This window comes from Syzygium oleosum, unplaced genomic scaffold (genome assembly GCF_021117445.2).
Source record: "Syzygium oleosum isolate NSW1041296 unplaced genomic scaffold, Sole_v2.1 Sole_v2.01, whole genome shotgun sequence".
Lineage (NCBI taxonomy): Eukaryota > Viridiplantae > Streptophyta > Magnoliopsida > Myrtales > Myrtaceae > Syzygium > Syzygium oleosum.
This window is the reverse complement of record NW_026607485.1, coordinates 11,050,739-11,101,909: the sequence shown is the minus strand read 5'-3', so window position 1 is coordinate 11,101,909 and position 51,171 is coordinate 11,050,739. Positions and strand designations below refer to the sequence as shown.

General features: G+C 39.8%; 2 protein-coding genes, 1 long non-coding RNA gene and 2 pseudogenes across 5 annotated transcripts; 3 read left to right on the top strand and 2 right to left on the bottom strand.

Moving 5' to 3' along the window:
• Window positions 1-11,745: 11,745 nt before the first annotated feature.
• LOC115666016 (uncharacterized) lies at window positions 11,746-16,141 on the top strand (annotated as a pseudogene).
• Window positions 16,142-16,794: 653 nt separating this feature from the next.
• LOC115688947 (uncharacterized) lies at window positions 16,795-31,317 on the bottom strand. 3 transcript variants are annotated; one of them, XM_056312025.1, is made up of 11 exons: window positions 30,999-31,317; window positions 22,414-22,658; window positions 22,238-22,316; window positions 21,022-21,292; window positions 20,690-20,914; window positions 20,128-20,387; window positions 19,602-19,825; window positions 18,774-18,899; window positions 18,366-18,551; window positions 17,495-17,632; window positions 16,795-17,317 (listed from the first exon to the last, which is right to left on the bottom strand). In XM_056312025.1, the coding sequence occupies exons 2-11, from the start codon at window positions 22,654-22,656 to the stop codon at window positions 17,015-17,017; spliced, it is 2,055 nt and encodes a 684-aa protein (XP_056168000.1). In that variant the 5' UTR covers window positions 22,657-22,658; window positions 30,999-31,317; the 3' UTR covers window positions 16,795-17,014. The 3 variants fall into 3 exon arrangements, with proteins under 3 accessions (XP_056168000.1, XP_056167996.1, XP_056168004.1); XM_056312021.1 differs by lacking the exon at window positions 30,999-31,317 and adding an exon at window positions 22,837-23,019; XM_056312029.1 differs by lacking the exon at window positions 30,999-31,317 and having other exon boundaries at window positions 22,482-22,584.
• Window positions 27,301-29,869, top strand: LOC115688978 (uncharacterized; annotated as a pseudogene).
• Window positions 31,318-44,205: 12,888 nt separating the features above from the next.
• Window positions 44,206-46,042, bottom strand: LOC115688980 (uncharacterized). The gene is made up of 3 exons (XR_008816722.1): window positions 45,633-46,042; window positions 44,982-45,073; window positions 44,206-44,899 (listed from the first exon to the last, which is right to left on the bottom strand). It is a non-coding gene; the product is annotated as an uncharacterized LOC115688980 (long non-coding RNA).
• Window positions 46,043-48,912: 2,870 nt separating this feature from the next.
• Window positions 48,913-49,476, top strand: LOC115688951 (early nodulin-75-like). The gene has a single exon (XM_030614915.2). The coding sequence runs from the start codon at window positions 48,913-48,915 to the stop codon at window positions 49,474-49,476; it is 564 nt and encodes a 187-aa protein (XP_030470775.1).
• Window positions 49,477-51,171: the final 1,695 nt, after the last annotated feature.

Sequence of the window (51,171 nt, the reverse complement as noted above, 5' to 3'; positions counted from 1 at the left end):
CTAATCTAATTCAATTTTAGGATAGTCTTTAACCTCAAGCTTATGGGCTTCATGTCCCAAGGCTTATAACAAGGCATTGTTTGCCCGGCTTGGTATCAGATCAAGTTCACCGGGGTTCATGTCCTGAGGCTTAAGAACATGACAATGTAATAATCTTTGCTCGACATGTATTGGATTTTCTTTACCACACTTTATTTCGAGTTCTTCAATACTTGGGTGTTTCATTTTAGCACTTTCAATAAATCGGTTGTTATTTTTCTTTCTAGAACGGTTAAGATGACCCTTAGGATCATAACCAACTCAAAAGAACATTTGCATGAACACTTAGCAACATTATAGACCTTTAGGATCATAACTGATAAGAACTTGCTCAATCAGTTAGATGAACATTTTGCATAGAGTTATAGATACCGAATGGCGCTAATTAGACGATTAGCATAATCAAGTCCTTGGACTCATCTGGTTGCATAGAAAACGAGACAAAATTCTCGTGTCTTGTTTGGTTTCTAGCTGACCCCAAAAAGGTTAGTGGCGACTCCTAAAATCCTTTAGGCTAAGTTGAAATTTAAAACGAAATTCAACGTCGTGCAGGGTATGGACTTGGGAGAGCTTGCGCCTATTTGAGAGCCGTTGGCCTGCCTTAGGCAATGCCCCTACACCTCATCCCTTGTTCCCCCGACCGCATCAGAAAACTTTGGGAGGGTCACGACAATTCAAAAGAAAACAAATACACCCAACTCTCAAATTTGCTTCCTTAATAACAAATGCAAAGCCTTAATGTAATGAAATTCCACAACCGATTCAACCTAATAATGAGGTGAGAACTTTCATTATCGAGATTTGAGTTTTGCCAGCAAATGGGCGAGAGCGCGCACGCGACGCGCATTGTGCATGGCGGTATATACCATTTGGGTTAAAAAGGTGTTCTTACTTTTCAAGCGGTTTTGCGGGCTCGAGTGGGTAGAAATGTCGACGGCCTCGACCTCAACCTCAACTATCAGTCCTTGCAGCTTGTTAGACAGTTTTAGGCTGAACGCACGAGGTATCGATCGACTTGAAATGCGTTTTGCCGAGAGAGGATCTTCGGAAGTTCTGTTAGGAAAGCTCCGAAGGTAAACAACCCGAGGCTTTACAAACCAACGGACCGTTTTCTTTTCAACCCCTTGGCATCAACAACAACGACAGCGGGTGGGATTTAGCTGATGATTAATTTTTGTTAGGTGATGGAAGCTGAAACTGAATTTAGCTGTTGAGCACAGGGTGTTCGTTCTTATTGTTGCTACATTGAATCGTGTAAAATGGGCTAAGAGTTTCCCTGCTTTTCCCGCCTGAACTTTCTTGAAGTAACATATAGTTGACACCTGATTTTTGGTTCATTTTTCAAATTTTCTTTAAAATCACAAAATTAGGATTAGGAACCTTGGCCAAGCCTAGGAACCTATATCTAAATCAAAAATAAATTTTTTAGAATTTTTCTGTGTTTTTCCTTAATTTCTTTAGGCTAAAACAAGAGAGAAAATCAAGAAAAATATCAAATGGAGTTCAAAAATTCCATAAAAAAAGCCATTAGTCTTATTTTAAATCCAATTTCATCACTGTAACTTCAATTTTTGAAAATTTTAATTGGGGATGTGTTTTTCCAAAATTGGGTAAAATCATGCCCAAATTGAACCAAAAATTCAATTGAATCATTTTTAGGCTATAGTGTCTTCACAAGAAATGATTCTAGGACCTTGAATTGTATATTGTTCTGTCCAATTTTTTAATTTAACAAAATAATTGAAAATCCCTAAAAAAATCAATTGAAAATTAGAGATTTTGATCCCGAATTGGGAATCTTGGTCAATTTGAAATTGTCGAACCAAAAGAGTGGCATTCCTAGGGTTAATCAGTCATAAGTAATCCAATTTTAGCATCAATTTTGCCCAATCAGATCATATGGATACTGAATTGAACAAAAGCCCTATCAACCTAAGTTCAAAATTTGGGAATTTTGGGTTTAATTGTGATAAAAATTAGTGCAAATCCCATATTTGGATGTAAAATGTGCCAAGGAATTCAATTTTGGGATTAAAATTGAAAAATGGGGTCAAAAGAAGGGTTAGTTGGCAAATTTTTACCAACCCGGGTCTGCCGGGTCGGTTGGATCGACCCTACCCGACCCAGGTCGGTCATCCCCTTCACCCGCCCAAACCTACACATGGAAAAGAAGAGAAAAACCTTATCAAACCGCTATTTCACCGACTCAGTCCGATCAATATAACACGTGAAAAATGGATCAGACAACTGAAGAATCTCCAGTTGTCCATCTCGATCCGTTCTAACCGACTTGGAAGCCAGTTGGAGTGAGAAAGTGGCGATAAATCAAGCTAGGAAAAGAGAAGAAATCGTTATCCGGCGCAGGGGAGGTGTTCGAGAGAATTCCAGAGAGAAGAGAGAAAGAGTTAGAGAGAGAAAGAGGCGAATCAAAGAGAGAGAGAGGAGTGGAGATCCCTTGATCGAGTGATCAGCATCTATCAATTGAACAGCGCTGGTGAATCGATCATTCAGGGAAGATCTCCTCCTCAGACGACTAGCACAAACCTGGTTGCGAAGCTCTGAAAATCGAGCTCGACCAGTGAACCTAGAGGCTTCCCGGCGAAGTGGCGACCACAGGTTGAGAGCTCAAGTGTTGGAGAATAGTCCTACGGTGGCCGATTAGCTCGGAGACTCCTATTTGCCTTACGTCGAAGCAAGTAAATTTTGATCTTCATCATAATTTGATATAATTCCAGAAAACGTGTTTGAGCTCAATCTTGTTGATCATGCGATTTCGTTTGTGATTTTGAGCTCTTGGATGTTTAAAATATGTTTCTAATCACAATATTGATTGTTTGTTGCATTCTGGATCATTGAATATGCATCAACCGAGTCGATCGCCATTGGAATACCCTCACCGGAGCTTCCAGATCTGGCCATAGTGTTTCCGATGGTCCGTGGCCGTTCCAAGTTAGTTCAACTTGCTTTCTTATTACTTTGATTGTTGTATGAACGCTAGAGAAGGTTAGGATGATATGTGGAATCATCTGAATGATAGAAAAGCTGGAATAGATCAGTTTCGAGTTAGGATGTTCAGGCTCGGTTTTCACCGGCCTGAAGAGATCTAATGGGGATTTAGTTGACTTAGTTGATTAGAATATGATAAGAGGTTAGCATAGGAGTCAAAATTATGGTCGGAAACTCACTGGAAGGTCGCTGGAGCTTGATTCGAAATGGCGACCTCGAAAACGTTATATCCAGCTCTTGCCCACCAACTGTTCGGTATAATGCCACAAAGAAACACAGTAGAAATAACGCTGTCTTGGCGTCGTGCTTGCCGGAGTGTTGGCCAGTGCCGGCCAAGCCGGTCCAACTCGATCGGACCGGTCTGAATCGGTTCAATCCGGTTCGTTTTCGGCGGGAAAAAAAAATAAAAAAAATAAAAAAAATCGAAAAAATTCATAAAAAATAGAAAATTCAGAAAAGTTCGAAAATTCATAAAAAAATAGAAAATTAGAGAAAATCCAAAAAAAATTAAAAAATTAAAAATCAGAAAATCATATAAAAATGCCAGAAATTCGGAGAAATTAGAAAATTCAAAGAAAATTCATAAAAAATTATAAAGTTCCTGAAATTTCATAAAAATCAGAAAAATTTTCAGAAAATTCATAAAAATTTCCAGAAAATGTAAAAAATAGATTTCAGAAAAGAGAAAATTCTTAGTAAACTTTTTCCAAAAAAAATAAAAAAATAAAGAAATTTCAAAAATTCACAGAATGGCTTAAAAACCTTGTGCCACCCATTTTGAATGAAATTAGAATTTTTTTAAGTGCCTAAATGGCATTTTTAGGAACTCCTTAGTTTAGGGATTAAAAGGGGTTTTTACCCCTAAAAAAACCCTAGAATCACGCAATCAATTGAATGAACAAGCCTTTAGAGCTTTACTAGGGTTTTGAGTGTTTTGATTGATTTTCATTTTAGAGACCATTTTAGGATTGTTTTGTATGATTGAAATTGATTGGGCATTTAATCATTGATTGATTGATTTTTCTTATTAGAATTGTTAGAGTTAGAAGATAGGCCTTGCGAACTCGCGTGACATGTTAGACACATCGTATCATTTTAGGTACCGAAATAGCGTTAGAAATCTCGATTCGGGATTATTAGCGTAACCAAGTCACCATACTCAGAATCTTTGGTTCGCAGAATCGTGGTATTTCTCTCGTATCTCGATTAGGTTTCTAGTCAACCTACCAATAATGACTAGTGGCGACTCTAAATTAAAACTTAGACTAAATGGAAAGATAAAAAATTACAACCCATTGTCACGTGAGGTATGATTTGGGAGAGATCCCCGTTTGTCTAGTGATGGGATGTCTGTGGGACGTTTGGGCGAAATATCCATATTGGACCTTTTTAGCCGCCCATTCAAGGATAGTTTCTCCATTCGTGACAAATATAAGTACCTCCTGAGCGTGCCAAAAGCGCGGTGTGACACATATGCCAAGAAACAATGTGGGTAGGCAGACACGACCAAGATGATGATCACCTTGAATTCTTAGGAATTTAGGAAGGTTGAGCCATGTCGTAAGACACCATTGAATTGTCTCTCGCCATGTGCATATGGCCTGAAAGCGAAGGACAAAAGCATCGGAACATAAGACCAAGCATGCCTTGCATCCATTGCACTCTCTTTGATATAGGGTACGTTTGTTTCGGGAAATTTAAACAAAAATGCTTTTGGAAAAATCATTTTTCGGAAATTTTTTTTCCTATTTTTCAGGTTAGGGAATTCATTATCCTAATTTTAAGTATGCATATTTTCTTTAGGGTGCGTTTGTTTTGGTGAAATTATTTTCCGGGAAAGTGTTTTCCGCACTTTCATCCGTTTGGTTGTCCGAAAATGATTTGGTCAACTGAAAATACTTTCTAGTCAAGGAAACCATTCAAGTATAAATTTAGGAAAGTGAATTCCCTATTTAAGAAGGTAAAACACTTTCCGGAATTAATTATCTTAAATTTATTAATATTTTATTTTCTTTTTCTTTTTTCTTTTTTTATCCTTTTCTTTTTTTTTTCTTTTACCTTCTTCCTCCCTCCGCTAGTCGTCAGCCTTGGTGGCGGCCGGCGACCGGCCACAAGCGTGGGCTGGAGATGGCTGGCCTCAGGCGAGGCCGAGCTCGCTAGATCCTGGCGAGCTAGAGTCTCGCTAGCCTCAACGCGGCGAGGTCAAGTCACGTCGGGATCTGGCAAGCTCGAGCTCGCCGGTGTTGCGCGAGGCTCGACCTCGCCCGAGGCCGGCAAGCTTGAGGCTCGGCAAATCCAAGCGAGCTAGGGCTCAGCCAAGGCCAGCGAGCTCGAGTTCGGTCGATCCTGGTGAGCTCGCGGCTCGCTAGATCCAGGCGAGCTTGGGCTCGTTGCTCACCCTAGGCCGATGAGCTCGAGCTCGCCTGGGGTCGTTGCCGGGGTGTCGTCGGTCGGTCGTGGCGAAGGAAGGAGGAGAAAGAAAAGGAAAGGGAAGAAAAAAGAAAAGGAAAGAAAAAAAATTAAAAATTCGATTTTTTTAAAAAAGATATTAAAAATAATTAAAAATTCGATTTTTTAATATAAAATAATCAAAATACAAAATAATTAAAAATTTTGATTTTTTTGTCTGAGATAAAGTCATGAGATGGAAATCATTTCCAATAAAATCCAAATGTCAAAAAACGATTCTAATTACATATTACCAAACGAAGGAAAACTAACCGTTTTCTTGGAAAATGCTTTCCAGAAAATCATTTTCCTTTATCGTTAAGTTTTCCGCAAAATAAACGCACCAATTTTAAATGGATTTCCGTTTACTGATCATTTTTCGCAAACTAAACATGTGAAAGTTCAAAAAACTAATTTGCTGAAATTTTTTCACTCAAACACACCCTAGAGCCGAATCACTTTCCCATAAAGTGATTTACCATATGGAAATTGTGAAAGAATATTTAATCTTTGGCTTGCTGTAACTTGTCACAAGGGGAATATTCGTTTGAATCTATGACGGGGGGCATGGGTCGTCAACGAACCTTTTAAACTCGATTCTGCGAATGAAGGTGTGAGTGCCTAGAGTCCCATGAACCTACACAACTCACTTTATCTGAATCCGATTCTCTACACAACCCAATGTAGGCAGATCGGCCACTCGTCGTCCTTCTAATCAGGTGCAACTGTGACGAGGGTGTCTAAAGAGGATCACTATCGGCAGATCGCTACGCGCGCACGTTAAATCCTTAGCAACTTTCGTCGCGATGACACAAGATTTCACTCGCGTTTCATTTGGTTGCGCCTCTCTAATCGAAGTTCTTGATGTCGTCCTGATCCAAAAGAGCTCGTGCGTTGTCCTTTCAATCGAAATTGGGAACTGTTCTGACGCTCGCGCCTAATCGTGGAAAATAAAGCGAACACTGCTCGCTTTGACTTGGTCCCTCCGCGACCGTGAGCGGTGGGGGGCTGGGGACCTCCCCCCCTCCTCCCCTCTGGGCCCCATCCGACGACGAGGGGGGCCCCCTCGCACCGACCCGGCGACCATCATGTGGCCGTGGTTGGTCCTTAACCTTCGTCATTCCTCTCTCAAGTCATTTGTGCTTTTCCTTTCTTTTGGAAATTACTAGATTTTGAATCGGATTCATGAACAACGTGCGACTGGGGACACACTTAGCACACCGAGCACAGTGTGTCTGCGATTCCGAGTCATTTTGCATGTGGTGCTCACGTTGAAAAAGTTGCGACCCCAGCCCGCTGGATGTTGACGACACTTGCTCAGCGTGATCGCATCGAGGGAGAGTCGGGCCCCCTTCTTGCCACTCGGTCGCGACCTGATCCCTAATTCGAGCTTGATACATTAGAATCCTCCAAGTTAGGAGTGAGCAACATGGACCGATTGAATCGGGAATCGCTCGGACTGGACCGGACCGACTGGTTCTAGGCGGTTCCCTGGGGCGTCAGTCTGATCCCCGGTTACATAAAATTGGAACTAGTGATTTTGGGTCCAGTCTCCGATTTCAAAAGGGAACTGGACGGATGATTTTTATTTTTATTTTTTTATTTCTCGCGCAAATTTCTTTCCTTTCCCTTCTCACGTGTCCAGCTTGAAGGGACATATCGAGAACCGAAACAGAACGATCACACAGAAAACAGAGAAAATAGACGATGCACGAATTTACCCAGGTTCACCCTCGATTAGGGTTACGTCCTGCAAAGAGATTTCAATATGTTTTTCGGTTTACAGCCACTCAACTCGTTACAATGATCAGAAAAACGAGCAAAATATATATATGCACCAAACGGGCCCAAAACCTAAACCTATATGAAATCTCTTAATCTCGCACTATACGGCCCAGCCCAAATCCGTTGAGGTTTCGGGGGCGCTGCCCTCGAGCCCCCGCCCGCTCACCGGCGAGCGGGGCGGCCGTCCGCCGACCGGGCAATGGAACCCCGTCGGGGGCGCCGCCCGAACCCCGCCCGCACCGGGCGGGGGCACCGTGTCGGGCGCCGCCCGAACCCTCGCATTCCGCACGCATGGGTCACATGTCGTCGGACAACACTCGGCTTCCCTAAGCTCACGTGGGCGTACCGGGTGTGAGAAACAAGGGTCCCCGAAGTATTCGCCAACTCCAACACAGCTCAAAGCTACTTCGTTGTCGTTGTCCTCTGTGTTGGATAACCTGCTCATGAAATTAACCACTGTGAATAATCCATAAACTCTCAAAGGGAGTACAACACCGACCAATTAGTATCATAATGGGTTTGTGATGTGGTCAAATTCATGAACTTATCGTTGGAAAAGAATAGTTTGGGTTCTCAATGTCTGGATACGAATATGTGCGAGGGATTAGATTTTGATTTCATTCTCATCTCCCATTGGACCACCCGGGAACCGGACCGGACCGACCGGTTCCTGGGTGGGATCGGATCGGACCAGGAACCGATCACCCCTACTCCGAGTCAGATGAGCATCACCAGACAAATCTAATCCTAATTGAAAATATACGCTTGATGTCACTAACTGTCCACCCATGGTCGTTAATACGACGTAACAGAAAATATCATTGACAGAAACCGAAAGGAAATTGGATGAAAAATGTATTGTATTGATATGATTTGTATACTTGTACATTGATATATTTATAATGTGAAAAATGAGAAACAAAAACAAGAAATAATATACAAGGATCACAACTTCCTATTTACCAAACCAATTATGGATCCCTTGGATCAATTAGTCCGTAATCGAGATTGGCGATACAATCAGAATCAAATTATATCTCCAACAATATCAAATCATTTTTCCAACACTCCCCCTCAAGCTGGTGGCCTATATCTGTCAAGGACACCTAGCTTGCTTAGTAGGTATGCATATTGTCTTTGACATAGTGGCTTAGTGAAGATGTCTGCAAGCTGTTCCACAGTTCCGATTCCTTTTGTCACAAAGATCCCTTTTCGAATCTTATCCCGAACGAAATGACAATCAACTTCTATATGTTTTGTTCTCTCATGGAAGACTGGATTTCCCGCTAGTTTGAGTGCGGGATCATTGTCACAAAACAGTTCACTTGATCCATCAACTTGCACTCTAAGGTTCGACAGTAGTCCTTGTAGCCAAACTATTTCGCAAATAGTTTTTGTCATGGCTCGATACTCTGATTCGGCTGATGATAATGATACTATTGACTTATTATTCGTTTTCCATGAAATTAATGATCTTCCCAATTTGATGCGAAAACCAGTGATGGATCTCCTGGTCATTAGGCAAGTAGCATAGTTTGTGTCACAGTAAGCTGTCGTCTTCATGTTGCAGTCACGAGACAAGAATATACCAAGTCCTGGGCATCCCTTTAAATATTTTACAACCTTTAATGCTGCATTCATATGGGATTGTTTCGGGCTATACATTTTGCACTGCATAACATATGTCAGGTCTTGTCATGGTAAGATATATTAATTTTCCAACAAGCCGCTGATATGTCGATGGATCCTTGATAGATGAAGATGAACTCATATCGTATTCATGTGTCGTTAGCTTGGCATTCTGTTCAATTGGTATAACAGCTGGTTTGCATTATGGCATTCTTGCTTCTGAAATAATTTCCAAGATGAATTTTCGTTGACTAAGGTTGATTCCTTTGTCAGATCGAGAGTCATTATTCCCCATGATAAGTTTTTCATCAACATATATCAACAAATAAATTGATGAAGTACTTGCAGTCCATGTGAATAGAGCATAATCATGTTTGGAATGCTGAAAACTTGCATTTGCTAGTGTAGCAGTGAACTTGGCATACCATTGCTTAGAAGCCTGTTTAAACCCATATAAAGATTTACGGAGACGACATACTCGATACTCCCCCTGTCTACGTAAACCCTGCGGAAGTTCCACATAAATTTCTTCATCCAAATCCCCATGAAGAAATGCATTGTGCACATCCATATGATGCATTGGCCAATTACGAATAGAGGCAATGAACAAATAACAATGAATAGTTACCTTTTTGGCAACAGGAGAAAAGGTTTCATGATAATCAAAACTTTCTCGTTGTATGAATCCTTTAGCTACCAAACGAGCCATGTATCATTCAATAGAACCATCCACCTTGAATTTGATTTTGTATACCCATTTACAGCCAATCGGCTTCCGATGTGGGGGTAATGAAACAGTACCCCAAGTGTGATTTTCCATGAGGGCATTGAGTTCAGCCGCCATTGCATGTTGCCATCGAGGATCACATGCTGCTTCATTATATGAAGATGGCTCCTGTTCTTCTAAAATGCGACTAATGCAACACATATGTTCTAGTGAGAGTCGACTAAATGAGACATACGAAGATACAGGATATTGTGTACCTTGAGAACTCAATGCAGAGCATATGTAGTCCTTGGTCCATGTAGGCGGACGAATATTGCGTCCAAAACGTCAAGGTTGCTCAGTTGGTACTTGTTCAGGTATTGATGAGGATTCTTGAGCAAGCTGTGGTGGAGATGAAGCCACAATAGGTGAATGAATATCCTTAGATAATACTAGTGATTCATCTGCTTGACTCAAAGATTCTCTCATAACTGGCATAGATGGTTATGGTGCGATAAGAACATATTGAGGAGTTATGGATAAATCATCATCAAATAAAAATTGATGGTGGTCGGATGATGAAGAGGATGAAGATATCTTCTTCTGAAAAGGGAATACATTCTCATGAAATATAACATCCCTGCTTATTTCCTTGTTCAAAACAGTCCACAAACTTTTTAAAAAGATATATTAAACAGTTAAATTGCTCCTCCCAAATATCAATGGGGACGTTGAAAAGAAAAATAGGTTGAGTTAATTACAAAACAGTTCGTATTAGCAAAATTTGTTATTAAAAAGTATGTGAAATATTTCAAATGACAAAAAGTTTCATGGATAATTTTCAATTTCAAACAAAATTGGAAGAGACTATTAGTGATATTATCCCATTAAAAAGAAAAGGAAAATGCCTACCACCAACATGAAAGAAAAGGAAAAAATTTATTAAAAATCCTAAACATTTATTCATCGGACACTAATATCTAAGCTTTTTTTTTTTTCATTTCACCAATACCCCAAATGATTTAAAAATACATTTCGTCATAGTTTCATTAATAGTTGCCGTTAAAAATCCACATTGCAACATGTGTGGACAACGCCACTAAAGATTTTAAATAGCCATTCTGGACGAAATCGTAACTGAAGGTATTTTTGGATCACTGATATACGTTTGATAAAATATCAATACCCCAAAAAAATTAATGAGATACAAAAAAAAAGTTTGGGGTATTGATATTTCAATGGACAAATTTGATAAAATTAACCTGAATTTATTTTCTTTGAATATATCCTGAACAGCACAAGTGACATGTCTTAGGTTGACTTTCTAATTACCATTCAGAAAACAATGACAAAAAGTCTAGACAATGAGCCATTCTTACATACTTTTAAGAAGGGGATAAGTGAACCAAAAGTCCTAAAACTTATTACGAAAGTGCAATTAAGTCTTAAATCAAAACCTAAAACTTGTTAAATTTGGTGCCCATCAAGCACCACGTCAGAAAAAACTTAAAAATTTGGAAAGAAAAAAAAAAGAAAGAGAGGAAAAACGAAAAAGGATTAAGAATAAAAAAAAAATAAAAAGCTAATTTTTGTTAAAAAGAAAGAGGCAAGAGCACGGGCGGACGACGAGGGACTCCTCCTAAGCAGCTTCAATCCATGCTTTCTCAACTCCAATTCCCCTTCCGACCCAAAAAAAAAAGAACAAAAAGTCCAATTCGCTTCAAATAGTCGAATGTGTCCTACATAAATAATAAAAAGACACATGAACAATTGCCATTAAGTCAAATTGGATGAAATTAACTGAGTAACTTAATTGAACAAATTTGATAAGTTGTAGGACTCGGTTACACATTTTAAAAGTTTTAGGGCTCAACTACACATTTTGCGGCGGCAAACCTAGGATTTTCGATAGATCTACCTCTCGGAGAAAACATGAGTGTAATTGATCTTAAATGATTAAGTTTGCGAATGGCCGTGAAATCCAGGGGTTCTAAGGGGGTGAGCTTAAGTGGGCTTCAATGCGCCCGTGTATACAAGGAATTTTCCTGGACGCCATCCCGAGTCCGAAATAAAGACACGATGATATGAATAATGAATACGACTCGTGCGACCCATCACAAGTCCGAATCATCATCGTGCATCATATTTCGACACCAACCAAATACTGCGCTTGGAGAGACCGCCTTGGCTGGCTCTGCTTCCTTCGACCTTCGTTTTTGCGGGAGTGGCAGGATTTGGCAGTGGAGGTGAGAGCGGATGTCGGGCAGGTTGCTGAAGAACATACTGAAAGAACAAGAAGCGCAGCAGCTGCACCTGCCCCTGCCGTCGTCGGAGGACGAGGACCGTGATTCCCAGTCGCCCGATTCCAAGAAGAACCCCTTCAACCTACTCGGCAACGAGGGCAACGACGAAAGCGACGACCAAGACGTCCCCGATGACTGTCTTTTCTGTTATCAACTACCCAATTATTCAGAAGACTGTCTTTTCTTATTCAGTATTATGTTGTTCTAGGCCTTAGTCCATTCTAGTGTGTACTTTATGATTATCTAAACACCATAAAAGTCGAAAAGGCTTCCATTTGTTCTTCTGCTATTTATCTTCACACATGACCACAATCTTGGTTAAGGACTCTTCCTTCTTAAATTTGCATGTCATGGCAAAGTTCCAATTTTGCATGGGTGCCCATGTGTATGTAAGGAGTTTAATAAGCACAATTAGTTATTGTATGTGATCCAATAAACATCTATGGGGCAGTTTTATTTGGATATCATGGTCATATGCAGTCAGCTCCGGCCTCTGTTACTGTCTGCCTTGAAGAATTCTCAACATCTGTCAATAGTATTGGCAAAAGTATCATTTAGGTACTAATGGCATCTAAGACATTTCAATGTGTACCGATTAAAGACTAAGTAACAATCATCAATTTAGCTACAGTTGTTGGAGACAACTTGCAGAGTCTTTATAAGGTGAAGTCTGATAAGTCACTGATGACAAGTTTGTATGGGACATGCTATTTCGCTTATTTCCTTATTGCAGTCATGTTTTAATTTTGTGGAGATTCATCCTTAACTCCTGCTTGTGTCTGGTCTGATCTATATTGTGTGCTTTCTGAGCGTGATATAGTTCTATTTTGTATTTGTATTTATCATCGTGTTTACAAACATTTTATCTGTCTAATAAGAGTGCTCTACCCGCAGGAGTTTCAATCTGCTGCAGTTGATGCCCAATCAAGAGGAAACGCTGATGAACAGGAGAAAACTCTGTTAGGAAGCACTCTTGAGGTGGTTTCATCATCCAACCATGAACCAAGGAAAAAGAAGAAAAAGAGAGAAAAGAAGGAATCTTCACACCACAATGGACTTTAAAAATCCGCTGACTTTGACCAGATTCTGGAAAACTTATCGATAGATTTAAAAAATGAAAATGAGCACAGAAGAGATCATCGCAGTGATATAAAAGAACGAGCAGTTTCTGTATTACAAGTGAATCAAAAGTACCTAAATGCTGAAATGGAGCTGCGAAGAATTTTTGGGTCTAAGGTCATTAAGTCGTTTGAAAGTAGTCAAGTTGGCAGTTCGAGGCACACACGTGGGGGAAGACGTGGAAGCCATAATACTAGAAAGACAATGCTTGTCACTCCATTGGACCATTGGCCTCGCTGGGATGGATCCTTGTCCATGGAACTTTTGGAAGCAAGCGATGGGCACAACCACCTTAGGTAAGGATCATGTTTCAGTTTTTCTTGGTAATGTATTTCCTAGTTTTTCTGTGCATATGGTTCTTTTGGAGACTATGAGACTATTCAAAATGAGTCTCTGCTTCTTAGAATGATTGGAGGATGCAATTTTTCCCCTGGGGGTTTGAGAATTTAATACCTGTATAGAATAGGGAATATATCTATCACAATGATAAATGCTTGGCGGCCTATGCTTAATTTTCAAATTTGAGTAATCTTCCCAGGGCAAGGCGTTCATCGACTTTGGTCAGTGCTTGGTTTCTGTGATTTTAGAGTCAAGGCTCATCCCTCGAGCATCTTGGTTTGGTTAGGCAGTACCTTAGGATGGTAGCATCCATCGTGGTGGGTGACTTTTGAAATCTCATGTCAATGTACCATTATGCACACTACTTAAGCGGAAGCACCGGCGATGTTGATACTAGTAGATGAGATTGTGAGAACCAAAGTCCTACCTTGTGGTACAGAATTTCATGGTATATGAGTTTGAGATTCACCTATTGAGTGGATGACATTGAGTAATACCTATGGGGCAAGCCTCGTGTTGAATTTGTTCTCAACAAGGGAGGGTTTTCATTTTGTAATTCGTTCAATAGTCTCTTGATGGTATGGTACCAATGCATGTGGGAACCATACGTGATCTCACCTTTGCATCTGCTCCTATTTAAGATGTTCATTGTCTGGACTCTATAACGTAACTCTGAAGCCAGTTACCCAAAGATGCCGTTGATGCTTGACTACTAAACTCCATGATTAAATGCCTGAATCTGAAGAAAATATGTTCTGATATATCTAATGTGGTTACATTTAGTTGGTTCATTTTGCTGTTTGGATTCTGTACATGATGAAGCAAGCTCAATGTATATCCTCTACAAGCAATTATATGTGGGGACACTAAAGTGGATGTGCACATTAAGGATGCTTGATATCCTCCTTTGATGTAGGAGATCTTTTCATGTTGTACTAAATCAACTTATTAACTCTTTCCTTCATTCATGTTTAGATGGACTGGTAGGAGTTCCGTAGACATGGCTGAAATATTTGCCAACATGTGCTGTATGCTTCTTTTAGTTGACAATTTACCCACAGTTTGGCTGTATATTGTATCTTTAAGCTTGTTTATATTTTTTTGCACAATAAGCACTGACATTCTTAAATATTTAAATGTGTAACAGATATGTCCAGTCATCATCTTGTGTTCAAGCTCACAGGGCATTCGAAGCTGCCAAAGCTATTCATGATTTTAATGCCGTAGCAAGTGTTCTGTTATACCATCCTTATGACTTGGAATCACTTTTGACAATTGCTGAATACTTCAAAATTGTTGGTGAGCATCAAATGGAAGCAGATGCCATTGGCAAGTGCTTATATGCCCTGCAATGCGCGTGGCATCCTCTGTTTCCTCCATGGCAGGGTAATATCCAATTGAAATACGACCACGAGACAAACTGGCCTCTATTTAAGACACTTTTCATACACATGAACAATTTGGAAAGGCGAAGCTGTCATCGATTTGCATTAGAAGTTTGCAAGCTACTACTTTCGTTGGACATAGAAGATCCTATGGGGCTATGTTCTCTGTTGACTACGTTGCCCTGAGGGCAGAAGAATACTCGTGGTTAGAAGACTTCTCTGAAAAATATAAAAGCGACAACTCTTTATGGTTGTTTCCAAATTTTTCATTTTCTCTTGCCATCCGCCGCTTCTGTCTTGAGCAAGAGGATCTTCAAAAAGATGTGCATGATAATGATGCAAAGGCGTCATCTTCTGAAGCAGGCGCTTATGCTTCATCCATCAGTGTTGAAGAAACTGGTAACAAAGGTTCCTCTGAAGGACCAGTTTTGGTTAAAAACAGTCGAACATCGGTTCTTTCGATCAGAGCATACGGGAGTACCATCCCTGGATCACCTTATTAATATATACATAGAGAGGAATTATCTAATATGGAGATTTCCTGGTCTGCAAAAGTTGCTAAGGGACACTGTGGAGCTGGCTATTGAAACAGTTGAAACTAATAGAAGTGACACAGAGGACTCGGCTTGTGTGAGGAAAGAAGCATTTTCCTCTACCAAAAATGAGTAAAATATCTATTTTGACCTTGTACTAATTACTTTCCTATCCTTAGTCTTGATAATATTCCAATCAGTGAATGGGACGATGAATGCTTACTTCATTTAAGTATTATAATGCTAAGATGCATGCAGATAAGGTCAAATACTTTATAGAACGTCTGGATTTTGTTATCCTCTCTTTTATGGTTTGTTCACCGATTAGCAGAGTTTGAGCATTTTGTTACATGTGACTTCTGTGTTGTTGCTAGTTATTGACAAGCGTGGCTTTTCTCTACTCTTTTTTCCTACCTTTTGGGGACGCAGGTACGGTCATCTCTTGGTTTATGATTTTTCTGATTCCATGGCATCAATTTCTCCAGAAAACATGCAACAATTTATGGGTGAACCGGGGATGGGAGGTGGAGTACATGTTCAGGACCAAGTAGCCAATCCAGCCGGGGGTGCACACGCAGCCCGCGATGTGGCTGACAGGAGTGCTTTGGCTGTCCTATTTGAGTCAATCCTGCCTTGGGTTAATTATGGTGGAGAAGATGGTGCAAATGCTCAGGACAATGCAGACTGACTAATTATACTTCCGAAGGCAAAAGCATAACGTGTTACAGATTTTTTGAGCACCTGTGGTTCTATTATCTTCATAATATTTGATTTTTCCTGAACTGATTTATGCCTTTTCGGTTTCCTTTACAAAACTATGAAAGGCCTGATGCCATTTTCTGTTACAAACAGAGATCATAGGCTCAACCGATCGCCAAACTGATAACTTAAGCTGACAGAAATACCCACTTACATCTGCTGTTCAATCACAAAAACGCGGGCGCAGGGAAACATAAAACCGGGTGCACACACAGACAAGACAAAATAGCCACCTACCCATAACTTCTCAAATTCGAATTGGCAATTGGAGTATAATCAGCAACGACCCAATATTTCTTGTAATCCCCATGGGATATTTGGTTAAGGAATTTTCTACTTGGGTATATGACACTAAAAACTGAAGAACAATGCCTGTCAATTGGACATGGTATATTTAGAAGACAACCAAGGCGAATTTATCCTCAACCAGTTGAGAGAATGCTATCACAAAATTTAAAATAGTTTAGTCAATTGTTAAAAAATGAATTTCAATCAAGCAGACGACTTTTATAAGGATGGATCAAATTCTGCATGATCTAGAGATATGATCCGGGAAAGTAATCACGAGTACATTAGCTAAGAACTATCAACCAAACTTGTCGAACAAAGTAGGCACAATATTGGGTCCCTTTGATTGAAATAAACACAGATCAGAGGCATTGGGCCCCCTAGGATGTAACTTGAAACAAAAGTGCAGGGTATTGGCCAACGTCCTATCAACTACTCAAAAGCCAAATTAACTGATATCCCACCAAAATTCGTTTCATAATATCTGACAAAATTCTGTACATATGGCTATTGTCTTCTAAGATCAACTCCACCAGCCAGTAAGATTACATAGCATTTTTTTTTTTCACCTTCTACTCCGGCACCTCCTTACATTATCTCCTTTAACCCAATATTATTGGGGTTAAGAAGGTAGGTGCTATTCACATATTCTCAAACTAAGATAGTTGTTATTCCCTAAACAGCAGCTGCCCTCTTATCACACGAGATTCTTTCTGCCATTTTGCTTGAAGATTGGCTACTAATTCTACAGCTACAGCCATCTCTTTTTAAAAATGACCGCTGTATGATCCTGATTGGAATTCCACCGAATTCAAAGTTTTCCTCCAACAACCTCGTTAAAAACCTGAGGTCCGTGTTTGAGAGCTGGGTCTTCCCGCTGACAAAGGCGACAAAAGTGGGTGGCCTGGCTTTCACCTGAGTGAAGTACTTGATCTTGGGCTGGGTAGCCTTATTTTTCCAAGAGTGCCTGCTCATAACCTAGAGATAGAGAGAGAGAGAGAGAGAGAGAGAGAGAGAGAGAGAGAGAGAGAGAGAGTCATTGCAAATTGCATCATGGCAATCAAATACTCCAACACGCACTTCACTACTGGCTAGTGGTATAAACAAGTCAATTGTTGGAAGAAAAGAGAAGACCAAGCGTTATAGAAGCCTAACCTTATGCAACCAATGGTTAAGACGAGCCGTTGACAATCTTAGACACCATTTCTCATACGTGTCAATGACCTGGTGTATGACAGCCATCCTGCCCCTACCCTCTAATGCAGATATGAAAACAACAGGTATAGACTTCACCTGTTAAAAAGCCACGTCAGATCTCCTCAACCAACACAAAAGTTACTGGTACTGCAATCTATGCCCAAAATACCAACTAACCTATTGACCTCTTGATTTTCCAACTTCTCACATAAGTTCACAGACACACAGACTTGTCAATGTAGCAAACTATCAATCTAATTTCCAGAAAAACATTCAACAGAATTTTGTGAACGCGAGACTAGGGGCAACAGGCTGCCCAAGAAAGGCATGTCTCCATCCGAAACCACTTTTTGATAGGTACGGCTATACGTGTTGCCCTCACGATCTAACTAATGAGAGACACGCCTGATATTGCATTGTTCAAAGTCCATCAAATAGACTATATAATCACCAATGCCTCAGGACAGGATGACCAAAAGCAGGCACGGCATCAAAGACTCTTCTAGTTACAATAAAAGCATTCCAATAGTTACATAAAAAATGGCAGATACTTTTTAGGTACGAAACAGTTCTCAGTTTGCAATGTTGGATCAATATAATTTGATTGAACAAGCGCCAAGAGATGGGCAGAAACAAGGGACAAAGTCACGCAGCAAATCTATTTACGAGCATATCTTTTTTTCATCAAATAGAACTCCATCCCAACACCCGCAGACAGAGGAAAAGGGCTACTAGAAAGGAGAACTGGAAATAGCATAATGAGCCATCCCATAAGACGCTTAAGAAGAAAAGGAGTATCACAGGAGGGACATTTATAAGAAAGGGAAACCTGAGGAATCAAAGTTTGGATTTCTTCTGGAACAGCTTTCATCACCTCTTCATATAACATCGAGTTCTTCTTCCCTCTAAGGACATCCATCTTGTTGACAATCACAACCAACCCACGTCCTTCTTCTACAGCTTGTCTCGCTATTACCACTTCGGCATGTTTCATGCTTCGTTGTGCTCTAGCAATCTAACAAGGTAGGGGAAAAAATGCATCCAGAGTAGTTCCAACAATCGAATCTATAATCAAGGCATCAACTAGAATGAGTAACAAATTGCTCGAATCATCCCTTACCTAAAATCTCTGCTATTAGATAAGTATCCCTCTGTTATATTATTTTCATGTAGTCATAAATTGAACTTATAATGTCACGGTTGGATGAACTACGCAGTAAAGTAACTTATAACAAACCTCTTCTGCATCAAGGACTAAAGCTACCACATGAGCACGCATCAGATTCTTTCTGGACTGTATGGTGCTTAAGGAAGATGGTCCCTTTTCTTGCTTTGTCCTTTGCAACCAGCCTGCCGTGTCAACCTAGAAGATAGTTCATGTTAGAAGCAAAAGTCAAAAAGTGACACTAAAGACAATAATCACATTTAGAGTTAACAGAAGTTCTTACAATGAGGAAAGGCCAATATATGAAATTTATCCCGAGCAAAGACACTGAAAAGCTTTAGTTCACTAATACTATTCATTTGGTAGAACGCTCAATGAACAGTAAATACATATTTATCACTATACAAGGGCACAAACAGTGCAACAAACATTGTAGCAGGTATAAATCCTCTAAAGATATGGACTGGAAAACTTCCAATCCCAATAGAAATCTCAACCTGAAAGGACATACATGAACCAACCCGGACATAACTGGTTCAGTCTAGTAGATCAGGTTGAAGTATAGCAGATCCGTAAAGGATGGAGACATGCAGTACGATAACTCAGGAGTAGTTCATATCGAGCCAAGCAGTCTGAAAAGGCAATAACCAAGGGGGCAATTTTTTTCGATTGCACATTCACATACGCAGTTGGGGGGAGGGGGAAGAGAGAGAAAGACATATAGAGAGAAATGCTTTCTACTAACAAAAGTACTTTCCGAAATTTTCAAAGAAAACAATAAGGTAAGTAAGCAAGTCAGCATTCCAACAAAATAGCCATGCTCATTCTATATAATGTCCCAAACTCATGCAACGTTAAAAACCCTTGACAAAAGGTGATGACTAAAATGTAGGCACTTACCAAATAGATATTTCTGCCTTGAAATTGAAAATGAGCCCTAACTGAATCTCTTGTTAGACCAGCTTCTGGACCAACCAGAACGCGATCTTCTTGTAACAAAGTATTCAACAATGTAGACTTTCCAACATTAGGTCTCCCAACTATTGCAAGCTGGAGAGGCAACTTAGACTCCTCAACCTCATTGGATTTGGAACAACTTTTCTCATTAGAAGCACCGTCACGGTCTAAAATAGAAGAAAAAGGTAAATAGGTTTGCGTGAATTGCGGAACTGAGGCCTACTTATCTGAAAACTTAAGCTACTAGATAAAGGAAGGTGAAGTGCAGTAATTGATTATAAGGAAAGGCAAATGAGGGATCAAGAGAAATTTCATTTGAGGAACTCCTTTGATACTGGCTATAGAGAGAGAGAGAGAGGTTTATAACTCGATCGCATTCTGTACATAAGGTTTTGGACTTGCACAGAGAGAGCCTCATAGCCTTCAACAAAAAAGGTAAGTTTTCGTGAATATAGCAAGCAAATCTTACCAGCCAGAACATCAATCATATAATCCTCAAGGAGAGGCCTAAGAGCTAGATATAGTTCTGCCATGCCTAAACCAGTCTCAGCAGATATAGCAATAGGATCGCCAAACCCCAGTCTGCTGGCTTCCGCAGCTAAAACAGCAAGAGAGCCATTATCATCATCCAGTGATTCCGATTTATTCATTACAACTATAGGTTTCATCCCAGGCGCATGTTTCCGCAGCCACCTCCCAACTTCCAAATCCAAAGGGTGCAAACCAACTCTGTCAAGTAGAACAAATCCCATTAACATACGAAGTCATGTGCGTTACAAACACGAGGAAACTGACAAAGTGAAACCAACTATGGGAAGTAACACTGAGATATCTTTCCAAACTCCAAACTGGAAGGACGCAACTTGTGAGTAAATGACTATAGATACTTGCAAGGACGCAATTATGCATCCCAATTACATGTTCTAGGTGATTTTACCTCTATCCTTAATAATTTTCTCATAGTGTCTCTGCTACACATAAAAGACCGTAAGAGGGTAGTACAGAATTGACAGCTGCAAATAAGAGCTCACCTAGCATCTATCAGAAAGATGGCAAACTGGGACCTAGCAAGAACCTTCGCAATCATCGCTGCAGTTCTGTCCAGGATTGACCCAGAAGATGCAGCCATCTCCAAACCAGCAGAGTCCAACACTCTAAATCTTAGATCACTCAACTTGGCAATACCTTCTCGTATATCTCTTGTCACATGGTCCTCCGGAGTGTTATACACAAGAGCCTCCCTCCTCCGAGTCAAACTACACAACACCTAAGCAATTAATATAGTGAAAGAATTTGTCAAAACTTGCCAACACAACAATACTCGTTGCTTTGATTGACACAGAGCTAGCAAAGTCAAACCTACCGGTTGAACAATGCCGACTTGCCCACATTTGGTCGCCCGACGATGACGACAGTTGGAAGATCATTAATATCAACTTTGGTAAAGTCTATTGGTTGAACTTTGCCATGTATAAGGTTAAACTTGTTAGAATGAACCCTTCTCACATCCATGTGTGGGCTAGTATGTAGTGACTCATCATTGACACGGGTGCAAAAACCTCTGGTGGAATGAGTAAATTTGGGACACTTTGGACACAAACTAGCATTGACAAAGCCACCACTAAGCATTGACCCTGAGAAGCCACATAAATGTTGACAAATGGACATGGATTAGACGAGAAGATAGCTTTTCTAATTCTTTTTTGATTTAATTTGAAAGATGCAAGCATCATAAGAGATCATACTATTACAAGTACAGAATTGTTACGCTAGATCAGTTCTAGGAGACCCCATCAGGGTGTCCCAAATTGATGCTAAGTAATAGAGCGTATTGATGAATTGAGAGAGGAGCTAGCTCAGCTGATTATTTAGCTAAGTCCAATGCACTAGCACTGTGCAATATTTCTCTCAAGTTCGATCAAAAGGTTGATTATTCCCGATACAAATGTTTGATTTAGAATTACCAAAACACGTAGTGCTAATATTGGCAGTTTCAAAAGAATCTCCTAATCCTGAATAAGTTGCCGCACAATAGAGACAACTTGTCACGCCTTAACATAAATAAACCTTACGGATGTGCCAAGCCTAGTGGCTGAAAGGCTGTAGTGTGCCAAGTATAAGGATCAAAAGGAATTCCCTACAATGTCTAAACTAAGAGACCACTAATCCATACAATCACACACACGTCTATAGACACCTCATTCTATTACAATGGTTAAAAACAAATAGCAAATCATCGAAGAATCCTAACTGTTGAACGCAGATGAAAGAATCAGAAGTATCATGTGAAATAAAATAAAATCTCTGAAGAGCTTCCATTGCGATTTTGTTGAACACTAGAGAGATTGTACAGCACCAATCACTTGTTTGCTCGCTCACTAAATGAAAATAAAGATAGAACAATAAAACACACTGCTGTGTTTTTATTAGTTGTTCACTGGAATCCATACTTCCTCATGTAGAGTGATCTCTGAAAACTATGTTCCATCAAAAGGGAAAAATGAGTGGCACTTTTCCTATTGACGACCCACACTCATGTCATACAAATTCTTACATGTGGAAGAACAGAAAACTTTTACCTGTCTTGGTTGTGGTTCCTGCAATAGACTTCAGTTCTCTGGACTTCGCGACCAAGGCCGCAGCATTATGAGATGACATCTATAAGGATGTGACAAATTTGGTCCGCATTATTGATACTTGATAATAATGCCAGTCATAGCCATAAAAAAAGCACAACATACTGTGGGACACATACCAACTTCGCAACATGATATGCAGTGTCATCTGCAACGCACGAAAGCCAGGAGCCAGCTGCCCATTTACCTTTTTCTTGCTGAATATCAGCAATCATTGTGCTATCATATCCATATTCTGCCATTCGTGTGTCAGATGTGAAGCATGAAAACACCACAAGTCGGGCATTTGCTAAACAGATGTGTTTCGGATCTGCTCTTCTGATCGAGCTTGCCTTCAATGAAAAGGTCCATATTCCTTGCATTTCTGCCATCCAAACTTTTACTTTGAGCATGTATGATACAACAATTCAAGAATCAATATTTGATTTTAGAAAGACACACTCAAACATCCAATTAAGGCATGGAACCAACGTGGTGGATCACCAGTATAACGGACCGGACCAATTTCTAGTGAACTTGGAGAAATTAAAATCAGGTTTTACCTCGACAACAATGGGGGTCAATGAAGTGTGGGCAACTTGAGGTGTCAGACAAGGGCACGGCTTGGTGCCGATTCAACTCAAATTGGGGTCACTAATGGAGTGATAACAACACCGCAAGCAGCTGCGCCGGAATCGCGGGGACAAGGAGCAACACAGGCGAGCGGCTACAACGGAAGCAGCGATTGGCCACCCAAATATTGTGGATCTCTACAATAGGCCCAATAATAATGCCATTTTTTCAGGCTTCTAAATCAAAGGATTTTTTTTTCCGAAAAAAACTAAATCAAAGGATTTTTCTTCTAATTATTTTAGCAAAACCACTAGGATTTAGGGGTTAGGGGTTTAGGGGTTTAGGGTTTAGGGGTTTGGGGTTTGGGATTTCGGGCTTAGGGCTTAGGGCTTAGGGCTTAGGGCTTAGGGTTTTAGGGCTTTAGGGCCTTAGGGCTTTAGGGCCTTAGGGCTTAGGGCTTAGGGTTTTAGGGCTTTAGGGCCTTAGGGCTTGGGGCTTAAGGTTAGGGGTTTAGGGCTAAGGGCTTAGGCCTTTAGGGCTTTAGGGCTTAGGGCTTAGGTTTTAGGGCTTACGTGTTTAGGGTTTCGGGTTTTAGGGTTTAGGGCTTGAGTTTAGGGCTAGGGTTAGGGGTTATGGCTTACGACTTAGGGGTTAGGGGGCTTGGGGGTTAGGGCTTAGGGTTAAGATTTGGGGTTAGGATTGAGGGGTTTGGGGTTTGGTGTTTAGGATTTAGGGTTTTAGGGCTTGGGGTTTAGGGTTTCGGAGTTAGGGTTTATGGTTTAGGGTTTTAGGCTTTAAGGGTTTTAGGGTTTAGAGTTTAGACTTCACATGTTAAAAAGCCATGTCAGATCTCCTCAACCAACATAGGAGTTACTGGTACTGCAATCTATGCCCAAAATACCATCTAACCTATTGACCTCTTGATTTTTCAACTTCTCACATAAGTTCATAGACACACGGATTTGTAAATTTAGCAAACTATCAATCTAATTTCCAGAAAAACTTTCAACAGAATTTTGTGAACGCGAGACTAGGGGCAACAGGCTGCCCAAGAAAGGCATGTCTCCATCAAAAACCACTTTTTGAGAGGTACGGCTCCAAGTGTTGCCCTCACGATCTAACTAATAAGAGACACGTTTGATATTGCATTGTTCAAAGTCCATTAAATAGACTATATAAGCACCAATCCTTCGGGATAGGATGACCAAAAGCAGGCACGGCATCAAAGACTCTTCTAGTTACAATAAAAGCATTCCAATAGTTCCATAAAAAAAGGCAGATACTTTTTAGGTACAAAACAGTTCTCAGTTTGCAATGTTGGATCAATATAATTTGATTGAACAAGCGCCAAGAGATGGGTAGAAACAAGGGACAAAGTCACGCAGCAAATCTATTTACGAGCATATCTTGATCCAACATTCATGAGCAAATGACAAAGTTCTGAGTGGGCTTCGTTTCATGCCCGGAGGAAATGGGTTTTCACTGAACACTCAAGCGAAACCAGACTCCGAAAATTTTATCTATTCTCACACAGAAGAAGCTGCAATGACATCCATCCATCCATCCATCCATCCATCCGAATCCGGACACACACTCCACGGATCAACTAAAACATCAACATTGATCAATTACCGAACAGCCAGACAACCCACACAACCAGAAAAACAAGACTATTCCATCTAAAAGGCACCGCACGACATGGTTCGCCAAACCAACTTCACGACACAAAAATCCCCCCACGACCAGCAGAATCCGACTCCAACCCAATCCACACCAACAAGAACCCTAGCTCGCAAGGCCAAGCACCATCGAAACAAGCACACGCGAGAGGCTCGAAAGGAAAGAAGAGCATCCAATCAGTGAAGCGGAAGGTAGAACCACGACGAGTACCTTGCGGATCTGGGCGCGAGGGCCGCCGTCGACCGAGGGCCGTCCGTTCCCAGATCGGCGAGGGCGACCCTCGCTCGACGGCGGCGAGGGCGACCCGCGCCCAGATCGGCGAGGGCGGCCCTCGCTCGACAGCATCCCTATAGAATCGCCACACTATCAAACAAAGACGAGAACAGAAAGACGTACTGGCGGCTTTCGACTGGCCGGGGCTTCGCCGCGAGTGACGGGGTGGTGGCCGGTGCTCTGAGACGGTCTGCAGACGACGGAGGACAGAGGAGGAGCTGAAGCCGCGGCTTGAAAGGGAAGAAGACGGTCTGCAGACGACGGTCATCAGTTTCTCTACCTATTTACCTTTCTGTCTCTGTTTTTATTTCTTCGTTTCTATTTCTATTTCCATATGTGGGAACAAAAAATTTATTTATATTCCAAATTTATTTCTTAGCCACTTTTCTATTCCGAAAAATAGAAAAATCAACTATCGTCACCAAACGGATTTCTGTTCTTTTTTTTATTATTTCGGAGAACAAAAAAACAGAAAAATAAAAAAGTAAAAATTTTACCAAATGCACTCTAATTAGACACACCCCGCTCGCAATTTCTCTTGTCACCGGCGCAATCGGGGAATAAAGTCGATTCATTTTGGGACAAAAAAGATGAATTGACAATGTCCCTAGATTGGTCGGGCCTTGTTTCGGTGAATCTTTGACCTTCACATGTCTCCAGAACTAGCGTGATCCGAAATTTTCTCATCTCGGATGCATTCTAACTGTGCTTTGATGCTATTTCGGTTTTCAAGATAAACTTGATAAGGAGAGAATTAATTGCTTTTGAAGATGTGCTAGACTAGAGTGCATGACCGGGCAGCGATTTTGGGCTTGCGGAATTCATCCAGAGATGGGGAGGGAGCAAAAGATGCATCCTAGGTAGAAGAAGGATGTGAAAGCAAACTGGGTGTTTCACTTTCATAACTGGGTTAGGCAGCGAGTAGGGAAAGAAGACATGCATCTTTCCTTTTTATTTTTATTTTTTATTAAACGCTATTCTAGTGAGGTTATTAGATGGCTTCTTTTTCAGGCTAGGTAGCTGGATGGGTTTGGTTACATGCTGATTGCCAGGACTTTTTGGGCATTCGAATCACTTGGAATTGATTGGTTGGAAGACATTAGTTGGGACAACTCAAAAGTTAAATGTTCTAATTTCCAAGATTTATTTTGTCCCCATGCTGTGTTTCGTGAGTTCCTTGTCTTTCGGGGCTTGTGAGGCAGTTTTGGCTTCCATTGGGGAATCTTATCAGGTTTTACCATAAATATCTGAAGCTGGATCAACATGACGACTTCATCTGTTATCAACTACCCAAGTATTCAGAAGACTGTCTTTTCTTATTTCAGTATTATGTTGTTCTAGGCCCTAGCCCATTCTAGTGTGTACTTTATGATTTTCTGAACACCATAGAAGTCGAAAAGGCTTCCATTTGTTCTTCTGCTATCTATCTTCACACATGACCACAATCTTGGTTAAGGACTCTTCCTTCTTAAATTTGCATGTCATGGCAAAGTTCCAATTTTGCATGGGTGCCCATGTGTATGTAAGGAGTTTAATAAGCACAATTAGTTGTTGTATGTGATCCAATAAACATCTATGGGGCAGTTTTATTTGGATATCATGGTCATATGCAGTCAGCTCCGGCCTCTGTTACTATCTGCCTTGAAGAATTCTCAACATCTGTCAATAGTATCGGCAAAAGAATCATTTAGGTACTAATGGCATCTAAGACATTTCAATGTGTACCAATTAAAGACTAAGGGCACGCATGGAATCCATTCTGGAGCAGAAATTCTGCTTCAGAATTCATTCCAGAACAGAAATGCGTTTATTAAAAAATTTTCGGAATGCATTCTGGAGCAATTTTTGCATTATGGAATAAAAACGCATTTGGTAAAACTTCATTCTTTTTTTGGCTCTGGAATGAATTTTTGCTTCCAGAATGAGTTTTGACCCAAAAAAGAGAAGCTACTTTTTGTAGCTTCTCTCTTCCAGAATGCATTCTAGCCCAAATTTCCTTTTTTACAAGAAATCAAAAATTTCAAAAAATCAAAAATTCAAAAATTTCAAAATTTCACAGAATGGCTTAGAATACATGTGGTCACTCACTTTGAGTGAAATTTAAATATTTTTAGGTGCCCAAAAAAATCAAAAAATCAAAAATTTCAAAATTTTACAGAATGGCTTAGAGTACCTATGGCCATCAACTTTGAGTGAAATTTAAATTTTTTGAGGTGCCCAAAAAAAAAACAAAAAAATAAAAAATAAAAAATTTCACAGAATTGCTTAGAATACCTGTGGCCACCCACTTTGAGTGAAATTTAAAATTTTTTAGGTGCCCAAAAAAATAAAAAATTAAAAATTAAAAATTTTACAGAATGGTTTAGAATACGTGTGACCACCCACTTTGAGTGAAATTTTAATTTTTTCATGTGCCCAAAAAAAATAAAATCATCAATTTAGCTACAGTTGTTGGAGACAACCTGCAGAGTCTTTATAAGGTGAAGTCTGATAAGTCTCAGATGACAGGTTTGTATGGGACATGCTATTTCACTTATTTCCTCATTGCAGTCGTGTTTTAATTTTGTGGAGATTCATCCTTAACTCCTGCTTGAGTTTGGTCTGATCTATATTGTGTGCTTTCTGAGCGTGATATAGTTCTATTTTTTATTTGTATTTATCATCCTGTTTACAAACATTTTATCTGTCTAATAAGAGTGCTCTACCCGCAGGAGTTTCAATCTGCTGCAGTTGATGCCCAATCAAGAGGAAACGCTGATGAACAGGAGAAAACTCTGTTAGGAAGCACTCTTGAGGTGGTTTCATCATCCAACCATAAACCAAGGAAAAAGAAGAAAAAGAGAGAAAAGAAGGAATCTTCACACCACAATGGACTTAAAAAATCCGCTGACTTTGACCAGATTCTGGAAAACTTATCGATAGATGTAAAAAATGTCGCAGTGATATAAAAGAACAAGCAGTTTCTGTATTACAAGTGCATCAAAAGTACCTAAATGCTGAAATGGAGCTGCAAAGAATTTTTGGGTCTAAGGTCGTTAAGTCGTTTGAAAGTAGTCAAGTTGGCAGTTCTAGACACACACGTGGGGAAAGACGTGGAAGCCATAATACTAGAAACACATTGCTTGTCACTCCATTGGACCATTGGCTTCGCTGGGATGGATCCTTGTCCATGGAACTTTTGGAAGCAAGCGATGGGCACAACCACCTTAGGTAAGGATCATGTTTCAGTTTTTCTTGGTAATGTTTTTCCTAGTTTTTCTGTGCATATGGTTCTTTTGGAGACTATGAGACTATTCAAAATGAGTATCTGCTTCTTAGAATGATTGGAGGCTGCAATTTTGCCCCTGGGAGTTTGAGAATTTAATACCTGTATAGAATCGAGAATATATCTATCACAATGATAAATGCTTGGCGGCCTATGCTTAATTTTCAAATTTGAGTAATCTTCCTAGGGCAAGGCGTTCATCGACTTTGGTCCGTGTTTGGTTTCTGTGATTTTAGAGTCAAGGCTCATCCCTCGAGCATCTTGGTTTGGTTAGGCAGTACTTTAGGATGGTAGCATCCATAGTGGTGGGTGCCTTTCAAAATCTCATGTCAATGTGCCATTATGCACACTACTTAAGCGGAAGCACCGGCGATGTTGATACTAGCAGATGAGACTGTGAGAACCAAAGTCCTACCTTGTGGTGCAGAATTTCATGGTATATGAGTCTGAGATTCACCTCATTAAGTGGATGACATTGAGTAATACCTATGGGACAAGCCTCGTGTTGAATTTGTTCTCAACAAGGGAAGTTTTTCATTTTGTAATTCGTTCGATAGTCTCTTGATGGTATGGTACCAATGCATGTGGGATCCATATGTGATCTCACCTTTGCATCTGCTCCTATTTAAGACGTTCATTGTCTGGACTCTATAACGTAACTCTGAAGCCAGTTACCCAAAGATGCCGTTGATGCTTGACTACTAAACTCCATGATTAAATGCCTGAATCTGAAGAAAATATGTTCTGATAGATCTAATGTGGTTACATTTAGTTGGTTCATTTTGCTGTTTGGATTCTGTACATGATGAAGCAAGCTCACTGTATATCCTCTACAAGCAATTATATGTGGGGACACTAAAGTGAATGTGCACATTACGGATGCTTGATATCCTCCTCTGATGTAGGAGATCTTTTCATGTTGTACTAAATCAACTTATTAACTCTTTCCTTCATTCATGTTTAGATGGACTGGTAGGAGTTCCATAGACATGGCTGGAATATTTGCCAACATGTGCTGTATGCTTCTTTTAGTTGACAATTTACCCACAGTTTGGCTGTATATTGTATCTTTAAGCTTGTTTATATTTTTTTGCACGATAAGCACTGACATTCTTAAATATTTAAATGTGAAACAGATATGTCCAGTCATCATCTTATGTTCACGCTCACAGGGCATTCGAAGCTGCCAAAGCTATTCATGATTTTAATGCCGTAGCAAGTGTTCTGTTATACCATCCTTATCACTTGGAATCACTTTTGACAATCGCTGAATACTTTAAAATTGTTGGTGAGCATCAAATGGCAGCAGATGCCATTGGCAAGTGCTTATATGCCTTGGAATGTGCGTGGCATCCTCCGTTTCCTCCATGCCAGGGTAATATCCAATTGAAATATGACCACGAGACGAACGGCCTCTATTTAAGACACTTTTCATGCACATGAACAATTTGGAAAGGCGAGGCTGTCATCGATCTGCATTAGAAGTTTGCAAGCTACTACTTTCATTGGACATAGAAGATCCTATGGGGGCTATGTTCTGTGTTGACTACTTTGCCCTGAGAGCAGAAGAATACTCGTGGTTAGAAGACTTCTCTGAAAAATATAAACATTTGCAATTTATGGGTGAACCGGGGATGGGAGGTGGAGTACATGTTCAGGACCAAGTTGCCAATCCAGCCGGGGGTGCACACGCAGTCCGCGATGTGGCTGACAGGAGTGCTTTGGCTGTCCTATTTGAGTCAATCCTGCCTTGGGTTAATTATGGTGGAGAAGATGGTGCAAATGCTCAGGACAATGCAGACTGACTAATTATACTTCCGAAGGCAAAAGCATAACGTGTTACAGATTTTTTGAGCACTTGTGGTTCTATTATCTTCATAATATTTGATTTTTCCTGAACTGATTTATGCCTTTCCGGTTTCCTTTACAAAACTATGAAAGGCCTGATGCCATTTTCTGTTACAAACAGAGATCATAGGCTCAACCGATCGCCAAACTGATAACTTACGCTGACAGAAATACCCACTTACATCTGCTGTTCAATCACAAAAACGCGGGCGCAGGGAAACATAAAACCGGGTGCACACACAGACAAGACAAAATACCCACCTACCCATAACTTCTCAAACTCGAATTGGCAATTGGAGTATAATCAGCAACGTCCCAATATTTCTTGCAATCCCCATGGGATATTTGGTTAAGGAATTTTCTACTTGGGTATATGACACTAAAAACTGAAGAATAATGCATGTCAATTGGACATGGTATATTTAGAAGACAACCAAGGCGAATTTATCCTCAACCAGTTGAGAGAATGCTATCACAAAAGGTAAGTAAGCAAGTCAGCACTCTAACCAAATAGCCATGCTCATTCTATATAATGTCCCAAACTTATGCAACGTTAAAAACCCTTGACAAAAGGTGTTGACTAATATGTAGGCACTTACCAGATAGATATTTCTGCCTTGAAATTGAAAATTAGCCCTAACTGAATCTCTTGTTAGACCAGCTTTTGGACCAACCAGAACGCGATCTTCTTGTAACAAAGTATTCAACAATGTAGACTTTTCAACATTAGGTCTCCCAGCTATTGCAAGCTGGAGAGGCAACTTAGACTTCTCAACCTCATTGGATTTGGAACAACTTTTCTCATTAGAAGCACCGTCACGGTCTAAAATAGAAGAAAAAGGTAATTAGGTTTGCGTGAATTGCGGAACTGAGGCCTTCAATGAAAAGGTCCATATTCCTTGCATTTCTGCCGTCCAAATTTTTACTATGAGCATGTATGATACAACAAATTCAAGAATCAACATTTGGTTTAAGAAAGACACACTCAAACATCCAGTTAAGGCATGGAACTAACGTGGTGGATCACAAGTATAATGGACCAGACCAATTTCTAGTGAACTTGGAGAAATTAAAATTAAGTTTTACCTCGACAACAATGGGGGTCGGTGAAGTGTGCCCAACTTGAGGTGTTAGACAAGGGCACGGCTTGGTGTCGATTCAACTCAAATCGGGGTCACCAATGGAGTGATAACAACACCGCAAGCAGCTACGTCGAAATCGTGGAGATAAGGAGCAACACCGGCGAGCGGCTACATCGGAAGCAGCGAGGGGTGGGCCGAACTAGAAGGACGGCGGATGGTGGTTGTTGGTGCGGGTTTCAAGGAGGACGCTTGAACCTGTAACTTGGTAATAAGCGGAATTGCGACAACGAGAAGCTGGAGCAACAAGGGGGGTTTTGAGTGTAGGGCACAGGACGATGACGACGACGCCTCCCCCAAAATATTGTGGATCTCTACAATAGGCCCAATAATAAAGCCATTTTTTTAGGCTTCTAAATCAAAGGATTTTTTCTTCCGACAAAAAACTAAATCAAAGGATTTTTCTTCTAATTATTTTAGCAGAAGCACTAGGGTTTAGGGGCTATGGGTTTAGGGGTTTGGGGTTTTGGACTTAGGGCTTTGGGCTTTAGAGGTTTAGGGCTTAGGGTTTTAGGGTTTAGAGATTGGGTTTAGGGTTACGGGGTTACGGCTAAGGGGTTAGGGTTAGGGCTTAGAGGGCTTACGGGTTAGGGCTTAGGGGCCCTAGGGGTTAGGGCTTTAGCGTGTAAGGCTTAGGGTTTTAGGGTTTAGGGGTTTAGGGTTTAAGGTTTTAGGGTTTAGGGCTTGGGTATAAAGCTAGGGAATAGGGTTTAGGGGATAGGGCTTAAGGCTTACGGATTGGGGGTTAGGGCTTAGGGCTTGGGGTTTAGGGTTTGGGGGTTGAGGGGTTAGGGTTGAAGGGTTTGGGGTTTGGCATTTAGGGTTTTAGGGCTTGGGGCTTAGGGCTTAGGGTTTGGGGTTCAGGTTTAGAGGTTAGGGCATAAGATGTAGGGTTTAAGATTTAAGGTTTAAGGGTTTAGACTTTATCTGTTAAAAAGCCATGTCAGATCTCTTCAACCAACACATGAGTTACTAGTACTGCAATCTATGCCCAAAATACCAACTAACCTATTGACCTCTTGATTTTCTAACTTCTCACATAAGTTCATAGACGCACATATTTGTAAATGTAGCAAACTATCAATCTAATTTCCGAAAAAACTTTCAACAGAATTTTGTGAACGTGGGACTAGGGGCAATAGGCATGTCTCCATCAGAAACCACTTTTTGATAGGTACGGCTCCAAGTGTAGCCCTCACGATCTAACTAATGAGAGACACGTCTGATATTGCATTGTTCAAAGTCCATCAAATAGACTATATAATCACCAATCCCTCAGGATTGCATGACCAAAAGCTAGCACGGCATCAAAGACTCTTCTAGTTACAATAAAAGCATTCCAATAGTTCCATAAAAAATGGCAGATACTTTTTAGGTACGAAACAGTTCTCAGTTTGCAAACTTTTACTATGAGCATGTATGATACAACAAATTCAAGAATCAACATTTGGTTCCAATTAGGGCATGGAACCAACGTGGTGGATTACCAGTATAATGGACCGGACCAATTTCTAGTGAACATGGAGAAATTAAAATCAGGTTGTACCTAGACAACAATGGGGGTCGATGAAGTGTGGCCAACTTGAGGTGTCAGACATAGGCACGGCTTGGTGCCGATTCAACTCAAATTGGGGTCACCAATGGAGTGATAACAACATCGTGAGCAACTACGCCGGAATCGTGGGGACAAGAAGCAACACCGGTGAGCGGCTACAGCAGAAGCAGCGAGGGGTGGGCCGAACTAGGAGGACGGCGGATGGTGGTTGTTGGTGTGGGTTTCAAGGAGGACGCTTGAATCGATAACTTGGAAACAAGTGGAATTGCGACAACGAGAAGCCGGACCAACAAGGGGAGTTTTGAGTGTAGGGCGCAGGACAACTACGACGACGACGGCCCCCCCAAATATTGCGAATCTCTACAATAGGCCTAATAACAACGCCATTTTTTTAGGCTTCTAAATCAAAGGATTTTTTTTCCGACAAAAAACTAAATCAAAGGATTTTTCTTCTAATTATTTTAGCAGAACCACTAGGGTTTAGGGGTTAGAGGCTTAGGGGTTAGGGGCTTAGGGATTTAGGGTTTTGGGTTTTGGGGTTTTGGGATTTAGGGTTTCTGGGTTAGGGCTTAGGGTTTAGCCGTGGATGACGGTTGACGTACCCAAGAAATGGTTTTGTGCTACTAGTCATCAGACAAGTGGGTTAATTATTTTGATAGTTGATTGATTGATGTTTCTTCTTGCCAGCATTTGATAACTAATGTTTTTTCGGCCGGCAGCATTTGATAAATGATTTCAGACCACAATTTCAATATTTTCAATTGGGTTTTCCATGAGAATTTGTCGAGTAACATGATTCAGATTTTACTCGGTGACGCCTTTTATTTTTTATTGCTAGCAATATGTGGATTTTTTTTTCGATTTTGATAAATAAATTGTGCACTTTTGCTCCGTAAGCACTCTCGCTCTCTATCATTTTAAGTTTGAGAATAAGTCCAAGTTATTTACAAGCCATATTAATAAGCGTACTAAAATCGATATATTAAGTGATTTGATCAAATCATAATTTAACATTTAGCAAGCGCATATATAGATTTATGAAAATAGATACTATACAAACGGGAAAATTTGAATAGCTTTCATTTTCTTTTTTAAAAAATAATTTTTGTACAAAGTGAATTTTCTGGATCTCTTTAGCCTAATATTCTAGAGGATCTTGAACTTTTGCTTTTAAAAATATCCTAAACTCTCAACTTCATCAAGGAGAATTTCTAGTTTTGTATTAAGATGTCAAGGAAAATCAATTTTCTTTGAAAATGTCCCAAATTTTCAATTTTATCAAATTAATTTAGATATTGCAGCAAGATGTTTATTCCGTAGATTTGAAAATAAGCTTAATAGATAATTTCAGAGTTTCCACCTTGGCCCCCTGTCTGATGTACGCCATTAGATTAATAGTCTAGCCAATCATGTCATCAATCAATAAAAAAGTTGATACCGTCTAATTTAACTAAATTGAAAGTTAGAAAGTATCGTATGAACATAGTTTTGACTAGCATCAAAATAGAACCATTAGATTAAAAATTGCATGAGATTGGTCGATATGATTTGGGTTAATACCACGAAAAACCCCAAACTGATATACATATGACAAATTTACCAAAAACTAATTTTTTGACCACCAAAAAACCCAAACTAGTATACATATGATAATTTTACCATCTGTGAAATTTTACTGTCAAATTTCTAAGTTGGATGACACATGGCAGCTAACAGGCGTACCAGTTTGGGGCTTTACCTTCCGTTTATCAGATGTATACCAGTTTGTGATTTTTTATGGTATTAATCCAATTTAACAGAGGTAAATTTGTCACAAATGTAAAAGTTTTGAGGTTTTTTGTGGTCAAAAAATAAGTTTGGGATAAATTTATCACAGACGTACCAATTTGGGGTTTTTGGTAATATTAACCCATATGATTTCGATGCAGAGGACACCAACAATCTAAACCTAAGTAAATCATGCCTCGTTTTAACGTGTATTAACATTAGCTACCACTTTCCAAAGAAAAATAAGATAAAATAAAAGAACAACGTACGGTTGGTGCAAGAAGACTGAAACATCACAGGACCAGAGGGGCAAAGTCAAAGTCTACGAAGACTTGGACTACGAACAGTCCATGAACCAACTTGCTCAAGATGGAATCACACCAACGATTCATTTTATTTGGTAGTTCGTGCCTCACGGTCAGACTTCCATAAACGTAGAGATTTCATCAAAAAGATAAAAAAATTAATGTCACTAGATCACTCTGTAAAACCCAACACTGATTCATTTGTTCTCTCGTTCACCCACAAAAATCACACGACAACAAATCGATCTCCAATTCTCATGTTCATCGATAATTTCGTCTTACGATTTCTTCCGATCAAATACCATCATATAAATCGAAAATCATATAACAACAAACTCTTAGAATGCGATTATCTCGCTGAGATTTTATTGTCGCGGGAAACGATTTTTAGGAAATTCAATTTCAGAGAAAGTAAATCAGAAAAATTTGATTATGGTGGAAACAAGTTGAAAAAAATTGATTTTATCGTAATTGGTAATATGTGAATCCACTAAATGCGGCTTGTATCATTAAAAGTAACATGTAATGACTAAGAAACTGGAATCGATATCGTCTTTGTTTATTCTGTAATCCATCAAAATAACAATGATTACAAAGAACTTAGGATAGAAATCAGGGAAAACAATTCCTTCTTGCCAAGTAATTTTCTCTAAGGTAATTATTTTTAGCCCATGGTTAATGTTTTCCATCGATCGAATAGTTTTACGTAATTCAAACACTGGAAAGTACGGAAAAAAATTTCCGAAAAATGATTTTTCATCAAATAATCTGACCCTAAGTAAAATAAAGGAGGAAGAACATGAGGGACAATTCCATCTTTTTTTTTCTTTTTTTGGGGAAAGTATTACCTTCGGAACAAAATTGCAGAAGTGTTTGCAAGCTAACGTCGTTGATAAATCCAGACCCAAAAAGACAAAAAAAGAAGTCGTTGATAAATGTCAGATTTGTATGACGATAGACCACATAATTGATGCCAATAAAGAGATTCAAAGTGGACAATCATATCCCTTCAGATTCTATCTTGTCCCGAAAAGGAGAAGAGAAAAAGTGAAATGCTAAAAAAAAGGTGGACAAATGTTAAGGTCTTGAGCGCATAGCGAAAAAGGACAAAAGCAAAGCAAGAATATATTCCATTCCACTTTTCTTAAAAGTTAAGTTGAAAAAGGCTTATCGGGAAGTACCGGTCTGCTTGGTCAGAGTCGATCACCGGGAGATAAACTCATGAAAATGATAGGTGCTCAAACAAGTGAAACATGGATCATCGGAACCTATGGGACGGGTGGTATCGGAAAGACGACTATTGCCAAAATCATTTACCATCAGCTTCCCACACCCTACTTTGCTTATTTATTTTGGTGTTATTTTCTTGACGAACTATTTCTCTTCTAAGGTCTCTAAGTTGGTCGTGCATCCACACTCCATTGTCCTTTTCAATCTTTATCAAAGACATGTTCTACAGAACTTCCATAGCTTCTTCTGGAAAAAATTTAGATTTTTCCCAGAAATGAATCATAACGTCTTTATTATATCCAATGAAAAGACAAGCTATATCGTGGAATAGATACTTGTGTCGAACTTCTAATGCATCATAACTTATTTTCAGGTTACGTCGAACTTTTGTGTGAGGAACATTTTCCAACTTCTCCAATATGTCAGTCCACTTTTTCATTTCAATGTGAGATAAAAGTGAACCAATGACCTCAAGAGCTAGCGGAAGACCTTTAGCAATGTCTATCACCTTGTTGGATTGGTCGATATACTCGTCCAAAGGGGAATCTCTTCTGAAGGCATGTTTGCTAAAAAGTTGAAGAGATTGATTGCGATCCATACCCATAAGGTCATAACGGTCGTCCACTTTAAGAACATCAAGAACTTCTTTGTTTCTGGTAATAATAATAAGTTTACTCCCTTTACCAAACCAATCACACCCACCTACAAGTGCATCCATATGATTCTTTTCATGCACATCATCGAGAAGCAGTAGGACTCTTTTATTAGACAACCTATCTTTGATGATCTTAATCCCATCATCAATGGTTCTTATATTTGTGCTTTTGTTTTTGAGGACGTCAGAGATGAGCTAATTCTGCAAGCATTCAATGCCTTTGCGTTCTGACATTTCATGGATGTTGGACAGAAAGCAACAACCCTCAAAATTTTCTGAAAGCTGATTGTAGATGATTTTGGCAATAGTTGTCTTTCCGATGCCACCCATCCCATGGATTCCTATAATCCATGTTTCACTTGTTTGAGCACCTATCATTTCCATGATTGCATCCACATGGTTGTTGACATAGACCAAGTTGTCTGATACGACCATATAAGGCTTTTTCAACTCACTGAAAACCTTCTTGGTATTATCTCTTACGGACTCACCTTCTTGCCTAGTGTTTGTTAAAGGTCAAAAGGCAATGAGTTAGAAAACTATGTTCTGACAAGACCAAAGTGAAAACTACAAACATATTTGCAATGTGTTCTCCAAGGATTTATTCCATTGTACATAAATTAGCGTTGGTTCTAAAGGTTAATAAATGACCTGAAAAGAAAATGTTGTTTGGAATGAAAAAGGACAAAATTGGGATTGTAATGTTATTTAGGGTGATTTCTACGGTATAACTTCAATAGCATGAAATTAAATTTCAAAAAGAAAGGAAACAAATGAAATGCATCGAGTTTTAATGATACAAGGCACAATAGCAGTCACCTGTTGGTCTTTTTGTGCAGGTCCCATCCGTTTATTGCCCCAACTGCATTGAGATCAGCCTTCCACTAACGCATAGTCTCTTCGTCATATCGCTGCTTCTTTTCATGTGAACGAAAGGCCTCTCCATAATCTCCAGTTTGGTGTCGAACCTCTGAAAGGGCCACATCATAAAAAGTAGGCATGATTTTTTGTCTTCCAGTTTTCTGGCACTCGACCATCTTGACTAGCTCCTTGAGACACCATACGCTAGAGGCATAACCTTTCGAAAAGATAGGTATTGAGATCTTCGACGGATTAATTGCTTGGAGAAGTTTTGGGCCAAATTCTTCCCCTTCCGGGAGCTCTTTGTCGTCCTTATATGCACGGATTCCCCCATCTATGAGATTAGTGTAAAGAAAGTCGGTAAAAAGACCAAATTATCCTCTTTTACAAATACCCAAGCCCGCAAACTCTCTCACGAACCCTAGCATCCATCGCCAACAACCCCCTACCTCACCTTTATTAATCTTCGAGCCCCGAAACTCTCCCGCTTTTGAAAATGATATATAAGATGTAACAAGATCTGCAAGATTGTTTTTCGACGGATGATCATGTTCAATCTATCGTATCGTCTCACAAAAAAAAGAAGATAAACTTCATCTATTTCATGAAATCAATAAGTTCGACATGTAGATTAAGATTGGCCACATGTCTGTAGGTGGTGTGGTCCCACGTCCTATCCATACAAACACCTATGTGACTCACCGAAGTGGTTGGTACTACCAATAGCTCAATCGGCCCCCAATTGCCACACGTGCATGGATTTGCGCGGTTATAACTCGATCTTGTACACTATCTTTTAATGCCTCATTTGTCGGCTACCTTGTCTAATTAAAGGTCACAGTCGCAAACGACGTGGGCAGTGACGTCATATTAAGGCAATTCACTAATTTGAATATGCTTTATATTCAAGACACAATCGCTAAATCTGAGGCCCTAGAAAGTGCCGTAGCCAAGATACACTCCTTTGTATCTTGCCCATGTGAGCATAACTTTTTAAATGTGATTCACGTCGTCAATGGAAAATGAACAATGTTGCATCGTGCCGACTTCGGATAAGACAAGCTAAAGTTGTTTGCCATACCCTTAGGAGGTGCCATCTGTACGATCATTTAATAAAGTAATCTCTTCTCTATATAATGTGATTTACGCTAATAACATAAGAACAATGATATCAATCGAGTGTGTAAGTCTTAGGTCTGGAAGTACCGAGATTCGGGTAATAAGAATTTTTCTAATCCTATCGTCAGTGAAGAATCTCTATTACACAAGTATTGTCGATCCTGTTATGTCAGTGCACTCGACACAAATTTTTATTAGGTCTGTCATCAAAGTGAAAAGATTATCCAAAACCACAATTTAGATCGAAGATACCGTGAGAATTCATTCACATAAGATAGTTCTCTTCAAGCACACACATCTTCCATCCCTGTAAGGATACTTTACTATAGTAAAATAGGTTAGTTAAGGATTGATCCACAAAATTCCTAGTAACTTTCCACACATGAAAAAAGTCATGGCCAAAAAGGAAAAGCAAAAGGTGGGAATAGCGCATGATTTTCTCCTCTCCGGTGTGCTGTGTCATGTCGATTTTTGTCCGCAACCTAATGGGCCCTAATCAATATTATAACCTAGATCGAGGCCCCGCTTTCCTATTTATCCGATTACATGCGTATGCAGTCGTAAAGTTTATGAGTGACTTTCTACCTATTCTAATAATTTGGACCGTCAAGATGCTCTTGTCATGAAATGATGACAGAGTCTATCTTTATATTTTGATACTACTATGTCAAGTTGATGGCAATTGAAGATGTAGGTTAGTACAAGAAAGAAGAATGTGAAGTGTTTCATGCCTCTTGACAATTGGCTAGTCCTTTTCCAGAAGTGGGAGTTTCCCGTCCCACACAAATTGAGATAGTTATTAGAAAAATGATGTCACTTTTCAATTCGGCTAATTAAATTCTAAACCGTTTGATGATTTGACAATATAGTCCTTCTAGCTAATTTTGGCCAGTGATCACTGATGTGGACGCCGGTCGCCCCACATGGTACAGTTAGTACTGTCATGAACATTTTTTTGATTTCTTTATATATTTTTGTCTTTTTTTTGTCCTTCTTCCATGGCCGGTTAGCTAGCCGTGGCGACCACCCACAGGCGAGGGCCGGCCATGTCGGGCCTCGCCCGATGATGGCGAGGTCCACCCTCACTAGCATCTGGCGGGTTAAATAGACAAGCTAAAGTTGCACCGTGCCGACCTCAGATAAGTCAAGCTAAAATTGGTTATTATACTCTTAGGAGGTGCAATATGCTCGATGATGTAATGAAGTTGTTTGCTCTCTCGATGCCATGTGATTTTTGCTCGTAACATAAGAACATCGATATCAATCAAGTGCGCAAGTCTTAGGAATTTCCGAGGTTCAGGCATAAGAATTTTAGTAATTCTATCGTCAATGAAGAATTCTATTGCACAAACACTATTGATCTCATGGTGTCGGTGAACTTGACACAAACTCTTATTAAGTCTATCATTAAGTGGAAAAATTTATCGAAACCACACTTTAGATCGATGATACATGAAAATTCATTCACATGAGTTAGTTCTCTTCAAGCATACACATCTTCCGTTTATGCAGCAATGCATTACAATAAAAAATCGTCCATTACACATTAAGTTGATACAAACCCTTAATATGATGCATGGTCGTCCTATGGTAGACTATTGGCATTGATCTATCTCAAAAACTGTCTGCTCTCGTTATGTAACTGTACTCAACACAAATTTTTTTAATTAGATCTATCATCAAAATGGGAAAATTTACCAAAACCACACTTTTAAGTAGAAATTCATTCACATATAGTAGTTATCTTCAAGCATACACATCTTTCATCCATACTTACTGCTCAAGGATAGATTGATAAAAATTCCAAATAACTTTCCACACATGGAAAGAAAGTCACGGCCGAAAAAGAAAAGCAAAAGGTGCAATAGCACATCATATTCTCTTCTCCAGTGTACGTAGTCGTAAAGTTAATTCTATTTTAATAATTCAAACCGTTAAGATGCTCTTGTCCTGATACGATAACACAGTCTATCTTCATGTTTTGATGCCACCATGATGATAAAGATGATGGAAACGTCAAGTGTGATAAGGTTGACAAATTGGTTGAAATTGAAGACGTATATTACTACATGAAAGAAGAATGTGAACACCACGTTGCGGGTGTCTGGCGACCATTGACAATCGACTAATCCTTCACGATGTGAAAGTTTTCCCATCCCATGCAAATTAGGTAACTAATGGAGGACATATAGGTCTGTGCTTCTTGACGACATCAAAACAATGTTCAAATGCTGCGGCAAGTCGTTCGCCGGATGTGGAAGCGGTTTTGTCCTACACATACCGAGCAATCAATACAGTGCAAAGGTCCGTGCTTCCAAGGGTGACCCTGAAAGGGTACATAAATATAATTATTCAAGAGCAAAAGCTACCAAAAATCCTAAATCACACCAACTGTGACACATTTAACCTAAACTTTTAAATATCAAATTTGTACCTGTGTGATACATTTACCCTCCGTCAAAATTCCGTCAACGAAAACCGTTAAAAATTTGCTTATACGGATGCTAGAAAGCAGACAGTGTTGATATTGTTCCCGTGTGACTTAAGTGAAATAAAAACAACCTTGTTATGCCTGAAAAATCATCTAACGTAATTTCGACGGAAGGTAAATATGTCACACTCGTATAAGTTTGGGACTTTTTATGTCACAAAAAAAAGTTTAGGGTAATGTATCATAGTAGGTATAGTTTGGGGTTTTTGATGTCATAAAAAAAATTCAGGGTAAACGTATCATATTGGGCATAGTTTGAAGTTTTTTGTGGTTTTTTTTTCATTATTCAAATCCAAAAACTTAAGCAAGCTTCTCACTAAAGAAACCATTTAGGGTTTTGAATTTGATGCTTCCCTTTTTGGATTACAATATCATTTCAAGATGGACTAAGTAGCCGTTTGTTCTTGACAGAAATCTAATCTTATTCTAATTTCTAACTGAAATCAGGGAAGCAATGTCCCCATCTCCTGAAGCAATTGCAATCACATTGACCCACAGAATGTGCACCAAACTTTCTCGAGACGGGATTCAGGAGGAATTTCCATTCAGGGGGACATGGCTTTAACGTTAGGCATTGATTTATAAGCAAAACACGTGCGAGGGGTAAGAAAATGCCGTAGACAAAAAGCCGAAAGCTAATTCATAGCTCTTCTGAAGCATTTTAATGCATGCTACGTATTGAATTCTCCAATTAGATTTTATGCGACATGTCAAGGTCGCCCCTCTGTTCTTAAAGTGCTCATTGCGCGGCGTCACTGTTGATCTCAGCTATGACAGCGACCCTAGTGAGGTTCTTAGACATTGAATACGTGGAGGACAAGAGGGGATGGGATGAACAACATGATAATCGATTTTGGACCCTATAGGATTTAACAAGCTGTGGTTACATAACCTGGGCAAGCCATTAGATTTCTTGGATTTAATTGTATTATCCTCCTTTCCATAACAGGACGGGCTCCACTCATACGTTCCTTATTTTAGCGTGCTGATATCCGCACTTGCCAGCCCCTCTATCCGGTCATAATCTTCTTCTTACCCTGGCCCCGACAATACCCAAAATCCATTTACACCTCGTGGTCGGTGTAGCCTTTAAGGGATATGCTAAGGTTCGGGTTGGCTTCTTTAGGCTAAGACAAAATCTAATTCAAGACTTACAAGGTGAATTGGCTAATTAAAAGGCCTTCCTTCTATTGGCATTTGTTGAACATCATTGAACAGACAGGTTATATAATCAAAATCTTACACATCCCGCGTCTATTCTAAAATTTTTTCAGACCATTGTTAACTCGTCGTGTCCTTCTCAATATTCTATAATTCTCTTCGAAGTTTTGAATAAAAAATGTCTCCAGTGCAAAGTGAAACGGTCTTAACCCATGAAAATCAAAGGAGATTTTCAGAAGGAATTGTGTTAATTGCAGATTTGCTTCTTTCTCTCACCATTATTTAAAAAATAACAATTTTGTGTTTCGGATCAGTATCCAACCCGAACCATTCTCATTTTGGTGTTTCGACATGATGAAGCATATATACGATCGATCCGACTTGGCCCGATCCAAAGAAACTCGATTCAAAGGGTTCGGATCGGTTCGGAATTCTCCCTTTTTGACACTCTTATCTGCCACCGCGAGCCGCAAGGCACGACCATCCCAAAAATGTCGGCACTGTCCAGTCGAAAGAAGTCACGCAAATCAAGCTCACGTGACCAACGCGTGGTGTCCTTTTTGGCTCGAATGGGAACAGTATCTTTCCAAGGATGGCCACAAGAAAACAACGAAGATCAGCATCTAATCAAAGGTTTCTGTAACGCTTTCCCTTGTGTCGAGGCTGCCCTAATTAAGGACACTTTCCCAGCTGAGATGGGCAGTGACGTCACATTTTATAACTATTTACAAGTTAAATAACGCGAAACACGGCAACCACATTGATTGGAGTTGTTTAAAAGTCCGGCTCAAAATATTAAACTAATAAATAGAAAGAAATCACGTGTGTATAAAGAGTATATGTAATATTTTTACACCAAATTAGGAGTGACACATGGAATTTGACCAACAGGGTAGGATGCACGTGCGAAAGGGATGAAACCCTAATTCCGATATCATATTTGAAAATCCAATTTAAAAATTTCAACTAATAAGTAAACAGAAACCGCATGTATATAAAGAGCATATTACATATATTGTCTAGCGATGTGGGATATTTTCAACAAGAGCGATCGCAAATTTTATTAGATCAATCTTAATGATTTATGAAGCTTGTAGGATGTTTCGAGATCTTTCATGTCCGGAGCTTTCTATTTTAAAGTCCACCATTGCAATGGGAAATGAATAGAAGCACACCATGCATGGTGTACAGTGTATTTACGTACGAAAATAACATTTAATAATGTGCACTATTAATTAATATCATTAACTATAGTCTAGCCAACGAAAAATGAAAAATGAAAAATGAAAATATTCCTCGAGTGGAATGTGACATTGATTCTAGGGTTTCATGTGGATGTGGCACACGAAACCTCGTGAAAAGAAACACACTTGATTTTCAACTTATATGCTGTCGATACAAAAATCAATTTTCATAGCAGCATTATTACAGCGACATACGCATTTCCATCAGAAAAGCAAATAAATCATTGCATTTATGATTATATATGGCGAGTACAAATCAACTTTCTGAAAGCGGAGGTTACTAAGGGGTGCCAAAGGGTCGGGTCGGGTCGGATCGGGTTTTCATGATACTCGACCCGACCCTAAACTTATAGGGTCGCGTTTAACCCGACCCAAGACCCTGTTCAGCATATACCCCAAGAGATGGATCAGGTCGGGTCGGGTCGGATTTCGGGTTTTTTCTGGCATATAGATTGGAAAATGGGTGTCAACCTTGAATACGTATGATCATGGAATCGCCCCTCACCTCAGATTTCCCCATTTTTGTTCTTATTATATTGCATGTTCGTCACTTGAATTGGCTTGTGACTCTCAAGCTCGTACAAGGAATCTTGTATTTGCCTCCTTTCTGAACATGTTAGATGGGATCTTGTGAAGATTCTTGAGGTGAGAGCTTGAGAAATTGCAAGAGAATGTAGAAGCATGAGCACATTGTGACACTAGGATAAGAATCGCATCATAATGCACATAAACAGAAAGTTTCATGGTGCAAATGGTGGGACAATGATCTCAGAAAACCAACCTCAATCTTCATTTCAGTCTACTCCCAACAACAGTGCAAACACAGAGGGAGCAATAAACAACATTCTCTCATTGACTCTGGTGGTAAAATGAATCTCACTTTCCTAACCTTTAATTATTCTATATATGTTGCTAGGCCAAGCAGGAACATAAGAACAAGAAGTCAAAAATAACACTACTTACGTAAGCCTCCCACAGCAGTCCATGTATATAAAGGTAGAGTGTAGGACAGTTTAATCACGTTCAAACATGATAAGTTAATGTCGAGCAGATCTGACAATTGAAATATTAGATCAGACAGATGCTAAAGACAGGAACTCAACAGCACAAATGGAAGGGTAGAAAGACCTATCCTCCAACAGATGACACTTGCACTGTGCTTGGGAAAAGAGTAAGGACAAAAAGAAAGTGAAATCAGTGAAAAGGGAAGGAATGAGAATTGTGGCCATATTTTTTTTGTCCCCAGTATTTCCTCCTGCTAGCATTTCCAACAATTCCTCCACTAAAATGGACAATTTGCACTTAACCCCGGTATGTTCGGCAACCCCATTTGACAAAGATCTTGTCCTGCGGCTATCCATCCTCATAGCTCATAGTCTAAATCAGATCCGTATCTCCAAGCCTCTAAATGCCACTTCCACTCGTACTTCATCTTAGCAGGAAAAGTGTCGATCAATGGCCTTCACAATCGCACAACTAGTTAATTCAAAATGTAAAATATTAAGACGGAACTTAACCATGGTCTGGATAGAAGAGACCTACCTAATTGCAGGGTCGACAAATGTAGAAAGGAACTCTTAATCGCCCAGAATGAAGAAGTGTCCAAACCAGTCAAGAAGCACGGGAACTCCAACCTGACAGCGAGTCAAAGCATTTCTACCAATATCCGCTGAACCACTCAATAATTGAAACTCATTCTCCACCAAAAGACTGCATTTTAATAAGATCAAATCACCAAAACAGACAAAATGGCAAAGCGTAAACTCAAAAATGTCAAATATCTCCTGGCTAGACGATCTCATGAAAATGCATTCACTTGAAAGAAACATTACACGAGCTTCAACTTCAAAAATGACACCAACCCATCTTGAAAAAGACTCATTGCGAATCAGAATTTGAGCTCCCAAAACAGAACCCTTCGCTTGCACATTCGAAAGAGAGAACATTTGGGGGGCAAAAACTCGCTTCTAGCCAATCTCAGACTTCCTAAACAAACTCACAATCTCCTCCATCTCCGCGTCACTGCACTCCTCAAAGACCACCACACAAGCCCACCGACCCTCCGAACCTCACCGTCCTCTCTATCTCCGCCACAAACCGCAACAGGAACAGAGCCTCCTCCAAATTCCCACTAAACGCCAAATCGAAAACCCCATCGAAGAAGGGCAAATTGTGCGGATCAGCGCGGCTTACCAGAGGTGGCGAGTCAATCAATTCGACCCCAGTGACGTAGGCGACGCTCGACTCAGACAGCGCCATGACCTCGTGGCTGGTTTCGGCGAAGACGTAGAGGACCTTGGAGAGGTCGCGGAGGAGGCCCAGATTGCGGATCGAGTCGAAGAAGTGCCAGTAGGAGAGGACTTGGCCGTGTAAGGCATCGAAACAGAAATCCACGGCGAGCGGAGGGGCGATCGGATCCGTCGTGCTCGCGCAGAGAGAGAGAGAGAGAGGGGAGAGGCCCGACCCTAAAAAACCCGAAATTTTAGGGTAGAGTCGGGCTAGGCTATGCCGGGTCGGGCCAGCGCGGGCTTTTTTGACACCCTACTAGCAGCAACTTTTGACTCAAATCCTTAAAGCCAGAAGCATAGCTACAAGGGGCATCAGCAAAAGGTCTGATAAGAGTTTGAAATGTCTGATATGAGATTTCCTTCTGACTCTCAAGTCTAAACACAAGCAAGAATGCCGCTCGCAGACATGCCCGCTCAATCGCCTCGTGTTGAAATCGATCCATGTTTATGGGGTTGTAAATCATTCCATGTTTTTGCATTTCAAGATAACTCAATTGGTTAAGATATAAAATATATTCTACACCATACTCAAACAACTTAAGTTTTTGGAGGAAATGGTTGCATATATAATGTTAAGTTCATCCATTAATATAAACACAATGTACCCATCCGATCATTAATTAGCGCAAGGAGTATGGGAAAAATTACTTATAAATATTGATCTAAGAAAATTAGGGTAGGCTCTATGTGAAATTATATGATCTCAACACTTACATATCCTGCTTATTTCTATTATTTAGAAGTGAATCCGACCTCTCATTATAATGAGCAAATGACACGGATTGAAATACAAGAGAACGGTCGAGGCAATTCTTGATCCACAATTCATTGCATCGGCTTGATAAATCCATTTTGTAAATCAATCTCTATACCTTCCAGCATTTTCCCATGAGTTCTTCCTTGCTCCAACATCTTTCATATATGCTCTGTGTTCGTAAATTTAATCTTCTAAAATATGTGCATGCATGCAAAGATAAGTTAGCAAAAGCACTGCAATCTTCTATTATTCCATGGCGGTGATATTCAATGTCTTCTTACGGAGCAAGCAAGGGTCCCCATCGATCAATCTCGAGCGAGCGGCTAAGGGTGCGCATGGCAATGATTATGTGCTCGGGAACTGATTCTGCTCAGAAATGATTCTTTTTTATTCTGTGCCCGAAAATTGATTCTGAGTATTTGAAGGCGTTTGGTAACGGCCCAAAATTTCTATTCCCGAAATAGTAAAAGAACAGAAATGCGTTTGGTAACGGCATAAAATTTCTTTTTATTAATAATATTTTAAAATTTTAAATATTTATTTCTTTTTTTCTTTTTTTTCTTTTCTTTTTTTCTTCTCCTCCTTCTTGGCCATGGCCGGTAAAATAATTTTTTTATTAATAATACTTTTATTAAAAATAATATTTTTATTTTTTTGGCCATGGCTGGTAAAAATTTTCTTTATTAATAATACTTTTATTTAAAATATTTTTTTTATTATTTTTTGCCATGGCCGGTAAAAATTTTCTTTATTAATAAATTTTTTTATTAATAATAATTTTTTCTTTTTTTTGGCCAAGACCGGTAAAATATTTTTTTTATAAATATTTTTTTATTAATAATATTTTTATTAAAATATTGTAATAAAAGATATTTTTATTGAAAATAATTTTTTTCTTTTTTTTGCCATGGCCTGGTCGCCGGCCATGGCCGGTAAAATATTTTTTTTATTAATTATATTTTTTTTATGGCCCAATAACCGGCCATGACTGGTAAAATAATTTTTTTTTGTTCATGGCCGGTAAAATATTTTTTTATTAATAACATTTTTTTATTAAAATATTTTAATCTTGCCAGATACGGCGAGGGTGGCCCTCGCGTCGGACATTAGAAGCTGCATTAAAAACCAAGAAAAAGAAGAAGAAAAAAAATTTGATTCTCATTTTTGTTCCCAGAATCAAGAAGCTACTTTTTTTTTTATTCTTGATTCTGCTCCAAAACTGATTCTAAGCACAAATTTGTAAGAATTTGTGCCCATAATCAAAAAATTTAACAAACGGATTTCTATTCCAAAACTGATTCTAGAACAAAAGAACAGAAATTTTCACTATTTGGCCAGTTGTCAAACGGCCCTAAGCCAAATTGTTAAACTTTTCAACTCGTTTTGGCCCCATCAATCAAGCAATCACTTTTTTGACCCAAAAATAAAAATAAAAATCAAGCAATCACTTTCTCTTTGCCGCACACATTCTAAAAGGCCTAATACCCAAAAAAACCTCAAACTTTAGCTTTTGTTCCATTTCTACCTTTTGTCTCATAAAAAACCTCCAACTTTAGGTCATGTCCCAATTCTACCATAAAAATTTTTTGTCCCATAAAAAACCCTCAACTTTATATCTTGTCCCAATTTTACCCTAAGTTTTTTTTTGCCCCATGAAAAATCTCAAACTTTTGGTTTTGTCCCAATTTTACCATCCAGTCTCAATTTTATTGTAAAATTTTTACAGTCTCATAAAAAACCACAAAATTTTACTTGAGTCACAAATTTGACTCTATTAACCCTCCGTCCAAAATTTCTCGTTGACAACCAAGAGATAGAAAACTCTCAAGCAAGAGCTGTTTGAGTGTCCCAAGCACTCTCCGACCGCGAGAGATGGAACATTCCCAAGCATGAGAGATCGATAAGCACAAAATCCTGAGGGTGATTTTGATAGAGAGTTAATGGAGATCTTTATGAAACAAAAAAATTAGAGTGAAATTGAAACTTGACCTAAAGTTGGAATTTTTTTATGAGATAAAACAAGTTTAGGGTAAAATTGGTACTGAACCTAAAGTTGAGGGTTTTTTATGAGACAAAAAAAAGTTTAGGTAGAATTGAGACTGGACTTATAGTTGAGGGTTTTTGATGAGACAAAAAAAAGTTTAGGGTAGAATTGGGACATAACCTAAAATTGGAGGTTTTTTATGAAACAAAAGGTAGAAATGAGACAAAAACTAAAGTTTGAGGTTTTTTTGGGTATTAAGCCCATAACCTTGATTTTCACACTCTTTAAGTCCAAATTTCAAAGACCAATAAGTCCAAACCTAGAGTGACACGTGTGCTGACATCATTGGTGCAAAGACACTATAAATATAACCCAACCTTCCCGCCTCTTCACTTCACTTCACTTCACTTCACCCTTCACTGACCAAAACCAGCAAAGAGAACCATGTCTCTCAAGTACTTGCTAGTGTTGTTCCTAGGCCTGGTGCTCTTCACGAGCGCCATCGCGGAGGAGCTCGACCACCGCCACCACCCGTTCAAGAAGGAAAGGCCCCCAAAGGAGCACAAGCCGCCCCACAAGCACCACCCCGGCGGCGGCCGACTCCTCTTGAAGTACGCTGAGGAAGATGGACACAAGCCGTTCCCCAAGCACAAGCCTCCACATCACCACCACCCTCACGGCCATATTCTCGCCGAGGAGGTCGCTGAGGAGGACCGCAAGCCGTTCCCCGAGCACAAGCCGCCCAAGAAGGAGGACAAGCCACCAAAGGGTAAGGGCGAGAAGCCGCCAAAGGAGCACAAGCCACCATTTGAGCACCACCCAGAGCCGAAGCCAAAGGGCCCTCCTTTCCACGACAAGCCGCCCAAGAAGGAGCACATGCCACCAAAGGGTAAGGGCGAGAAGCCCCCGATGAAGCACAAGCCACCGTTTGAGCACCCCCCAGAGAAGAAGCCAAAGGGCCCTCCTTTCCCCCACAAGCCAGCCCACAAGCCTCCTACTGAGAACTGAAGAAGCTGCCTTGTCTCTCTTGATGAGTTCTATGAATGTGTCCATCAGGACTCAAATAAAGTGCTCTTTCACGTACTTTAGATTATAATCTTCAATGTGTTTTAGAGGCCAATGCAGCTCATGCCAGTGGTTTCATCTTATAACGTTATGTAATTTTCACTGGCCAGTTTTTGTATACTATGCTTGAGCTTTAAACTTTCATTTATCCTTGCCATTATGGGAAGAGAATAGACGGGTTTCGGGGAATCGTACCTCAAAAATCGAGATTGCTCTAAGTAATACTCGTATATCCAGGCCACTCGAAAGTGTACACGCACTCGGATTAACACCCGTATGTTCACCAAATATGCCCCTTGATCTAACAAAACATTATCTTCGCTCTCTTGTCTCGGCACCAATACAAACACAAGCACTATGTTCCTTTGTTTTTCATTTCGGTCAAGCTCCAACATTACAATCACACAGGAGCTTTTCCTCTTTTTCAGGAAACATGCTCTACGTGCATTTTGTGCCAAAGAGAAGTTTTCCTCTTGTTGACTGGTCCCTCCAGGGAACTTTGGAAGACTCTGGGTTGGGCTTGGGTCAAGCCCATTATGAGCTCAAAGCCCAATAAGAGAAGATAGGTTTATAAAAACCGGTGTACAATTCTAGTTTATAAAGTGATGTGATAAATCCTAACAGAGTATTTAAATTAGTGAATGTATATTCAAGTATAGAAGTTCGCTGCGATAACTTTTAAACTTAGCTTTATTGTGTCTATGTACGTAGCAAAATGTGCGCTATTGAAAACATTGAAGTTTGTATATACATATATGTATCTGACATAATTTTTCTCATTTCTTGTTACATACAAGTTGCACCATACACATGTGAACGGGCGACTCTTTAGACAAATAACATGAGAGTTACCACAACGAGAGCAAAAACACGAACAATAACAATTATAGGAAGCAGACCTAATCATGGACATGGAGAACCACATGCCCGTCTTGGTCATATGGAACCGAAGGGAACTTTTGGCCTGGGCTTGGACAAGGCTATTTAATTATGAAGCCGGCCTGGCCAGGTTAGGCTAGTGAAGATCCGCCCAAACCCGAACGTTTTACACATGAAATTATTGTTATGGGTGGACCTAGGCAACAAAATTAGGCCTAATCTAAAGGCTCGGCCAAGTTCAGATTCACTCATTGATCACCTCTAATAAGAAGTGCAAAAACTTGAACTCTTTCTCTATTTTCCCTTTCTCGACTTTTCTAGTAAAGTAAACTAATTTTCTGGATGTTCCCAAAATCTTGACAGCTAATGTGACCATCCAGGGATCGAGTGACTCACTTCTGTCCTGATTTTGCCAATGACAATATTCTCGAGAACAAGTTCGAGTTAAATTCGTGGACTGAGAGGGAAACTAGAAGAAATCCATCTCGAGGAAAAGTAATTGAGCATAAGTAACCTAAGTTCTTGTAACAAAGTTTGGCTGCTTGGCAATTGGCAATAGACTTCTGAGGCTTAATTGAAAAACTTTTGTCAAACTCAGGATCCAATTGAACAAGATGGAAGTTGAAGCCGTTAAGTGAGAGACTCCACCTCATTAAAGGTGCAAAGTGTATTCGTCCTATTCATAAAAGTGAATTTGACACTCTTAGAACTTAAATGTAGGGGTGAGCGGTCTCAGGATAGGTTCTGGTTCCATCTAGA

Excerpts from the sequence above, each read along its gene's own strand:
- LOC115688947 (XM_056312025.1), bottom strand. The coding sequence starts at position 22,656 with ATGCAAGGAATATGGACCTTTTCATTGAAGGCAAGCTCGATCAGAAGA. Across the intron at positions 22,317-22,413 it reads CATATCATGTTGCGAAGTTG|ATGTCATCTCATAATGCTGC; the intron begins GTATGTGTCCCA and ends ACATCCTTATAG. Across the intron at positions 18,900-19,601 it reads AAGGCAGAAATATCTATTTG|GTTGACACGGCAGGCTGGTT; the intron begins GTAAGTGCCTAC and ends ACTATCTTCTAG.
- LOC115688951 (XM_030614915.2), top strand. The coding sequence starts at position 48,913 with ATGTCTCTCAAGTACTTGCTAGTGTTGTTCCTAGGCCTGGTGCTCTTC.